Below are 71438 nucleotides of genomic sequence, written 5' to 3' on the forward strand. Positions count from 1 at the left end.
TCACCCCAAGCCCAAATATATCCTTGGCCCGTAACTTCAGACTATTGATGGCCCAACAGCCCAAAGCATGGCCCAAAACACAAAGTCCAACACAGACAAGTTACGCGGGGCGTACACCTATGTACGCTAAGCGTACCGACTCGATGGCGAGTACATTGGGCGTACCTGCACGTACGCTCAACGTAACCTTCCTGTTAAGCCCTTTTCCCATTACGTGCTTATTACTTCATTCCAGAGGCAGCAATTTCAGATCCAGGTCCTTATCATCCTATTAATCCTTAAAGTCATAATCTTGGTGACTTGCAATCCACCAAATAAGCTCAAACTCAAAAGGCAACAACATACTTCCATAACAAGGGCTAGATATCATGCATGAACTCATTAGGACCATCGAGATTGAAACTTTACTGCTTATGGGACCCTTTTAGCTCTGAGGGTGGCAACCCTAAGCTCAAAACAAGATTCCAACATAAAGGTCCAAATTTGGGACCAAAACAACTCCAAAACTTCACTACACAAGATCTATGCATTCTTGAGTAAAGTTATGAACTTTATACCTCAAAAGAGCTCCAAATGATGATGGTATTCCAGATCTATGAGCTCCAAGCTCCCAAGTTCTTCCTTGCCAACTTCTTCTTTTGAAAACCCAAGCTTACATCACCAAGATAACCCTGTTGAAGACTAATTCACTCAAGGTTGAAGATATGAGACGTTCCAGTGCTTCTCTAAGGTTAGAGAACAAACATGAAGGCTAGGGTTTGCTCTATCATGTTCTATAAATAGTGGCACACCCTAAATTTAGGGTTTCTGGACTCTGGACGTACGCTGGGTGTACGCCAAGGAGCACCCGCGACCATTTCCTTATATCTTGGGCGTAACCCAGCCTTACGTTGGGCGTACCTACGTGCTTTCATTTCACATGCATGGTCTTCCATGCCAACCTTTCTCCTTAAGGGACCATTTATGTCAAAAACCTCCAAGTGTCATATCTTCCTCACCCGATGTCCGTTTTCGCCGAACTTTATATCCACGAAAAGGCCTAAACATTTCTCCTTCAAAATCTCAAAACCTTCTCATATTCAGATTACGACCCACGAGCCTTAAATCACAAAACAATCCGAAACAGGATGTTACAATCTGAACACAGAAACACTCCCAAATCAGCCACTTCGAGTGGCAGGCGATGAACGGAAACAAAAGAAACGGCGACCAAAGGCCACCGTCAACCCCAGTCGACGTACACAACGTCAAGCCACAGAAAGAACAAAGAAGAAGGGACATGTGGGTGGCGATGATCCTTACCGAGAGCTCCTTTTCCGCTTATGACTCGCACAACGACGAACGCAGCTTGCTTCACTGGGTTCAACTCCCGTATTCATTTCAAACTTATGCTCTTTTATCTAGTTTTGGTCCCTCACCATCAAATCTTTTTCAAAACTACTCCAATATTTACCATTCAGACCCTCTCTTCAAGATTTTTTTTTCAATTTAAATCCATAATTTACCCTTTAGCCCTTGCCTTCAAAAATATTTTCATAATGAGTCCATAATTTACTAAACACACCCTGACTTTTAAAATCCTTTTCAAATTAAATTCAGGAATTACACTTTAACCCCCAAATAATCCAAATTATAACATTTGGCTCCCCGAAACCAACACCTCACTAAATATTATGGATTTTATGGCTACTATTCATTTATTAATTTTATATATTTATTTATTTAATAAACATAATGTTACACCCGATCTAGATTTCGATTAGCATATATATTAATCTTACTAAAATAAATAAATTTATAGTTAATCTATGTTGAAAAATATAAATAAATAAAATAAAATATAAGCGAATAAAATGTAAAAATATTTAATATATATATATATATATATATATATATATATATATATATATATATATGTATGTGTGTGTGTGTGTAATAGAAAAATAAAAAGATAAAATATTCTTTTTAAAAGAAACATATTGTCAAATTTTTAAAAATTTATTAAAATCTATTCTAATAAATAAAAGTTACTGCCACTTATTATTCTCTCATGTATTAAGTCAAATGTTATTTTGTGGTAATTTTTGATTAAATTATATCTATTTTTCAGTTTCTGGTGATTTTTTTTTTATTTTAGTAGATTCAATATGATATTAAATGTAATAAATATAATAATAAATAAATGTATATCAAATTCATTAATTCAAATTTTATTGTTTAAATTTAAAAGAGAAAATAGACAGTTTAATTTAATAGTTAATATTTTTCTTTTTTTCTTTACAAATTCAAACTTTCTAAATTTTTAGATCTATATCTATATATATATATATATATATATATATATATATATATATATATATATATATATATATATATAGGATATAGATCCAGTAAGAAATTTTTTTTGGTAGGAAGGTAAGAAGTTTTTTTTCTACATATGTTTTTTGACGAACAAAAAAAATGAATCACTAGATGATTCATTTGTAAGATGATTCACAAGAAAAAATTCCCCAAAAAACATCTTTATGGTTCATTTTTAAGTAAATTAAGAAAAAATTCACTTTTGTAACAATTTTAGTGAATAACAACAAAATCATTGTATAAATGAATCATCGAGATGTTTTTTTGAGAATTTTTTTCTTGTGAATCATCTAATGATTCATTTTGTTTGTTCGCAAAAAAAATATACAGAAAAAAACTTCTTACCTTCCTACCAAAAATTTCCTTATTATTTGATCTTGACTCTATATATATATATATATATATATATATATATATATATATATATATATATATATATATATATATATATATATATATACATATATATATATATATATATATATATATATATATATATATTGAATAAATCCATATAATACAATATTTTTGTTGGTGATTTTAGTGTCACCATGACATTTTATGTGATTGGAACTAACATATGAGCTAATGAGCTTCATAATTTGTATGACAACCAACCCTAAGAGGCAAACCCTAATCTCGTTTATTATAAATAAATGGCTCTTCTCTTTGAGAAGATATACGAAAATCATTAGTTTTTTTTTTCTTTAGACGAACATAGAATCCATCTAGCAATTTGACTTATAATTTTTGTGTCTAGATTTGTTAGTGTGCTCTTGGATTATTCTAGGCTGAATTTCTTGCAACCCAGACATATGGTAAAAATATCAGTTCCAAAAATATTTACACGATCCGAAACATATCCAGATCTCCAACATAAACCCTAATTCCTTCTATAGTTCTTACAACTAGTAATGAATATAATTAAACCGTACAACAAAAATTACGACAACAAAGTAAAATTTAATCTAATATTTATTTATTATCCCTTCCTATTTCTAACAAAACGACTATTCCTAACAAAACGAGTGTTACACCTCGCCCCCGAGTTGTAGCAAAGAAAAAAAGAGAAGAGAAAGGAAAAGAATGAGAGAAAAGAAGAACAAAAAATTTGTCTTTTGTGCTTCCGAATTGAAGAGAAATGAAAAAAAAATTAAACATTTTGTTTTTTCTTTCTAAATCCTTCCAAATCCAAAGGAAAGTTAGAAGAGAAAATAATTATTGGGAAAATGACTTATTAAGGTAACTAACTATTTCAATTGTCCATATATAGGTAATGTTCTTTTTTTTTGTACACATTAAGGTAACTAACTTGTTTTGTTTGTTCACATTTAGGTAATATGACCGGCTATCACCTGTTTTTGCTTATGTGGCATCCACCTGACATATGACTTGAATACGTTGCACCTACGTGGCATGGTGCATATATGGGAAAATGACTTATTAAGGTAACTAACTATTTCAGTTGTCCATATATAGTTAATGTTCTTTTTTTTTGTACACATTAAGGTAACTAACTTGTTTTGTTTGTTCACATTTAGGTAATATGACCGACTATCACCTGTTTTTGCTTATGTGGCATCCACCTGGCATATGACGTGAATACGTTGCACCTACGTGGCATGGTGCATATATGGGAAAATGACTTATTAAGGTAACTAACTATTTCAGTTGTCCATATATAGGTAATGTTCTTTTTTTTGTACACATTAAGGTAACTAACTTGTTCTATTTGTTCACATTTAGGTAATATGACCGGCTATCAACTGTTTTTGCTTATGTGGCATCCACCTGGCATATAACTTGAATACGTTGCACCTACGTGGCATCCACCTGGCATATGACTTGTTTTGTTTCTTCTTCCTCATCTTATTCTTCAAAACGATAAGATGAATTTCAAGCTGATTATCCATGTGATTGTGGCTTACCATCTCGTGTGAAGATTTCAAGAACTCCTGACAACCCAGGAAGAAAATTTAGAGTTTGTCAAAACTCGATGGTAAATCAATATTGTTGAATATGTTGCAGGAGTTCTTGAAATCTTCACACGAGATGGTAAACTGCAATCACATGGATGATCAGCTTGAAATTCATCTTATCATTTTGAAGAATAAGATGAGGAAGAATAAGCCATCGTCGATCTATCTAGGGTTTAGAATTAGGGGTGGAATCGTATGACACAGTTATAGTGTACTCGAATGAAGACAATATATGCACCATGCCACGTAGGTACAACGTATTCAAGTCATATGCCAGGTGGATGCCACATAAGCAAAAACAGTTGATAGCCGGTCATATTACCTAAATGCGAACAAACAGAACAAGTTAGTTACCTTAATGTGTAAAAAAAAAACAACATTACCTATATATGAACAACTGAAATAGTTAGTTACCTTAATAAGTCATTTTTCCATATATGCACCATGCCACGTAGGTGCAGTGTATTCAAGTCATATGTCAGGTGGATGCCACATAAGCAAAAACAGGTGATAGCCGGTCATATTACCTAAATGTGAACAAACAAAACAAGTTAGTTACCTTAATGTGTACAAAAAAAAAAGAACATTACCTATATATGGACAATTGAAATAGTTAATTACCTTAATAAGTCATTTTCCCATAATTATTTCAATAAAACTCAAAAACACAGATTTTTATTATTTTCATCTCATTTCCAACTATTTTTTTTTTTATTTTCATTTGAGCGGGGTGTAAGTTTTTAGATCCATTTTGTATTATACAAGTAGCGGAAAGTGGTAACGCTACTTCCTTTTTAGCTTTGCGTAGTAGAAGAACGTCAACTCCAGACGCAATCACATGAGAACAATCTTTCTGGTGCTCGTTTTAGATGGTGGGATTCCTTCTTTTCTCTTCGATCCATTCCCTGTTTCTTCTCTCAAAACCCTAAATTTCCCTTCCCCAATTGCCGTGTATGGAGAGATCTGGTAGTAAAGACTTGAACAGCATCATTGGGGTTTCCTTATCAGGTAAACTGATATCCTTCCCTTTAGATAACCACGAATCTCGATCTTAGTCGGTTTTGATTTTATATATTGCCCGATTATTGATTGTTCATTGGGTTCGGTACTTGCCGTTTGACGGTGCTCAGTTTGATGTTGTTCCTTTGAATTACCTGTGTTTTTAAGCGATTTGTTTCTTTGAATTTGTGTTGTAAAAGCATGAGATCTCGAATAACACTTGTGTTTGGGTACCAGAGGTTACTACCCTCTCAGTTCGTAGAAAGTTCACTTTGAATTTTAGATGTCAAATTGGTTGCGTTTTACTTTTAGATTTGTGATAAGTGTTGTGGTTGTAAATAATTTTTTTAATTTGTATATGTAAGAAGGAATCACAGTTAACAGATGTGGAGCTACAAAACTAGATACATCTATATCAGATGCAATTTACAAATTGGACATGGATTTTAATCATGATATCGAGGGTGTGCGTATTCATATAACATAATATAGCAGCAGTTTATATGTGCATAAAGTGATTATTCCTTTGGATTTCATTGGGAAAAAATACATGTTTTCTGCAACTATTATCAAGACTTGTCTCATGGTTTTCTTCTGTACCTAATCCATTTTAACTTATAATGCAGATGACAAACGCTTTGATGCATCACAGTATGCTTTTTTCGGTCAAAATCTTTCAGACAAGGCTGATTTCGGGTGTTTAGAGGTTGAAGAAGACGATGATAATCCTTTAAACGGGCTAGGTGATGATGAATACCGTTTGTTTGATAGAGAAGAGGTATGCTTTTCAGGTTACAATATTTCCATTCATTTTGCAGTTTCTGGTGTGATTTTCATTTTCACTTGATTAGTATATATCATTACGCAATTTGCTTTTACTTACTTTGGTTCTTTGTTCATTTTCTATTGACAGGAACCAGGGGTTGGTTCCCTATCAGATTTAGATGATCTGTCAACTACTTTTTCAAAGGTCAGCTTCCTTTCAACCACATATTTGCTTGTATTTTCTTTTTAGTTTGTGGTTTGACCCTTGAATTTCATAATTTCATGGGAACCAAGTAAATATGGTATGGAGTATCAAATATGAATTGTGTTTTGCAGTTAAACAGATCAGTTAGTGGACCTAGGCATCCTGGAGTTATTGGTGACCGAGGATCAGGATCGGGTTCTATTTCAAGGGAAAGTGAGTCTAAAATTATCTACAGTTTATAATTATTTATTATGCTCATCATTTCTACAGTTTATTAAGTAAACTATTTTCAGGTTCATCTGCCTCTGAATGGTTACAAGAAAGAGAATTACCCGAGTGGTTGGACCATCACATCTCTGACACTGAAACCCACCATGGGACCCGCAAATGGTCATCACAACCACATCTCTACTCAGATTCAAAGCCATTATACAGAGCTTCATCATACCCTCAAGAACAACACCAGTTCTTCAGCGAACCCGTTTTAGTCCCTCCTCCTGCCCAAACCAATCTCTCCTCGCCACGTCAGCATTCCCATCTCTTAAACCTCTCATCCGCCATCACCAATCCCCACTTACCCTTAAACCTCTCCCGTTACAACCAGATAATCCCTCCCGGCCTTTCCCGATACGCTCAGGCCCAAGCCCAAAACAACTGGGCCAATACCAATAATATGTTACATGTGGATCATGCGGGATTACTAAGCAACACGTTTCAACAGAAACTTCTTCATAACGGGTCGTTGTCGCCCCATTTTATACCCCCGGGTCAACACCTTATCGGCCCTTTTTCCCCGCTCCAACTCTGCCCGGTTCCTTCACGCCCATTGCATCTGACTAAATACGAACCAAAAACCAAATCCACCCAAAAGAAACACTCCGGGCGTCTCTCCCGCCAGGGCTCCGATGGTAGTGGTAATCAGAAAAACGATAAATTCCGTGTACAATTTAAATCAAAATACATGACTTCTGAAGAGATTGAATCTGTTTTAAGAATGCAACATGCTGCAACTCACAGCAATGATCCGTATATAGACGATTACTATCACCAAGCCCGTATCGCGAAAATATCTTCCGACTCGAGTTCCAAGTCGAAATCCCGTTTCTGCCCTTCTCATCTCAAAGACTCGCCTTCTCGATCCTCGCGTAACAGTACAGAATCACATCATGTCAATATTGATTCTCATGGAAGGATTTCATTAACCTTCATCCGCCGCCCGCCACCTCTCCTTGAAGTCGAACCACCTCCGGGTTCCGGCGGTGGTTCCGATCAGAAATCTGAAAAACCGTTAGAACAAGAACCGATGCTTGCAGCCCGAATCACAATCGAGGATTGTCTTTGTCTTCTTCTTGATGTAGACGACATCGATCGCCTCCTGCAATTTTCTCAAGATAATGGAGCTCAAATGAGGCAAAGAAGGCAGATTCTTCTAGAAGGGTTGGCTACATCGCTTCAGCTCGTTGACCCACTCGGGAAAACTAACAACTCAGTCGGGTTGACTTCTAAGGACGATATCGTCTTTTTACGATTAGTCTCTCTCCCTAAGGGCCGAAAACTGATATCAAGATACCTTCAACTTTTATCACCAAGCAGTGAGCTTGCACGGATAGTATGCATGGCTATATTCCGTCATTTACGCTTCCTATTTGGCGGTCTTCCTTCCGACACCGGAGCTCTGACCACCACCACCGCTTTAGTGAAAACAGTTTCCACATGTATCAGTGCAATGGATTTGAATTCTCTGAGCGCTTGTCTAGCGGCGGTTGTGTGTTCTTCAGAGCAGCCGCCACTTCGGCCGCTACGGAGTCCAGCTGGAGATGGTGCTTCGGTGATTCTGAAAGCGGTTTTGGATCGGGCCACGCAGTTGTTAAGTAACCGTGGTGTGCAAAACCCGATGCTGTGGCAGGCTTCATTTGATGCGTTTTTCGGGCTGTTGACTAAGTATTGTTTGAGTAAGTATGATAGTTTAGTGCAAGCCATGTATACGCAAGTGCCGCCTAGCACGGAGGCGGCAAGGGCTATCGGGCGGGAGATGCCCGTGGAGCTTTTGCGGGCTAGTCTTCCGCATACGGATAGTAATCAGAGGAAGATGCTGGTTGACTTTTCTCAGAGGTCAATGCAGGTTGCAGGGTTGACCGGTCATAGAGGGAGCGGTGGTCAAGTTGCGCAGGAATCAGTAAGAGGATGACTGATGTGTAATGAAAAGTGTTGTATGTGTGTTTTGTGGTGGTGGCGGTGGTGGGCTTGATTTGAAATGGGAAGTGGTATGAGTTTTTTTTTTTTTTTTTAAATGTTTGTTCTGAAGGCAAGGGTAGTGTAGTGGTAATCTAAGTAAAGCAAAAACAACTCTGACCAGTATGATGACTTCTGTGTATAGAGAGGTACACTGCTGGGAGTTGAAAAGGGAGGCACGTTTTTTTGGTGCTCTCTGGTTTCATTTCATTTCGATTCGTACACTTAAATTATGTAATGTTGGTAAACTTGCACATTTGGATGTTTTAGTTTGAATTCGTATTTACAGATTCTCTTGTTTGTCTTTTGTTTGTTGATTGCTTTGGCTTTTCATAAGGGATATTGACATAAAAAATAAGTTTTTCAAAAAAATATGGTTATATCCTAACATTACTTTTTGGTGTGTAAAGTTTTTATTTATTTATTTATTTTTTAATTCTACTTTTATCCTTGTTACCTGTTATTGTAGGTTTAGATACTTTCAAAACCTCAAATGGTCGATTATTAATGTTGAAGGTGATGTAAATCTATAATTATTATCTATACTTGCCATTGCCAAACCATTTCATCAGTGCAATATCATTAAGTCTCACATGATGTAAGGCCTTCTTGTATACACACTATGTTAACGTGGTGTGTATACACTTCACCATCATTGTCTTCCACAGAAAATCTAATATACTCCCTGATTGTGATTGTGGTCGTGGTGGGTTTGACCTGCAAGAGAGAAGAAAAGAAGGGTGGAGTGTGGTGGCAGCACGAGAGGCCACAATCGTTGTTCCTTAGCATTACAAGAGGACTGAGGTGGTGTTCATATTCGTTGTTCGTGATCAGCTAGACAACAATGAAAGCTTGTTGCATTATACTAGATGATACAATATTATATGTCTTTCATGTTTGATACACACTAACCCTCAACGACTATTTACCCTTATATTTATACTGAAATATTTAATAAAACACCTTTATCTAATTTCTTTTTTTTAAGCATATATAATATTTATAAAAAGGAAACATATTTAACAATAATATTCAATAAAATCAATATATTATATTGCCCAAAATTAAAACAAGTAATATTAAATCAACGACTAATATATTATTTGTTTCATTTTAAAACGAAACAAATTTGTTAGTTAAAAGATGATACATCTTTGAAGGTTAAGTACAATTAGGGGCATGTAAAGCTCAAATTAGTTTTTTTCATTGGAACGGCTAACACACCACCCACTAAACCTACTCCTAAAATCTATTTTTTTGTCCACAACGAGATTTGAACCTTCAACACAACTTGAAGAGGGACACATTTCCACAACATTGGGCTACAAACCCTTTAGTAAAAAAAAATACTCAAATTAGTTAGTTAAAAAATAATACATCTAGTTAGGGGTAAAACTGGTCATTATTGAATAAATAAAGTTAATTATACAAAACAAAAAAAAAAACATTAAATAGAATAAAAATGGTTTATATATATATATATATATATATATATATATATATATATATATATATATATATATATATATATATATATATATATATATATATATATATATAGGGTTAGGTTATTTTATTTTGACTATCTATTGTGTGCATGTACGATTGATTCTAGACTAATCATTTTAGTTATTTTAAGAAAGTAATTAATGCATATTACATGTTGAAGATATAATGGATATTAATTACATTTTCAGCATTTAATATGCATTAATTACTTTCTTAAAATAACTAAAATGATTGGTCTAGAATCAATCATACATGCACACAATAGATACTGAAAACATTTGAACATATATATATATATATATATATATATATATATATATATATATATATATATAAACCATTTTTATTCTATTTAATGTTTTTTTTTTCAAATATCAAACACACCAAATCTTACTTCTAAATCTACACATATATCCATCGTGACTTTTACACACTCAGCCACTTAAAATATATATTTATATTGATACCGCTAGGGAAAGACCTAAAAAAAATTATCATTGCCAAATCTCCAATGAATATACAAACAGTCCATTTGAAGATTTATAATAGTTGATATAAACAATGCATTTCTAGTAATACTTACAATTAATCTAATTTTGTTTGTTTTTAAACCAATTTTCAATTAATGAATATTTATACAATTTATACTATAGTTAATTAATAATGTTTATGTTAAAAAAAGTAGAAAAAATCAGACCAGACCAAACCAACCAGTGTTGACAGGTCCGGAGTTTGTAAACATTGCAAGAAGTCACCCATACAGAGAAGCAAATATTTAATATTCATACATGAATAACTGTCATGCTGTATATATATAATTATATAGTATTAGCTTAAATATGATATTCCATAAAAAGAATTGTTTGGTATCCCTGAGGTCCAAAAACTGGAATCAAAATTAGGAAGAATGACAAGAAAAGAAATTGGTTTGTTTTGAACCTAGTAGCTATTACATATCAAGAACAAGAACATGGTGTCTAAACTATCCTGCAATCATCATAAATAAATAATGATACATAAAGCAGTCTGATTTGTTGTGTGATCTCAGCGAAACTCATCGTGGTATTCATAATCTTCATCTTCATCCTCGTTGAAGATGGCACTATAAAATACATATGGACTATCTATCATTTCTGTCAATGATAACCGCCCATCTTTATCTGTATCCGCCTGCAAAAACAACAAACTCCAATTTCACATTTGCATTCTCATGACATTTATCAAACTCATGTAGTCTAGGGTGTTTATTTCAACTAACTGTAACACAAAGCTTCAAAATTATAAGTAAATTTCAAACAGGCCCTAATGACTAAATGTATATTGATTGCATCACACACAGACACATAAAAGAGAAAGGAGACACCTGGTTCCTTCCTTTTTCCAATCTCGATCCTTTTAATGCTTTTCATCTATTTTAATTCTGTTTTTAGAAAATAATTTGATGGTGTTTTGTTGAACGTTTTCTTTCTCTTTATACTATAATTGTGTTTAATATGATGGAGTAATAACTTTTCTGATTTGGTTGATTTGGGTAAGATGCTGATTCTAATGTTGTTGATTTTGTTCAAACCAAATTTCATATTCAAATGTCTTCTTATTTTCATAATATGAATTGGATAAGTAATTATTGTGTTGATTTGCTATCACTTGATCACTGATGGATGAGATTTAACATTAAATTGCTTTATTCAATTTCAAATCTGAAAAATCCCCTCACTATGCAGACAATGAAGCTGTCAATCAACATGATTATATCTACCAGATTGCTTCAATTTCAAGGCCAAACCTATAAAAAAAAAAACATCAAAATCAAACATGCTTACTTACCTGTGATATAATATAATCTGCCTGCTGTTTGGCATAGTAACGCTCTGAAGGATGAAGCTTCCCAATGATAGGTAGCAGTTCCACATCAGACAAGTATCTACAACATCAAAAGACAAAACTCACCCTCATTAAAAGTTTAAAACCAGTTGCATCCTTAAAGATATTAGCAACTCCCAAATCATTAAAAAAAAGATATAGTTATAGATTTACCCGTCACCATCTTTGTCAAGCTGGGCAAAAAAGGTCTTTGCTGGGGACTCCAATGAATCACTGGATTCATGTGAAGAATTATGACCATCTTCATCATAGTTTCTTACAAGGTCAAATAGTCCATGGAAGAACTCTTTGAAGTTTACTTTCCCATCTTTGTCAGTATCTCGTTCCCTGAATTCTTACATTGAATTAATACACATATATGATATATCATACATGTAGCAATCAAAAAGGAAACAAATTTAGACAATTTATTGAAAATAAATACTAAATAGCATGCCACCTTACTTCCTCCTTGCACAGCCACTGAAGCAGTCTTGGATTTTGAGTGTCTGCAGGGTGCTGAAAGCTAAAATATCACAAAAAAGGGTCAAATTTTAGGGGAAGAACAAGATGGAAGTTCTAAAAAGAAAACCAGATACAAAGTTTTGTACTTTTAATAACTTACTCATTGAACTCGGTTATATTCAAGAAACCATCTCCATCAGCATCAGATGCATTGAAGTGCTCCTCTTTCCACCAGCCCATATCATATCCAAATGAGTTATTATCTAGTGAATTCATACCCAGATTGAGATGTAAGGGGAATATTCAAATACAAACTGATAGTAGAAAGCAATCAAGTCTATCAACCATAACTACATGCTGATTCTTCACAAATTCCAGGAATTGAGACTCTAATTGTTCAAATGGAATGAGCATATCATTGATAAAACTCAATGGGCACATGCTAAAAGTTCTTTATAACAATTTCTCACTAAAAAGGTCCATTTTTTATTTTAAAGATTCATATCTGGTACTCAGTCTTTCACCCAAATATGCATCTATGGTATACCATTGATATGGTTAAAGGTAGCAATTGCAAAAATTTCCTATACTAAGAAATCTTCTCATATGGAAGGAAGTCAGTAATAACTCATCAAAAAAGGCACCATCAAGATTCCAAACCTAATCTCACTGGCTACATGTAAACGGCTATAATGCAATCAATTGATGTGTCTGCTTAATTTATTAAGGAGTTGATTCATAAGATATATTACCTGAATCACGGACCCAAGTGGGAGGCTGGTATTCAGCAAAAGAAACTAGGCCATCGTGGTTTTTGTCATGCAATTCCATCTCCCTCTGACTGCGATGAAGGACTTCCCTCTGAGATTGCTCAAGGTTCCATTCCGTCAGCTCGTGCTCAGTCACGAAGCCATCGGAAGGATCGACATCAATCCTGGGGAAAAGCAAAACTAATCTGTGGGTGATATTGAACTTATGTTCATCATTCAAGTAATCTTCAGCATCAATGAAGTCCTCCCATTCCGGTTGTGATTCCATTCCCGGAGCATCATCTGCTTCAGGTTCGGTTTCTGCTTCATGATGATGGTCGCCAAAGAAGTGACTCTTCTCCCACAATTTGTCCTCTCTCTTGCGCTCAATGTCGGCTACCAAAGGGTCGAAGGAAACATGATGGTCCGTTGTGGTTGCGATGGTGGGGGTGAAAGAGAAGTTGGACCGAAGCTTTAGTCGACGGTGGCGGCGATGGTTGTTCCGGTGATTGGATTTATTGGGGGAATGCGATATGAGAAGGAGGAGGAGCAAAGCTACCGTGATGTAGATGATGACCGAGAGTTTACCCATCTCATGGGCGGCGGCCTTGTCGGTGGCGATTGGTGGCGTGAGAGAGATTCTCGACCAATCACGCCGGACTGGAGATCTCAATCTCTCTCACTATTTTTGGGGTTTGGCAGTTGGAGACGAGGCGGACGATTTATTAATTCAAGAGAATGGCGAGATTGAAGAAGGAGGATCAAGATTTTCAACACTTTGGTAGATCTATTTCACAGATTTCGTGATTATATATAATACACAAAACAAGATGAGCTTTTTGACAAATTACGTGATTATGTTTTCCTTTAGGATAAACATTTTAATTAGAAACGACAAATTAGGTTCCACAAAAATAGTTAAAGATCACTAAAATGATCTTAAATAGTTGTAATTTTTGAATTTTACTATATGTGAAAATTTAGGTGGTCTCTTTTTTTTTTTTTTTTTTAAAGATTTTTGTTGGTTGCTATATGTGAAAAAAATGGTTTTCGTAAATAGTGAGTGACAGTAAAAAACTTTGTTGCAAAATTCCTAAAAAGTTTATATTTTCTAGAAAAAAATGTTGTGATATTTCCTAATTTTCAAAACCGAAAAAACTTTTCTTTATGCCTTCAAAACCATGTTATCTTTGTTTGTAAAAATCCTAATAGATTAAAACATTTTGAGTACAAATATTGTTTCAAAACAACAAAACTCTAAAGATGTCATAATCAATACATAACATGAGTTGCAGTTTAAAGACCTATCGATTCTGAATATTATTGCAGGTTGTCTCTTAATCACTCAACATCCTAATCAAGTTCCAGCAGTCTTATGCCTGCTGCTTGTGATACATATAATTTAAGAGACTTGATGAAACACATAATGTTTTCAATTTCACAATATTGTTATGATAATAACTCATAAATAACCAATTGTTAACAAACGATATATCACACATCATAAATAACTATGACACTATACCATTTTTCCTTAGTTACCTAGCCCATCGATTTTCACACACCGATCTTCCAACAATAATCCCTTGAGATCTAACCTGATGGCCTAATACATTTATCTAATTTTTCTATAATATTGTTTTGATTTTTTAAAAATAAGATATGATTATAATTAAACTAATATGTAAATGAGTAGAAAATTACATAGTCTAAATGCTAACAAAATCACTTTTTTTTCTTTTATGCAAAAACACACTTCAGAATAGGAATGTTATTTGGTCTTTAATGTTATTCGGTTCTATTAAGAAATGCGTTATCTAAGAAGGTGTACAAAACTGAAACCGGACCTGATCCAAAAAAAAACCGAAAACCAAATAATCCTTAAACTAAGAAACGGGAACCGAATAGCTTTCTTAATCAATCCTTATTAGGTTCTAGTTCCGGTTTGGTTTTCGGCCCAAACGCTCATCCCTACATAATATTTGTTGAATAAAGGGCCATGCTATAAAACCCTTAAGTCTGCTAGTTTTTTTATCGGTTTTACCCAAAGTAGTATTTTAGGTCCATTAATGCCTCAAATTTGAAAAAAAAAAAAATTATCCTTTTTGCAAATTTATCCGGTAAAACTGAAAATTTCTTCCAAACTTAAGGGCTTTAATAAACCAGAAAACCAAACTTAAGGGCTTTTATGAAGCAGAAAAAAAGGTAAAACCGTACATTTATGCCAAACGTAAGGGCTTTAATAAACCAGAGAAAAGAAAAGGTTGCAAATTTGAGGCATCAATGGACCTAAAATACAACTTTGGGTAAAACCAACATAATTTTACAAACTTAAGGGTTTTTATGTCATTATCCCTTTAATAAATTATTAAAAGATATAATCTATATCAACCATATATATTGAATTGCAGTCTTCATAAAACTATTAAATGATTTTTCTTTCTTTTAAATCCAGCTACAAAATCCTTATGTTGCAGTCTTCACTTAAGGGCTTCTATCTCTCCCGGTAAGTCTACAAAAGCCTGAAAACAAAATCTATGGAGCCGACCCGGATTCGGACCCTGAATCCTCTGAATCTGAAGCATCAACCATCTTTTCAAGTGAATCCATATCACCTGCTTCAGCCACTGTATGCATCCGAAGCTTTTCAGCATCCTCGCTGCAAATTTCAACCAAAACTACTGTTAACCAATTTAACTTTACAAAAAAATAAAAAAAACATTCTACTGCCTTCAAGTACAATTTTTTCCATTTGAGATTTTTTTTTCTTAAAGAAGTAACTCTTTCTAAAAGGAATGATTAGATGCTTACTCTGCAACGCCAAAGATTTCTTTCACTATCAAGGAGCTGTCTCTTCCACAGAACTCTGGGAGCTGGAGTGGTGCGTGTTGGAAAGTCAACACAAATCAACATAAACACTGTTTAGAAATATATACATATAATGAACTAAAAATCACTTCAATTAAAATGCCCTTTAATGGATCAAAATCAATGCTATCAGCAATTCAGTATCTTTTGGAGATTGCTAATGGTCAAAAATATATGCATTTTTTGGACTACAACGCTAATGAGAATGACATCTAGAAGTATGTTCAAAAATATCAATTTAATTTTACCTCTGAAAGATAGAAAATCTTTCCAAAAAGTGCTTGAACAGCAAGCTTTCTCCTTAAGCCCTTTTCAGAATATCCCGATGTATTCATCACAACTGGACCTGAAACATGGAAGAAATCATTTTTGAGCAACCAAAAACCTCATCTAATTATATGCATACATGCACCACACAGAAGTGTTGTGTTTATTTAAAACATAAGCATGACTGTTTTGTACCTTTATCTTTAACAATTCTCCTTGAGATATCATTAAGAATTTCAGCCACTTGGGAATCATCCAACATTGTTGTTTTTCTGAGTTGAATCAATGCTGCAACCAGTTTTGGGTTGAAAGGCTTTTCATTTAATGCATATCGGATGTATTTTCGCAAAATCTCCACCATGCTGAAGCCTGTCTGCATACAGAATAAAATGATATCAAAAACTCATTGTCTTTACAAAAACTTTAATCAATGAATAAACTAGCAGAAGAGGTTGAATTTAGAAAACAAAGATACATGTAATGTACTTAAGACCAAAGCTTTCCATATTGTAAGGTCAAAAGTTGAATGTATATCATTATCACCTTCTGCATCAGTCCCATCAAAGCTTCCTGCTGTACTCCATTACCTTCTTTCTCAAGTAACTCATCTACTGACCTGCATAGATCTGCATTTTTATTGACCTGAAAAGCATCAAATAATGTTTAGCAAGTTTCTTGTCAAAGGCAATAAATCTTCATCACATACTTTTTAGTCTTGCCAATTCTACATAGATGGAAAGCATTCTACATACTCTTTCCACCCAAAAATGCTATTTTGAGTAACACAATACATCCTTTTTTTAGAGGATCCCTTTTATTGCCCAATAACAATCACTACAAAAGATGAGTGACAGTCTTAATTTCCAAATTATTTAAGGTCAAAATAACCAAATTTGGAGACTCACTAAAGAAATAGCAACAGAAAACTATATATGGAGACAAAATGTAACATTACTATACTATTCCAAACTTTAAATCAAATTACTAATCAATTCCAATTCCAATTCTTCAAGTAAGAATAATCACTTCAAATGCACACAACCGCACAACCACTAAATGTGTAGTATATTCACTCTACACATTAAAGGTATGAATTTTGAGATGAGTTCTTTCTTAATTGACTGGGTATTAGACTTATTTCATATATATGTAGACATGTATGAAAATACCCTCTTATTCTCAAACTTTTGGAGATTCAAATCCAACATTAACATCATTGAACCTTGTTTGTATAGGCATGTGTCCAAAAAGTTCGTCGTTTTGACTTTTTGAGGAGTTGTAAGCAGCTTAAACGGATGCACACAAAGTAAAGTAACAAACAACAAATTCAAAGCAAGACTGTAATGAAAGTGAAATTGATGCACAAACTCAAACAAGAAAAAAAGGAGATAAGGAGAAAGCCAGACTCACTAGCTTACGGCGAACTTCTTTGGGTGAAGTGAACTTGCGAATGGTCTTGACAACCGCAAAAACAAAGGAGACTCCAACATAAGCCAAAGGGATAGCCAGAATCCATGGAAAGGAAGTTTGGCCGACTCTTGGACCAGGAAGGGCCTGTGTTACTGAGCCACTAAACTCGACAATGTCCAGAGCTTTCTCTTGTATCCATGGCAAATCCTCCTCGACTTCCTCCAGCTCATCCTCCTCCTTCTTCTCTGATTCTTTAGGGTTTGTATTATTTCTCGCTGCTGCTGCGGTGGACGAAACCAATCGACAACGACGAGAGGAAGTTGATAATAAGGGAGAGAAGGGCGTATGGAAGGTAGTCAATTTCAATTGGGAAGATAGGCACTCCGTTGTAGTACTGGTGGCCGGGATTTTACTGAGTATTGACTTCGATGTTGGCTTTGGTGTCAGCGGCGATGGATGACGGTTGGTGGACGAGACAGCATAGTGATACCCAAAAGCACTAGACATTGCCCCTTTCTCAGGATTTCGTTTATATGAAAGATAGGTTTAGTTATCTTTTTCCTCCGATAATTATTGCAGCTAGTGTGTGTGTCGATACTCTCGCGGTGGCGATGGTTGGATACGGTGGTGCTACTGCTGCTGATGAGCTGCAAGAATTGGATTTTGGCTTTTGGGCGTTACAACTTACGAACACTGCTTTTGCCGTTTGGGCTTTTCTTTATTCATCAGGAAAAAGTTACTTATGGGCCGTCTATCCACTACTTACTAGTGACTAGACTAGACCACTACCAATATTATATTACATGTATTTGCTTAACAGTTTTTTTAAGAAAATATATTTTTTTGTCGATTTATATAGGCTAAAGCTTTAAGGATAATAAACTTTATCCGTATATTTATGTTTTTTTTTCTACATATACCGTTAAATTTATTTATTTTGTTTAAAAAACATTAATATTACCGATTATTATAAGTTTATGCAGTTTCAACATCCTTAGCAGCTCCGACAAGCTTTTGGTAATGAAGTTTTTTTCTTTTATCTTTTATACTCAAGATCTAAATTGAGTTCTTCAACCTAAAAATCAAGAAAGCTTTTGGTAATGAAGTTTTTTTTTTCTTTTATCTTTTGTACTCAAGATCTAATTGAGTTCTTCAACCTGAAAATCGAGAACTGAAACTCAAAAATTTAAATTTTGAAAAAGTGTATTTGAAGATCTGAAAATTGAATTCCAAACACGTACGATCTCAAGATCTAAAAATCGAGAAATCTTCGAGTTTTGGGGATGAACACACACAAGCATGATTGATTTTTAGATCTATGTGTTCTTGGTGAGAGATAGGTTTGAAACAAAAAAAATCAAAAACAAACAAACAAACTCAATCGATTTTCATATTTGTATGTTCTTGGTGCTTATATGTGTACGAAAGATGGATCTAAAATGAAACACACACATAATCAATTTTTCATATCTCTGTGTTCTTGGTGTTTGTGTGTGTGTGTTCTTGGTGTTTGTGTATTGTATGTAAGAGAAATGGGTTAGAAACAATCACGCTCTAACACCGTAAAAATTTAAAACAATTTTTCGCATTTTCAAACACATTTTTTACAAACTCCTTTATTCATAAAATGTCATAACATCATGTCTTTGTTTCACAAAATATCCCCCAAGATCAAAATACATAAATCCCATGTGTGTGTGTACGAATCAAGTCGGCGCCTTCCCGCGGTCATCACTGGTACCTAAAACACATAACACTAAACACTGTAAGCATAAGCTTAGTGAGTTCCCCAAAATACCACTCTAACACATAATAGCCACTCGAGGCTGTAACTCTGTTGACCCTCTGGTCAATGTGTCTCAGTGGGGCCCTCCAGCCCCAACTTTCTGTGGGCCCTCTGGCCCTAACTCTAGGGACCCAAAAGTCCCAACTTTGTAACTCTGAATCATGCATAACACATATCACAATAAATCACAACACACAAACAACATGCAAATACACTAGCATATATCTCTATAGTACTCTGTCACATAACTCTATTACCACACTAGGTAAAGTATAATGAGAAGACTCACCTCAGGCGTCTCGGTAAATCTCTGACTCAATGGAAAATATTGCCTAGCCTCCGCCTATTCACAAAATAATTACTCTTATAAATATAACTCTCGAGACTAGACTCAACCTGCCATTGGCACCCTTAGAAAGGTACAAGACTATTTTACCCTCCCCTCTTGTCACAAGGACTCTATTGACAACTAAACCCTTAAGGTCAACAAAAGTCAACGGTCCCACTTTGACCCTACTCGCCGAGTGCACCCTGGTGACTCGGCGAGTTCTCATATGTCCTTTAACCTTTTGTCCCGCTTGACACGTCGAGTCCCTCCCTATACTCGACGGGCCATACCAGCCATGAATCGCGGGGCCACCCCGACTCAACTCGCTGAGTCTCAAGAACAATTCAGCGAATACCGTCTTGAACTCCAGTCCTCTAACTCACTCCTGACTCACTGAGTCATCCCCCAACCCAGCGAGTCTACTCGCTGAACAATTTACGTGAAACCCTAACCCTACTCGCCGAGTCTCAAGAACAACTCGACGAGTTCATGCCATGCACAAACTCTACTGACCTCCTGAGGTCAGATCTGTTTCCCCAAACCATAGATCTAGCCTCCCCAAGCATGAATGTCACGTAAAGTTCGAAACTTGATGCTTGTATAACCACAACAAGGCATCAAAAGGAGATTAGGTCCCAAAAATGGCAACCTAAGTCCAATAACCCCAAACTAACCCATAAAGTGTAACGACCCGTCTCCGGTATGATGATTCCATGGTATTTATTTTTGAAGTTGCAAGAGGGACTCGGCGAGTTCATAGCCTCACTCGCCGAGTAGGAACGGGATTTCGAGCACGTGTTAGCCGGCGACTCGGCGAGTCCATATTCTGGACTCGGCGAGTCTGTCTGTCTGAAAGAAACCCTAAATCCCTGGGTTGCTCACTATTTAAGCCACCTTATAGCCCCCAATCTCGCCTCCTTCACCCTCAGAGAGCTATAAGAAAACCCTAATCCGTTCTTGAGTGATTTAAGTGTTCTTGTGTGCATTTGTGAAGGCTTGAAGAAGGAGAAGAAGAAAGGAGCAAGGAAAAGAGGTGTAGAGCAAAGATTCAAGGGCAAATCAGAGTTCCTTGAGGTATTCTTCGGATTTCCTTCCCTTTTATGCTTTAAAACCCCATTAGAACTCTTCTAGATCTAGTTTGATGCTTTTCTCAAGCCTTATGATGGTATGGATGCCCTATTAGGTCGAGATATCCTTAGATCTGTTCATTTAGGAGTCGTAGAGCCCGGATCTATTGTCTTTTGTTGATTCCTTGTATGAAAACCCTAGATCTAGCCTTCTCTTTATGATTTTGAGCTATTTTATCTTCATGGATGCATATGGGCACGTAAAGATAGAATCTTTACGTGCTAATCGAGTTAAGGGAGTCCAGATCTATAAGTTTTATGCACTGGATTCAAGCATAATCAAGTTTTGAGTTGTTGCATGCAAGCGACTCGGCGAGTCTGAAGAACGACTCGGCGAGTCGAGTCGAGAGTCCCCGATTTTCCCTTTTCGAGTGATGTCGAGTAGGACCAGTGAGTGGTAGAGTGGACTCAGCGAGTTTGAGGTTAGACTCAGTAATGGAGGGACTCGGCGAGTTGTTCATACAACTCAGCGAGTCCAAGGCAATCTTCTTAGCTCGAAGAACAACTCGTCGAGTTGTTCATATGACTCGGCGAGTCGGATGCAGATTGCCTAAGTTTTGATTCAAAAGGGAACTCGTCGAGTTGATGCCATACTCGACGAGTAGCAGCGAGTAGGGTCGTGAAGTGAGAATAGGGACTCGGCGAGTTGGCGGCCCAACTCGGCGAGTCAGGTCAACTGTGGGTTGACTTTGACCAGGAGAGTTGACTTTGACCAAGGGTAAAAGAGTCATTTTACCCCAGTGCAGTGTTTAGCATTGATTGAGTGTGTTTATGGACTTGTAGCCGGAGAGATACCGGAGCAACAGCAGATAGCTTCCAGAGCCATACACACAGCAGCCAGTTCACGAGGTGAGTTTCCTTCCAGTAGGATCAGGGTCTAAGGCCACAAGGCCGGCCCATTTAGTTAGTAGCAGTTCCGGACATCAGTCCGAAGCAGTAGTTCAGTATGCTTGATGTCTCCGTGATTCAAGCACGTTGTGTGTTATGTTAGTTGACATGTGTTATGCCATGCTATGATGAGTAGTTCCGGACTTCGGTCCGATGCAGTCAGTTCCGGACTTCGGTCTGATGCAGCTAGTTCCGGACTTCGGTCCGATGCAGTGGGCAAGGCCCAGTATGTGTTTTATATGTATTTTATGGTATGTGGTAGTTTGGGGGAGCTCACTAAGCTTCGTGCTTCTAGTTTTAGTTTTGGTTTCAGGTACTTCCGCAAGCAAAGGAAAGAGCTCGGGATGATGGCATCGCACACACCACAGCTTCAGTTTTCATCCTGGGAGTTGATTCAGTTCTTGATTTTGATATGATATAGATATGATACAGTTTTCCTCACAGTGTTTTTACTATGTTTGAGATACATCACGTATGGTTTTATGATATGATACTCAGATTATGGTTTTTGGTTATATTGAAAAATGAAATTTTTGGGTCGTATTTTTGGGTCGTTTCATAAAGCTCCAAGGGTTAAGGTCTCTGGACCTCTTTGAGTCCAAATCCAAGGCACAAACTCGAAGAGGGACCATTTGATCCACATAATCACTCTCCAAAGGGGGTTAGAAAACCCGAACTCTAAAGATCAACACTAAAACTGAAGGAGATTCGAACTATTACCTCAAAATGAAGTCTCTAAACTCTGGATCTGCTTGAATCGCACCTCCTCCTTGCTCTTGTCACCTTTTTGAAACGACCCAAAAATACGACCCAAAAATTTCTTTTAATAAAACATTACTTTAGACAAAGTCATCATTCCAAAACATAATTTGAGTATAAGTTTTCAAACACATGTTCATTATCAGAGTAAACATTCTCAGGCTGACTACTCTATGGTGTGTGCCATGCGATCACCCCGAGCTCCTCCCTCCGCTACCGGAAGTAGTACCTGAAAACCAAAACTGAAAACCGTAAGCACGAAGCTTAGTGAGTTCCCCACCTTACCACATACCATGCATAACCACATACTGCATATACTGGGCCACGCCCGTTATCCGGGACCTCGTCCCCTACTTCGGGCCTCGCCCGCTACAACGGCCCCGCCGCTCCAGGCCCCGCCTGGCTTCGAGCCCCGCTCGGATACATATCTGCTACACTTAGGCCTCGCCCTCTACTATGGGCCTCGCCCGCTACAACGACCTCGCCGCTCCAGGCCCCGCCTGGCTTCGAGCCCCGCTCGAATACATATCTGCTTCACTTAGGCCTCGCCTGTCACAGGGCCCCGCCCACTAACATATACTAGCACATACATATATCACATAACAACACATAAGCTAAATATATACTAACAGCTCTCGCTCTAAGGCCTCGCCTATCTCCGGGCCCCGCCCGTGTCCTGCTACTGATGAGTCATGGGACCTCGTCCATACTCCTGCTGATAGTGAGATACGGGCCCCGTCCGTCCTCTCTCCTTCCCTAACTTGGGTCTCGCCCCTGAACTGCTGCTACTGAGATGTGGAACACCATCCACACTTTGCTATTGGTGAGATACGGGACCTCGCCCCCACTCACCTCCCTACCAGGCACATACAAGTATCACACAGACAACAAGTATAACTATCACATAAACCACTCCTTGGGCACCCTCCCTCTATCATTGGACCTCGTCCGAACACCATACTAGCATACTGTGCCTAGGTCTAACCCCCGAGTCTTCTACTCATAACTACATGGGCCGACATTGTGGCCGTAGACCCATTCATACAAAGGGAAACTCACCTGATACTGCTGAACTGCTGATGTTAATCCCTTTGACCGCTACCCGACCATTGACTCCGAACTGCTGCTCCACTAGCTCCCCGAGCTATCAATGCCAACACATTACTTAGTCTAATTGACCTTCAAAGGTCAACCAAGTCAACCCTTTCCAAAGTCAAAGTCCTGGTCAAAGTCAACCTTCCAGGTCAACCCTACTCGCCGAGTCCACTCACCGACTCGCCGAGTTGGTCATTTAATCCTCGACTCGGATCCCGCTCGGACTCGCCGAGTTCCTCCTTGGACTCGCCGAGTCCCTCCTAAATTTAGGGTTTCTTTTACTTTCTTGGCTTTCAAAATCTTGGGTGTTACACTTTTTCTCTCTCACAGCGTTTTAGCTCTCTTAGGGTTCTCTCAAGGGACTGGTAGCCGCAATGGGAGGCTATAAGTGCCCTTAAATAGGCTCCAAACCCGGGGAATTCGGGTTTCATTAAACAGCGTGGACTCGCCGAGTCCACTAATGGACTCGCCGAGTCCGGGCGCGAACCTGGATGAACATCCGCGAATCTACTCGGCGAGTCTTGGCTTCAACTCGCCGAGTTCATCCACAAATTCCAAAATAAATAAATAAATTAATATACCTAGAAATTCAGGATGTTACACACGCACACGTACACGCGCACAACCGACTTTCATATATGTATGTTCTTGGTGTTTGTGTGTGTTCTTGGTGTTTATGTGTGTAAGAGAGATAGATTTGAAACATACACAACCGATTTTTATATATGTGTTCTTATTGTTTGTGTGTGTGTGTGCTTTTTGTTTTTGTATATGTAAGAGGGATGGGTCTGAAACAAAAACACACACAATCGATTCAAAATTTTGTGTCTTATTTAGGGGGGTAGGGGTTGTGTGTTCTTGGTATTTGTATATTTATGTATGTATTCTTTATGTTTTATGTGTGTGTGTGTTCTGTTTGTTTAGGTGTTCTTGGGTGTTTTAATAAGAGAGGATGATTAGAAAATTCATATTTTGCTAGAAATCTACACCAACGGGTCATAATGATGTTTAAAAGTAGACTAAACAAGCTCAATGGGCATATACGTATGAAAAAACATTCAGACTAAATGTATGCACAAACTAAAGTATGTTACAACCGATTTATATAACTTAGCAAGTAAAGATTCTCCGATGGTGTTTCCGGTTTTTATTATTATTTTGGTTTTGATTTGGACTTAGGCTATTTTTGATAGGCTAACTCATTGTTAACTAATAAAAATGGGGTTTGTTAAGTTTGTTGGAAATGTAAAATGACATAAAAGACATGTAGAGCAATCATTTAGTATTATAAGACAAATATGTAATAAATACCATTAAATTAAAGTAAGTATTAATAAATAATTCCCATATCATTTATATTTAAATGGAATTTTATGCATCCCAAACAATATTATCAATCTCATCACAAATTTCTTGCATCTCATAGTGTGATTCTCAAATGTTATCATGAATAAATCTTAACTAATCATCTAGTTCTCATGTACATATGTTAATCATTGTATTTATGAAAAATGTTGAAGTCATATATGTTTGAATAATTCATTAGAGTATATTTAGGGTAAAAATGTCGTCATTATCACTTCTGTCGAGCCTTCTCAGTAAAATTTGGCATTTTATTTAACATTTTCACATATTCTTCAATAATCCAAACGAATGTTCGATACAACTTCAAAGAGATTAATGTACACGAATGAAAGCCTTTTGAGCATTGGTTGGAAGCACATGTTCAAATTTTGATTGATGATATCTAATATGTGGATATGGTGCATATATCATTTTCGATCATGATACTCTTTGTTTACTATGTAATATTTTCGTGTATGTGAAACAACCAAATTTTATATTTAAAATCTATTTAAAACACTTTTAAAAATAATAAACATCATTTGCAGAAATTCAGTCTCAATATCTCAAAAAGTTCTCAAAAACATTTTTAGTTTTAAAGAGTCATCAATTCAAATATCATTACACTAGGTTATAACCCGTAGGAAACATAGTTATAAAATTAATTAAACTTTTATAGTAAAAAATCACAATTATTAATCAGTATTTTAAATAAATTATTAATCAAGAGATTTATGTTTTCTTAGTTATGTAAATTTATAAATCGTTGATTTATAAGAAGAAAAGAATACGCTAAGTCATGTACTTGTGTTTATGAATAACTTGTAGAAGTTATCATCCATTGAAAAAAATACAACTTAAGATGAAGAATGACTGTTAGTGTTTGATAGTCTATATTATCGTAGAAATAAAAATATCCTTATTTAAAGGGATAAAAAAATGGAATCACTTGCATAAGTTATTGTCCACTGAAAAATCTCCTTATTATTGTAAAAACCAAGTGTTTGGTAATATATGTGAACTAATTATATGCATAATATGGAATGATTGTATAAATGGTAAGCTAAATTGTAATTATGGTATGAATGGAAGACGTAATGGTAATTCAATGTCTTATTAAATTAAAAGATTATATATTAATAGATTGCATTAAATATATTGATATGTGGCAAATTCTTAGAAATTTTTTGATATATTGACCCGTGACAAACATTAAATAAAGAGTTTTAGGAGAATGACACGCGTACAAACAAGACTATTATTTTATTAATATGGAAATATAAGATAAATTACCACTACATAATAATGACCTTCAAAATATCTCAAAGTCCTCTAAGCCTCGGTCTCTACTTGCGGAAATTCACTCCCCTTATTTTTTTAATATATATATGCACACACACACTTAGGTTAAAATGAGAACAATTATGTAATTGAGAACGCAATAACAAATTTAGGTCATATATTTCTTTCTGCCATAAAACCCTCACGTGTATCGGTGCGACGAGAGATGATATTATTCATATGTGAATATAAACCACCACTACCACTGGGTCACATATTTTTCTGCCGCAAAACCCTCCAGCATACTGACGCGACGGAAGAATGTATTATTCATATACGAATATAAAGGTAAGTATATTATCGCATTTATCATCCTCGCCACCGCAACCACAATTGCCACAATCACCACCACCGACCGCCATATTCATACATGAAAAATCACTTGAGAGTAAACACATACTTTTTCATATATGAATATACTTATATATTCATATTTGAATATAAATGTAAGTATATTTCCGCGTTTACCACCCCCACCACCGCAACCACCGCTACCCTGCCGCTGACACCATCTCTACAACCAACCACCATATTCATATATGAATAATCACTTGAAAATAGACAGATACTTATTCATATATGATTGTTCGTCATCGTCACCAACACATCCCCTACCGCCAATGTCACCAGCACCACCACTGCCACTACCATCTCCGCCACCAACTGTCATATTCATATATGAATCACATGTGAATAAAACACACTTAATATATATATATATATATATATATATATATATATATATATATAATAAGAAATTAAACAAATTAAAAGAAAAAGATAAGAAAGAGTGCGACGTATTTTTGTTATGCAGGGCATCTCAGTACACCGCCCCACACAGGGTGGTGTAGTGTTCATCGTACCACAACAATGACACCTCATCACCTTGTGGTATGCAATATCAATACACCTATAGGCCTAAATACTTTAAAAAATTACACGACCCTCTTAACTTATTGAAATATCCAATATTCAAAATTGAAATAATATTAATTTGATTAAATTTTTTTTGTCAATTTCACAAAAATATTGTTGTGTATATCATTATTTTTTAATGTATTCCCAAATATGTTTGTAATTTTTAAAAGAACATTTACATTTCAATCATTTTCTTAAATATCATTTTTCCCCAAAAATGTGTCGTCATATTCATTACGATCTCAACCAAGTTTCTTAAAACAAAATGGTTGAGGATTGAGGAACAAGAAGGGTATGGATGTAAGGCATAATGTGCTAATGATGTGCAAGACAAAACGACGTTCGCGCGCATTACAAGATAATCCCCAGAAGATAACTGAAAGTATAATATATTTGCAAGATCCAGCACTCAACTTTCAAATATATACTTGGACAACACGAACTCTAAAAACTATCAGACGTAAATGTGACAAGATTTTGTAACACAATAGCAAAATGTTCCTCATGTAATGCAAAAGGGTCCTTATATTGATTAAGTTTAGACAATTTATCCACATTCCACTTGATCAAAGAAACACAAACGTCTCAAGGAATTTGATGAGCGTACGGCAAAAGAAACACCATGGGAATGGCAATTACTAATTACAAACTCGAGACAATCTCTTAAGCTAAGCTGAATGATGATGTAGTGCCTTCAACAAATTTCTTTGCTCCTTTGAACCATCTCTTGTCACCCGCTTGCGCCTTGCAGATGTAAAGTTTTCCGTCAGACACAGTGGCGGTGATCAGTTGATGCTTACCACCCTCGTCTCCATCGGCCGTCCTCGTTAACACAGACAACGAGTAGTATGGTTTTCCTCCGATCACCGGAGTTGCAACCTCCAATATATTTGCTGTTGCAACTGCATCTTGTTCAAATCCTCCCTAAACATACACACATCATCAAAAGCCAAGTTTCATTTCACACATATAAATTAATGAAGGTGAAGGTGGTTACCTCAGATGCGGTTTTCCCGAAGTAAGCTTGTTTCCCAAGCAAGTAATCCACCTGAAACCGATAAGATTATGCAATGTAAATCGATCTCATTCTTTGAGAGTTGCAGAGCTCGTTTATATATTACCTTTGAGAGGAACTCTTCGGGGGAGCCATAATCGGTGATCGATTTCTTATCAGTAGGAGTAACCATGACGCTAAGATTGCTTGTGGTGTCGAAGTTGTCTTCATAACGAAGCACCTGACCAGGGAACTCTACCTCCTTGCTAGGGTTCCACTTCGCTGGGATCGACAGCTTGAATCCCGGACCATCGTAAGGCACGAAGTCAGTGTTCGACTTCGGCTTCCCGAACACATTGGCTGTAATCAGAGAAAGCCCATGATGTCAAGTTTCAGATTTCAGAACAAAGTTTAAATTTCTAAGATTCAAATTTGGAAAGTACCTGCTTCACCATAGGCAGCATCTGCGGGAGAAACCTTGGAGCCGACAGCAGCTGCTCCGATGAGAACAGTGAGAGCTAACCGGCGAGATATTGATGCGTCGGCGGTTGTAGCTTCATCTCGTTTCTGTGAGCGGCAGACGATGAGTTGGTTGGGCTTGATCGGAGCCTGGCGGGATGAAGACGATGATGATCTGCAGGCTGGGGTTGAGAGAGCATGGAAACATGAAGTGGCAGCCATGGTTGTGGTGGAGAGAGGAGGCGGTGGTTTGGTGAGTGTGATTGCAGAAATGGAAGCCGAGGGTAAAGAGAGATTAAGAGAAAGGATTGGTTGGAAATGGATGAGAGGAAGATGAGATTATTGGGTTTGGATAAGGGTGTATTGGCTGAAATTGGTGCCAACTGTGAACGAGATGATCTTCAACTGTACTCGGATTGTCAAGGTGGGGTACAAAGGGACAAGGGGTGTGTCAAACCCGATTATCTTAATAATATAATTAAAAGTCGTAGTAATTGGTTTTTCATGTATTAATTATCTGATTATGTAGATTAATAATCAGTATAATCAGAATTTGAATAGATTTACTTCACATAACATGAACAAAAATCGGACCCAAAAATATGACTTGATAAAAATCTAGTGATAATGGTCAAAAAAAAATAAGCCCAGCCCAATTAGAATTGGATGGGTTCGACTTCGAGGTCCGAGCATGCGAGAGGTCAAGATTCTATAAGTATAACTATGACCGATGGAAAATTGGTCAATAACATTATTTTGTAAGGTTTATAATTTTACAAGGGAAAATCTGTAAAATAATCTTTATATTTTGGTTTTATTACTGAAAAGTCATTTTTTATTTTTCTTTTTGCAATTTAATCATTAAAATCGAAAAAACTTATAAAATAACCTTTGAAATCTGTTAGTGTCTGTTTTAAGGGTTAAATTGCAAGCAAAAAATAATAAATAACTTTTTAATTAATAAGATTAAAGTTGAAGATTTTTCTGTAGATTATATATAATAAAAACTCAAAATAAAGATATTTTTTTATTAAAAAACACAATAATGACAATTTATGTCATTTTTAGAAATTTTTATGACTCTCTTTAATAAATATTATTACTACAATCATAAAATTATTATTTATACGGTATATAACTTAAGAGGACCTTTCTTGCATTTTTGGGTCAAATGCTACTTCATTGTTGAACTTTTAATTCTTGGGTGTAAAACATTTATTATAAAACTACCAGTTACCCAAGATCCTTTCACAATCGAACGATACCTCAGAAAATAAAGACTTATCAAAGGTTGTTATTCATAAATAGAGCTCCATTATACACACTATGTGATCTAAAAACGCACTTCTTACGACAAATCAACAAAAGTTCGTTTTTGTGTTCATTAATACCTCATATTTACACTAGTCGGTCACCATTGTCATAAAAATCATGATATTTACACGTCACCACCACTACCACCCTTTACCACCACCAACACCATCTTCATCACAAAACACCAATAACCCCCATCTCCGACCCACACTCTTAAGAGGGTGACCGAATAAGAGGGTGTAAAACCTGATAAAATGTTAAAATTTTTTTTTTTACAAATATGAGGCATTAGTAAACTCAAAAATGGTCTTTTGTTGATTTGTCGTAAGCAATGCGTTTCTAAGCCATATAGTGTGTATAATGAAGTTCTATTTATGAGTAACAACCTCTGATAAGCCTTTATTTTCTGAGATGTCATTCGATTGTGAAATGATCTTTAATAAGTGGTAGTTTTATGGTAAACATTTTACACCAAATACCTAAAAATTCAACAATGAACTAGCATTTGGCCTAGAAATGCATTTTTTGCGACAAATCAACAATGTCCTTTTAAGTAATATATGATATGGATGATATCTTTGTGATTGTAGTAATTATATTTATTAAAGATAATCACAAAAAATTCCAAAAATGACATAAATTGTCATTATTACGTTTTTTAGTAAAAAAAATTATCTTTATTTGGACTTTTTTAATAAATATTATATAAGTTCTCTTCAAATCAATTATAAAAAAAATTTTCAGAAAAATCCTTAGTTTAATCTTATTAACGAAAAAGTCATTCATGATTTTTTTCTTTGCAATTTAACCCTTAAAACCAGCACTAACCGATTGTAGAGATTATTTTGCTAGTGTTTACCGGTTTTAATGATTAAAATGAAATAAATAAATAAATAAAAATTATAGAGATTTTGTTTTGCAGATTTCCCTTTTATAAGGATTATCATTTATTTTTAAAAAATAATTTTTAAGTAATCGATCTTCAATTCATATGTTTTGTATGATTACATGTTTTCTAATATTGAATAAAGTCATTTTCTTTAAAAAAAAACATCGTTTGACTAATATTTTAAATTTTGTTATACATTTGATTCAAATTTAAAATTTTGTTATGAATTCGTCCCAATTTTAGTTTTTTTCTTTTACAAATTTATTTTTCTACAACCTTTTTTAGACTTTTTTATAATGGTTTAAGATATTTCTTAACTGTCAATATTGATGAAGAATCAGACAGTGACTCCAGACCAACTCTTGTTCGCAAGAAATAGAAAACAAACCCAATTCCCAGCCATATGCTCGACCGGACTAATACTGGAGTCTCTTAAAAGACTCTGGTAGTCCTTGGGGTCCCCGCGGACCTATTAGCTTCAACCCTCTCCAGCCACTCAGACACAGTAAGTGTGTATGTTTCATCTGATCATGGAGACTCGATCCCAATTGAATCCCAAGAGGATCAAGTTGGTTCTAAACGCCCTAAGGTCTCCAGGGCTTCCCAACCGCAGGGCGATTCTTCAGCCCTAGCCAGAACTGAACCGAGGCCACACTTGACTACGGGTCAAGGAGACCAAAGAAGCTCAGGAAATCCTACTCCGCTTACCTTACAATCAGGTGGTTTAGGCATGGTGAGCACAAACGTGCAAGGATCCATGAACCTGAGGGACACCCCGGTGCGACAAAAAGGATTTGACAGATATGATTCTGATGACTCTTGGGTTCAATATAAACCACAAACTGAATCCGAAGTCAAAAAGTATGAAGCTTTTAGAAGGGAATTTTAGGCCCGCAAAGATCAACAAACCAAACAACAGCAGTTAAAAGAGCAGGAAATTCAAACAATTGCCAAGTACTGAGCGGATGCGATCAATAATGCAAACATCGTGGCCACAATCCTTAAAGTTCAAGACTGGATGACCTTAATGGCTGAAACCATCCAGAAAGCCCAAGCTCTTCAAAGTGGAGCAGGTCCTTCAAAGCCCACTCAAACTACCAAAATTCATGCATCCAACGAAGACGGTACCGCAATTGAAGTCAGCTCCGGACCAACTTTTGGTATGGATGATATTGATATGACTGAAGTTAATCAACCAACTCAGTCAGATGACTTCATGATGGTGTTTGATGATGAAGATTCAAGCAATTCTCAACACTCAACTTCCAAACCAGAGGAAAAGAAGAAAAAGAAGAAAATGATTGTGACGCGCAAAGAGTTTCTTAGTCTCTAGGAGAAAGTTGACAATATATTGGTCGCAGTAACCATACCGCAACAAACCGATGTTGCTGGGCCACAGTCAATTGTGGAACGAGTTGAAAGAGTAGAGACAAGGGAATGCCTGGCTGCTGAACAAATATCGCTCAAAGTTGAAATGGGTATCCGTGCCCTCGACAACAACAGAACAGCAGACCACAAAGAGTTCATAGCTACTGCCGAACATCTTATCTAAGAGGTCACCACAATCAAAACAGAACTTCAATCTTCAATTTATGATCAAGCTATTCAGTCCAAGAAGCCTGTTGAGGAAACGCATAATGCTTACGAATCAACCATCTCTATGCTCCAATCAACGATCAACAATCTCCGACGCTCCCTGACCGCAAGCTTTCATGGTCAGGAGATCCTCAAGCTCACCAAAGACATCCATCAATTGATGCTCAACACAAATATCCCCGACAATCAGCAACTTTCTGATATCCTGAAGTCCCAATTCAATAATGTTTTCATGAAGATTGATGGACTCCGTCAATGGTTTGAGGACTAACAGGTCAGTTCCTCAAAAGGGGGGAAATGAGCACTCTGATCCACAGCTCCATCAATCTCGGGTCATACCAATCTTCGGTCTATCTCACTTCGCTCCGGAACAACCAATTGCAACTCTTGAAGTTCACCAATCTCCAATTTTAACTACGGGTCAAGCTAAACCTTCCACTTCGGTGCCTTCTCCTCCGAAATCTCCTTCGCAGATTCAAACTAGTAACATGAATCTCCTCCTCGCCAAGAAACCCCACCTCAATTCAGAAACTTAGCACCAACTATGTCATCAGAACACTCATATGACTCCCCTGCAACGAAGCAAAGGAAGATTGATTGGAAGGCGACCAAGTTCGCGGAACAAATATGGATAGACCATGGGTTCGACACTACTATAGATGAAACCCTTATTAATTCATGGTTTAATCCAACCCGCATGCTTCTGGATGATGACTACAGGCCAATACTGACATACGCTGAGCCTACGGAAGATGGCTATTGGGACATTCCCATTTCTCCGAATGCCATGTTTTTCATAGTTTTTGAACCATTTGACCTAAGCCTTCCTGATGATCAAAGGTTTCCTTTGGAGTTTGAACGTCTCAACAAGTTCCATGGAAAGCATGGATCCAAATTCGAGGATATATGGTCAAATGATAAGCCATACGGACTCAATAACTACAAGATCCGTAAATTCATGAAATCTGAATTCCTCCAATACACGTTGACAAGAAGAGGTTGTGATTATATCCAGACTCAAGCTGAATTTCCGTGTATGAATCTAGAAGAGGTATTCTTAATCGCAAGGGTGTTTCAACTCAAATCCGAAAAACACTCCAAAATGAAGATAGTTTATGAAAAAGCTTGTGAGTACTTACGGTGTGCAGTATGTAATTTTGCTAAAATAGATGCTAGCATTCATCCGACCCTAGTTCAGAAGTTCAACCTGTCACGCCCCCGAACCAGATGACGGAATCGTCCGGGGGCTCGTGTGACTATCAATTGAATTATCATCACAATGAATATACATGAAACATAACACAATCATCACCAAACATTACATATTACAACTGATATTTTTCACATCAAGTACATTATCTTAGGTTACATGTTCCCAAATATTAATTGTACGATGATTTGACATTTCACAAAATAATTTTCCTACACTTGAAAGTTCCCCTGCTTAATGGTTGCCTGAGAATACAAGTTATTTTGAAAAAGGTCAACATATATAATGTTGGTGAGTTTATAAGCATGTTTGAATGAAAGTCTTTATATTGTTTGTAAAACCCAGAAAATCGGATATCTTCTGTAAAAAGTCTGAAAAATGATGTGAAAATCGAGTATAGATGCATGTGTGAATTTAGTGAAAACATGTATAAGTAAACGATCCAATATTTCCTTGTATTATATCTGTTGTAAGTAGAATTTAATAATTAATAGTATTTTCCCCCAGAAAACCCGATATTTCCTGATTTGTAAAAGTGTGGTAGCCCTTGCATATCGTATGAATTGTTTTGTATTAATATGATTCAAGCACTTGGATTCCTGTAATGTATTGATAACAATAGATCTCTGTGTGAGTCGTTATAATCATGCATGATAGTGACTGATTTGCCTGTCTTGGCATTTTTCCAAACGCCGGTTTTGATCAAGGTTTTGTCACCCTAGTGAACGACTCAGGTGTGGGGGAGTCACCCCCGTATAGATCTATACACAAACTCTCGCTCTCCCTCCAGGAGACTCTTATTATAACTATAAGCTACGACCATACACTCAATGGTGTCAGCCAAGAAGTTTCACTAGATCCCAATTATTGTCACATGAATATGTATAACGTTATATGTATTTAGAATTTCGAACACCAAATGATACATGAATGTGAAAGGATAAAGCCCAACAAACATGAAAAAAAAACAATTGTGTCCCATTAGACATGTAAGTTATTTACAGGCTTATTAAGTATGCAAATGGACACGTTAAAGCCCATTAGTCATATGATGAATTATTCCAGGCTAAATTAGCATGTAAATGGGCCACTAAGGCCCAATAACATTTAAAGACTAATTTAGTCTCATTAAGCATGTAATTGGATCACAAAGGCCCAATATACATGAAATGATTATATTTTGCCCAGTAGACATGAAAATGGGTCATGAAGGCCCAATAAGCATGTATAGTGAGTACTAGGCCCAATAGTCGTATCGTTGTTGTATCTTGTTTGTTTATTAGAGTATAGTTCATTTAGTGGAAACATTTATCCCTAATGTTATAGAAAGTTCGGTGTTTTGTTATGATGATATTTTTAGTTCGTTACGTCAAAATTCTATAATTTTAACTCGTGTTTTATAAAATTACACTTTAAGTCCCTTAAAAATGAAATTTAACATTTAAAGGCTTATTTTACATAAAATGTCCTTTTTGGTCTATTTTAGTTAAAAATAACCTTTTAGCTCATATGTTTATAAAAATTTATATTTTCGCCCCAAATGTTTAGTAATTGACGGATTTGGCCCAAAAATACATATATTGACATTTTCAGCCCATTTTTGCAGAAAATTACATTTTCAGCCCCTTATTTGAATAAAATGACGTTATCGGCCTAATTTTTATAAAATTCACATCTTTGGCCTAATTTTGAAATAAGAGTCATTTTCAGCCCTTATTTTTGTTTATTTTAAGTTTTGATTTAAATATCATTTTAATCCTCAAAAAATGATATTTTTGCAATTTGGGCCCAAAAAGCCATAAGGCCCAAATTAAGGCCCATAATGCAAAATATTACACTTTTGGTCCTTTGGAAAGTATAGTTGTTATAAAAACTCATTTTTATACAAATCTGACCCTTTTGATCCTCACAAAACCGTAAGTGGCAAAATTATCCTAATCTTTGTTTACTTGTCAAAAATGGTCCATATACAAGATTTTTGTTTTGTTTTTCACATCTTAGGCATGTATAACACTTTTATATTTGTAGTATGATGTATAGAGTGTTTTAGTTGATAAATATCACCCATTTTTGTTAGAGTTTTCGAGGTTCATCAAGTTTCATTACATAATCACAACATAAACCAAGAAAATCACACAAAGCATGCATAAATACATAGATCTACACATAAACACTTGTATTCTCCCCCAAAAACATGTAAAAACCGAAAACAAGGGGGTATGAACTCACCGTTTCTTTGATGTTTCGGTTTTGAAGAAGAAATGGAGAGATTTTGGTCCTAGCAAGCTTCTTGAGTGATTTTCGAACTTAGGAAGTTTCTAAGAGTATGATCATGGAGTAAAGCTATGTAAGAAGGAGATATTAATGTTAAAATGGAAGGAGATGTTTGTGTTTGATAAAAACTTACCAAAGGTTGAAAATACTTGATGAAGATCCTTGAAACAAAAGCAAAATTTCGAGATCTTTGATGGAAGAAGGAGGATGATCTTGAAAGTGTATTTGGAGAGAGTTTGATATTGTGTAAGTGTGTGTGTGTGTGTGTTTCTTGCTCTCGGCCGAAGGAATAAGAATAGGGATAAGAGAAGGATTTTGCATGAAGGGTAATATGTTTTATGGATGTTTGTGAGTTTATAGATATATGTTAGTCAATGTTGTGTTGTCACCTTTTCCTTAATCGCCATAAATCTTTTTTTTATATACCACAAACCAAGAAAGGGAATGAATGGGAGGTTTGGGCCTTCTTTTGATTTAGTTAAAAAAATTTGAAGTTCATAATGAAGATTCCCGGCCCAATGGGACCTTTTATGAGGGTTCATGGCCCATTAGGGTAAAAGAATGGAGTTTATGATCCATTAAGGCTATTGGAATTGTTGTGGCCCAATTTGGCCCATTAGAAATAACATGAACCATTTTAGGCCCACATGGCCCAAAATGTTGAGTTTTTGTGAATGTGGGTCCATTTGGAGCCAATTTAAGGGGTTCTAAGCCTAAAATAATCGAACCGAAGGCTTATTGGCCCATCAGGCCCAATAAGAAAATCCTAGCCCATAATAAACTTTAACTGATATTTTTTAAGGTTTTCAACTCATAATTGACCATTTGAAGTACTTTGCATAAAGTTTTGAACTTCAATTGTGGATCCTGACTAAGTTTATTGTCATAGAATGAACATCGTGTATGATATCAAGTTAGAGTTACAAATATTATCACAGATGACGTTTACATGATCATAGAATTCCCTGGCTAAAATGCCAGTTGTGACATAACCTTCCTCCACTTGATCCCGCACTAGTTTATACTGAAGGTTATCAAGAACATTCTTTGGGTGAAACCAACTTCCCAGAACTAGGAGTTGTGTTCAAAAGAGTTAATAGTGATGTCAAGTACTTTATTCCCATCACTGCCATGCACCGCCTGACCCGAAGACAACTCGAAGTCACTCTAAATTCAGTGCAGAGATTAAAGCACACAACTGACGAAGTCAAATTCGAGATCACTCGAAGAATCAAATGGCTGGGAGAAGTTATAAAATTTTGGTGGTTGCTGATAAAGTTCTTGAAGCTCAACAGGTGAGAAGGTTAAAGAGGCCACTTAGGGGGAAATTATTGATGCAAGAAGTGACCCTCTTGAACCACCATCCGAAGTCCACACTCTGCCGCAATGTCATTGTTGCTACTGAATCGTGAAGCAAAGATGTCATCCGCAACCTTCTTTCCAGAACAAAGACTTAGTATTGTTAACTTATGTATTTACTATGTTTTGTCCAATGTACCTTGCATGGACACTTCTTTTAATCTTTGTTTATTCTACTGTAACGTTCATGGAGCTCTATAAATAGAGCCTTCCACTTTAGTTTGCAATACAGATCTCTCTTTCATCTTATATCTTATATCTCTCTTTACTATCTCACTCTCAAGATCTTGCTGAACTAAAAATCTCTTATCTTAAGATCATAACCTCTCCTCGGAGCAAGTCACTTTTAACTTAATCATGTTAAGCTGATCACACTTATTAACTTGCTTTGATTGCAATCCTTGTTACAAATCAGTTTAAGTGTTTACTTGATATAATATTTGTTGTCATTTATATTTCCTTATATTTCCACATCTAATTATCTAACTCTCTAACTCTAACTTATTATGTAACACCGATAAATTTCAAACAATTTTTCATTAAAAAATTTCTTTTATAAAAACATTTCATTTCCAAATCATTCCAAATCATGTATCCAATATTTCCACAAAACACAATAGATAATCTATATCCCAAGATCTCAAAACATATCATCTGCAAGTGTGTACTAATCATGCCGGTGCTTTCCCGCGATCATCACTGGTACCCGAAACACATAACACACAAACGGTAAGCATAAATGCTTAGTGAGTTCCCCAAAATACCACATACAACACATACTCCCTTCCAGGCCATAACTCTATAGGATCTTCCGATCCAAGTGTCTCAGGGGATTTCCATCCCATAACTCTGTTGACCTTTCGGCCCATACTCTGTTGACCTTCCGGTCCATATCATCATACTCATATCATAACATATCACACATATATAACATGTATCACATAAACATCATACACACAAGACCTTTCGGTCACACATAAGTACCCCATCGGGTATGGCATAGTGAGAAGACTCACCTCGCTGATGTCGGATAATCACTCGTGCTCGATTCCCCAACCTATCGTCCTCCTATATCATAAGTACATCTCTAATTAATACTTTCCTGACTTAGTTTGACTAACACTATTAAGTCAACACTAGTCAACCCCGGTCAATGTTGGTCAACGGTCAACCTTTGACCCGACTCGTCGAGTCTTGCATAGACTCGTCGAGTCCATACATGAACTCGAGCCCTTTGAATCCTTTCTGACTCACCGAGTCACTCACCCAACTCGGCGAGTCATCCACTGATCTGAGTCATGGGACAACCCGCTCCGACTCATCGAGTCTGCTCATGGACTCGGCGAGTTCATTTCATGCACAACCTCTAACAAACTTCTGAGGCCATATCTATTCCTCTAATCCCTAGATCTAACCTTCCCAAGTTCAATAATCACGTAAAGTCTCTATCTTGATGCACATGCAACATCTATATGACAATAGATGATGATTTAGCCCCAAATACCTTAACCCAAGGTCATAACCTCCATTGTTCTTTATAAAGCTTGATGAGTAAGGCTCTCTGGACCTCTATGGATCCAGATCCAAAGCCTCATCACTAGAAAGGGACTATTTGGACATCAAATCAACCTAGCAAAGGGCACAAGAAACCCTAAATCCATATACTCTTCACAAAACAGAAGAAGAGTCGAATTAATTCCTCAAATGCGATGATCTTAGCTTCAAATCCACAGAATAGCAATCTCCTTTGCTTCCTCTTGGCTAGGACCTCCTTCTTCTTTCTAAATAACACCACAAAGGTCAAGAATGGCTTCCTTTCTCTCTCAAGACGCTCAAGCACTCTAGGGTTTCTCTCCATGGACTGGTAGCCACAAATGAAGGCCATAAGGGCCTTTAAATAGGTCCCCAACCCGAGAAATTAGGGTTTCTTTTGTCAGCTCTGACTCGACGAGTCACTATCCTTGACTCGTCGAGTCCCCTCATTAACCACGTCATCCAGTCGCGACCAGACTCGACGAGTCTAAGCACCAACTCATCGATTCACCTTACATAATTAAATAAATACAACATAAATCAATATATCTGGGGAAATGGGTGTTACATATTATTATTATTGAGCTTTATGATCATTTGAGTTAAAATTATACCACATAAGTCATGTATACAACATATAGGGATGCCCTGGAAACCTTCCAGGGTCTTATTCTGGGTGCCTCAGGAACCCCCCGAGGTCTTAGCCCAATGATGCCCTAGTAACCTTACAGGGTCTTATTCCGGGTGCCTCAGGAACCCCCCGAGGTCTTAGCCCATGGATGCCCTGGAAACCCTCCAGGTTCTTACTTCGGGTGCCTTGGGAACCCCCCGAGGTCTTAGCCTAAATGCCTCGGGAACCCCCCTGAGGTATTTACTAAGGATGCATTGGAAACCCTCCAAGGTCTTACACATAGGTGTCTCGGGAACCCTCGAGGTCTTTCATGCAAGTATCACAAATAACTAGCATACCATATATCCCATAACTAACTAGCATATCACATAACAAATAATAGGCCAACCTTGGTGTCTTAGACCCATTGGTATGGTGAAGAGACTCACCTCTCGTGAATGCTGAACTGACACATGTCATAATCTAAATCTAACTTTTACTTTATACACTATATTTTTACATTGGATTGTAAATAATATTTTAAATTTCATTCATTTTAGAACAAATATATTCGTTGATTTATGAAAAATAACATGTTTTAATTTTGAGAAATTAAATATCATCCTATTTTTGTTCCTACTATCTTTCTATTTATTTTAAGTGGTGACATGTGTCATTCAATTTAATTTAAATTTAATTAAAATATTAAATTCATATACTCGTGTAACATCCCAAGTTCAGGAGTGTAAATTCAGGGTTCAAAGTGTAAGTATGAAAGGAGAAATCAGCGAGTCCATGGGTGGACTCGGCGAGTAGGGTCGCGACTCTGGTCGCGTGTTAAGTGGCCTACTCGGCGAGTCGGAGGCTGGACTCGACGAGTAGGCGCTGAGTGGATAAAACCCTAATTTCGGAGGATGAGCCCTATATAAAGGACATTATACCCTCTCCCCAGCCTCTTTACCCTCTCTTGAAGTCCAGAAAACCCTAAGACGCGATTGTGAGGGATTTGAGTGCATCTGAACCTTGGAGAAGAGATTTTGGAGGAGATATTGGAGAGTTAGGAGGCTTGGAGCAAGAGGCTTTGCTAAGATTCGGATTCCTCTTCTGTTGGGACTTCCTTTTGAGGTATTACTTCGTTTCTTGGGCTGTTATTTATCTAGAATCATCATTTTGGAGTGTGTGGAAAGTTTGGCTTGTGGTATCTCGATTTTGAAGGTTAGATCTGAGGTTGCTACCTCAGATCTGGAATGGGGAAGGTCTAGAGTGCATTAAAGTCCCTGTTCTTGAGTGGTTGGTGAAGTCATCTTGTCCGAAACCCTAGCCCTATAGTGAATAATGCCTAAATCTCTTTGGATTCACGTAAAGTTTACCACTTTACGTGATGGATGGGTTGTAGAAGGGTAGATCTACGTTTTGGATCAACTGCATGGCTTGGAAGGCTTCTGTATGGGTTAAGATCTTGAGGCACTCGGCGAGTCACAAAGGTGTACTCGGCGAGTTGCTTGAAGATGGACTGGAACTCGGCGAGTTGGAAGAACAACTCGGCGAATAGGTTGAAGATAGCTTTGGACTCGGCGAGTCTGTTCTTGGACTCAGTGAGTCTGGTTGTGAGGTCCAAACTTCTTCTGGTTGAGCCATGAATCAGTGAGTCAAGGGAGGACTCGGTGAGTTGAGTGCGAGGGGGCTCAGAGTCATGGGACTCGGCGAGTCTCGGGGTGACTCGGCGAGTCGAGTCGTGGATTGGGGAAGTTCTGAGCATGAGGACTTGGCGAGTCATCGGGTTGACTCGGCGAGTAGAGTAGTCAGGAGGTTGACTTTGACTTTGACCAAGGGTTGACCAGTTGATTCCATGGGCATTTTGGTAATTGTTAGCTTTTGTTTTGAGTTCAGAGTCTTGGTGTTGGCCAGTGTTGGAGATCGTATCAGTGGTCGGAGCAGCTTGGGTTTATCTGTTCAGTCGGCAATTGCGAGGTGAGTTCTCCTCACTATATCAACTGGGTCTAAGGCACCACGGTTGGCCCTTTTATCGGACTGAGATCCGGGTATCGTTGTTATGTTATTGCTTTGCTATGTTTGCATCCTGGTAGTTAGGATGGTGTTATGTTAGAGACCTGGTTAAGGTCAGTATCTTGGTATATAGGATGGTGCTATGCTAGTGACCGGTTAGGTCGGTATCCTGGTAGGGAGGATGTTATGTTATGTGATCTGTTAGATCGGTTGATTGAGTGTAAATTGTTATATGTTTGAATGTTTATGTGCACATGGTTGTTGGATTGAGGTTGGGTTGAGGCGGGTCCTGCTTTGTGCTGTAGGCCAACATACCCAGGGCGGACCAGTTGTCCCGAAGGCCCAACGAGCAGTCCGGATAGGCTGTAGGCCCAAAAGGGCGGACCAGACGTGCCGAGGCTCGGAGAGTGGACCGGGCCGACTGAAGGCCCGGTGTGGGCGGACCAGTCTACTGTAGACTCAGAGAGTGGACCAAGTGGATTGAAGGCCCGGTGCGGGCGGACCAATCACACTGCAAACTCGATGGATATGGCTAGACTCGGAGGGTGGACCAGGTGGACTGTTGGCCGGTGCGGCGGACCAGTCACACAGTAGACCCGAAGTGCATGGTTGTTCTATGTTCTGATATGATATGACATGTTATGCATGTATGGTATATGTGGTTGGTATTTTGGGGGTATCTCACTAAGCTTTCGGGCTTACAGTTGTGGTTTAATGTTTTTCAGGTTCTTCAGGAGACCGTGGCAAGACAAAGGCGTGATCGTACCGTTCCTCATGATTATGTTTTGTGATGTGGTTCTGAAAAGCCTCTGATAATAATTGTATTGAAAACCTTTTTGTAATAACATTATGAAAATGAGTTGTTTTTGAAAAGTTAAACTTCGTTGAAATTTTATGATCGTTACAACTTGTTATCATATTAAATAGACAGAGAAAAAAAAATAAGACCAAGATAAAAAATTATTAAATTTCTCTTTAATTTTTAATCTATAGAAAATGGCTCTTACATTCTAATAATTATACCATAATTAATACTTTAGTTTAAAATAAATCTGGTGACTTTGTTCTAGTTTTGCAATTAAAAAACACAGATTTCCATGCAATTATCTCTATTCCTTTAATCCGATTTGCGATTTATCAGGGTTTCTATATATATATATATATATATATATATATATATATATATATATATATATATATATATATATATATATATATATATATATATATATATATATATATATATATATATATATATATATATATATATATATATATATATATATATATATATATATATATATATATATATATATTTTCTCTTTAGTGTGGTGTCCAGATTTTTCTTCTCTATATTTTCTGAAATTCTTGGCCCACTCTTCCCTCACCCTCTCTCTACTTCCAAACTCCCTTTTGCTTCTCAGATTTTGTCTTTCGGTGGCTTTGCGTGCACTGCTTCCCCATTACAACCGGTCCCTAATCTATGCTTGCAAAATCTGAGCAGTGCGCCATGTGGGTCTTTCGATTCTCATGAAACAATAAGTGGGTTTAGATTAAATCGCATCTACAGTAAGTTTTTCAACACCATTATGTTTCTTTTAGATCAGTGCTTAATTTTCTCAAATGCCTTTAATATATCTGACGATTTACAGCTGTAATTGCACTAGTATATACTTTATCTAATGTCTTGTTGGAATTCTTCCAATTTTCTCTTTATTTTGTCAGGCATTGGGATTTGATTTGGGATTAGTTGCTCTATTGTAAACCTAGTAATTGGAAATTGGAAGGTGGGTTTTTCATTTTTGATTGTTAATGTTAATTTTAGCTTAATCGCGCCACAAAATCCGACAATTGAGATGTGTTTTCCTCTTTCCGTTTTGTTGACAGGATACGGAAGGAGATGGATTAGCAGACGTCGGGGGGTTATACGACTTCATAACTCGTAATTGTCGCCAAAATGTCATCCGGGAGTTTAAATACACAATTATCTAAGAAGACTTCAATTATGGGTCTTAAACTATGGGTAGTGATCTGCCTCTGTGTTGGTATGTTTATCTGTGTGTTTCTCTTTTTCTTATCAATGTGGGTCACATGCCAAAGAAAATCTCGAAGAAGATCAGACAATTACCCCCTTTCCCAGATACCAAATGTCCCAAAAGACATCAGGGTTGATAGAGTCGGAGGTTCACATTTTCATAACCACAACAATCTTGAACATTCATCAGCAACCACTAATGATGAACCGACCAATAAGAATTCAGGAAAGATGATGTTTCAACTTGGAGTGAGCAAATCTGGTGATGCTGATAATGTAAGTCAAAGCAGTTCTATTTATGAAAGGGGATCCAAGTCAAAGTCAGGTGAAGAAGGAACTTCTGGAATGGTCTGGAAACAATCTTCATCTCCATTTATAGGGTTACCTGAAACCTCACATTTAGGGTGGGGACACTGGTTTACTTTAAGAGACCTTGAACAAGCAACACGCCGTTTCTCCCATGAAAATGTGGTTGGTGAGGGTGGATATGGGATTGTATATAAAGGAACATTGATCAATGGGACAGAGGTAGCAGTGAAGAAGCTTCTTAACAATCTGTGAGTATGAGTATAGCTTTAAGCTATGAAATGAATGTTTTATTACTTGTTTTATAATTTTATATCATGTTTATATGCATAGGGGACAGGCTGAAAAAGAGTTTAGAGTTGAAGTGGAGGCAATAGGACATGTTCGACACAAGAATCTTGTGCGACTTCTAGGCTACTGCATAGAAGGAACACATAGGTGTGTTATTAACTTATTCAATACACCTAACTTCTAATTTCTTGTGATTCTTTCTATTATTTTATTGAATTATGGTTTGTATTTGCTTGAATAAACTTAGGATGCTTGTTTATGAATATGTGGACAATGGAAACCTTGAACAATGGCTTCATGGAGATGTTCAGGAATGTGGTGTTCTTACATGGGAAGCTCGCATGAAGGTCCTTCTTGGTATTGCAAAAGCGTAAGTGAATCTTTATAAGTTGAAACTTCATAAAATTTCAAGATTTTGATCCTTTTTCATCAAAACTGATTTCACAGGCTTGCTTACTTGCATGAAGCTATAGAACCAAAAGTTGTGCATCGAGACATAAAATCTAGCAATATTTTAATCGACCATGACTTCAACGGGAAACTTTCTGATTTTGGATTGGCCAAGCTTTTGGATGCAGGAGAAAGTCACATAAATACAAGAGTTATGGGAACATTCGGGTATGAATATATGATTATGTTGTGTAATGTGATCTAAAATAAGAGTGATGAAAAACACCAAATAACTTTTTTATGTTGTAATTTACAGTTATGTGGCTCCAGAATACGCGAATACTGGCATGTTAAATGAAAAAAGTGATATTTATAGTTTTGGTGTGTTGCTTCTAGAAGCAGTAACTGGAAGGGATCCAGTGGATTACAATCGCTCTGCTAACGAGGTACTACTAATGGATTTGATATTGTATAATAATTGTATTACGGTTGAAATGTTTTTTTTTTTAATATATATAAAATATAAGTATTTATTTTTTTGAACTAATGGTAGGTGAATCTTGTTGAGTGGCTTAAAATGATGGTGGGAAATAGAAGAGCTGAGGAAGTTGTTGACCCGAGTCTTGACCCGAAACCCTCGACACATGCTTTAAAACGTGCACTTTTAGTGGCACTTAGATGTGTTGATCCTGACTCTGAGAAACGACCTAAAATGAGTCAAGTTGTCAGAATGCTTGATGCAGATTTCCCATTTCGTGAGGTACTTATAACTTATAATCATAATGATGCTGAAAAGACGAAACTACCCTCTGCTAGTATGTTGTTTTGACCGATGGTTGACTTTTGAAAACAGGAAAGAAGGAACAGGAGGAGCCGGACTGCCAGCATGGACAGTGAAACCATGGGTGGTACTGCTGACATAGAACGCCCGGGCCCGGTGGTTAAATCGGAAACCTAACAGAATTAACAGAAAACCGTTAAAAGTTAACGGGTTGCAATCGTTCTTGTTAGATTACTAACAGGAGGGAGTGGTGGGGGTATTTGAGTAAAATTGAGATGAATGGAAGAGAGATGTAAATCACTTGTCACATAACAAAGACAAAACAAGGGTCAAGGTTTATTTATTTCTTTTTCTTTTTCTTTTTCCTTTTCTTTTGTGTTGATAATAATTAAGATCAATGAAGTTTTTGGCTCAATTATCTATCTTATTCCGTTTGGATGGACAACTGTTAGTTGATATAAATACCGTGTTGTTAAGTCGTTCCAACTTTTAAACATTTTGTCTTTATATATCTCTCTCGATTTCTTTTTAGTATAATATATCCGGACATTGTTCAAGTGGAAAAAGGAAATAGTACCATGATCTCATTTGCATGTGTGTAAAGTTGGAAACCCAATCACTACAGGTGTTCCAAGATTGTATTTTTGTAATCATGCCAATCACATTATTATGTTTTTCTTGTCTTGTAATTACCTCAATGAAATCACATTATTTTGCTTTTATTGTAATCAATCGTATTACTTTTTCTAATGTTATAATTCATATAAATAACCATCATCGCAGGTGCTAGGATGTGTGTTTTAAAGATTCACTTACGCTTTTTATTGACTTGGTATACAAATTTGGCATTTTTTTTTTGTTCCGACTTGTCGTTATATGTTTGTAATGTGACTTGTAGTATAACATGACATTTAAAATTATTTATGAATATTTGCTTCAATAGATATCATTTTTAAAGCTTTAAATAGTTTTTTTAATTGTCTGTCTAGCATTCGTCGGCAAACCAAATCTAAATACAACAGCCATCACCAAAACCCACATCTAACCCTATAACTCTAAACTAAAACTAAAACCAAAAATAGAATAAAAACATCGTGTCCTTGGTATGTAATCGTGTACACGTGTTATACCACGTGGTAGCTGACAGCACTAATGTGCCAAAACAATTCCAACTCAATATGCAAGTTGATTGCTAGATAAAAGAATTAAGTAAGTTGCCGTTTTGAAAAAAAATATATATTTATTCTGTTTGGATAAAATATTTTCGGAATAAATAACAGGGATAATGATTTGAAAGGGTAACGACATTTCGACTTTGTTCACATTTACTCACTAAATTTTTTTTCGTTATCTATTTGCCATTGAACTATTGAAACTGTTCACATTTTACCCTTATGACCGGCTGTTACCGGTCATAAGGGTAAAATGTGAACAATTTCAATAGTTTAGTGGCAAATAGATAACGAAAAAAAGTTTAGTGACTAAATATGAAAAAAATCGAAAGTTCGTTTCCCTCTAAAATGTTCAATGACTAAATGTGAACAAAGTTCCTCTTATATTATGTTTTAGCAAATTATTTATTTTTGTTAAATTGTAGCAACATTTGTTGATGAAGAAATCTATGAAATTAAAAAAAAAACAAAACCCTAAAAATATATTTAAAAAAAACAAAAAACCGAAACCGAAACCGAAATAAAAAACCAATGGTTTGACATTTCCAAAATAAAAAATCAAAATTTCCAATCTGATTTTGGTTTTACAAAAAAATGAACCATTCTTACTGATGTGAATTATGACCATTGGTTTGGCATGCGGAATTTGTGACATCCCATGAATACATAGTTACAACATCGTCTGAACTCATAACTCATAGTAAGGGGTTAGAGTATCATCGCATGAATACGTAGTTACAACATCGCCTGAACTCGTAATCAGGGGTGAGCAAAAACCGAACCGCAAACCAAAAATACCGAAAAAACCGCATAAACCGAAACCGAAAAACCGAAATCGAAATGAAAACCGATGGTGTGGTTTTTAGTTTTGCAAAAACCGAAAATACTCGGTGCGGTGCGGTTTCTAGTCTCGCAAAAACCGCAAAAAAACCGTACCGCACCGTATATATATATATATATATATATATATATATATATATATATATATATTAAATGTTGATATTCGTAAGAACCAAAAACTTATGACAATTAAAATTTCTATAAATATAAATATTTATCTTATCTATCGAATGATGATTGTATATTTTTAAGCATACATTCAATGGTATTTACAATAACAAATAATGTTTATGACATTTTTTAACATTTAAATATGAAGAGTACAACCATTAAAGGGATTGGAGTGGAATTTCCATTCCACGTATCCGCACCCTATCTCGCTGAAATTTAGATATGTGAGCCCGGAAACACATTTTTATGAATATATTAATTGATATTATTGTATGTATTTATGAAAAAAAATATTATATTAAATTTGTATTATATTCAAGCATTACAAACATGTTGGATGAGTGGTTATGTAATTTGATTTCAAACCAAGAGGTGGTGGTATCGGTTTATCTCCAAAAAATGATTAGTACTCCTCATCTGATTCAAAGTAACTCGCAGAGTTACTTGAGTTTTAGTAAAAATGCAAAACGAAAACCAAAAAAAAACTAACAAAAAACCGCAAAAAAAAAAAAAAAACCGAACCGAAAAAAACCGCAAAAACCGAACCGCATAAAACCGAACGGTGCGGTTTCTAAATTTCAAAAAACCGAAGTTGCGGTTTTCGATTCGGTTTTGGCCAAAAACCGCACCAAACCGTATCATGCTCACCCCTACTCGTAATTCATCACCTACAGGTTATGGGCCTGCTGGTGTTTCCAATGGGTTGTCTAGAATAGTCCGTGGTCGCCATCTATACTCTGGTAGATGACTACATCGCCACATTGCCGGTTAAGGTTATGGTATCTTCTTTCATCCTACATCACATATTCATCATCATCTATTTATCTAATTATCATCACCTTTCAATCATCACCTATCTCTCATCATTTTATTTCATCACACACCAACTATTTCATCTACCCATGTTTCATCCGCAACATATTTGTCGATATAAAATAAATATACCGTTTAAATCTTTTAAAACATGTATAAAATCGTTCATCCAGCATAGACAGCAAATATTCAAATAATATGCACACATAGCACGTAATTTATATAAAATACTTCATATCTATGTGTAAGATGAAAGTAACTATATATACCATAAAAATCCCATAAATGCTTCCTAACTTCAAACCCCAAGGTTTACTTTACTAAAGCTTCATATTCTCGGCTCTCTGGACCTAGAAGGGTCCAGATCTATAACACAAACTTGCAAGAGGGGTTTGAGGCATTCAAAACCCCAAAGATGAAGTGATTCAAGCCCTAACCCCAAAATGGAATCTACACAATAGGGAAGGAAAGAGGTTCATTTTTGTACCTCAGAATGAAGCTCCTTGCTTGAATAACTCAGAATAATAACCTTCCTTGGTCCCTCTTGCTGGAACTCTTCTCCTTTCTTGCAAAATCACACCAAAAAGCTCAAGATAGCTCTTCCTCTCACTCTACACACTCAAGCTCGCTAGGGTTCTTACTTATGGGAAAGGTAGTCGCAATTGAAGGCCATAAGTGCCTTTAAATATGGCTCGGGCCCAAAGATTTAGGGTTTCTGCCAACAGCGTGGACTCATCGAGTCGCCTCACCGACTCGTCGAGTCCATTCATTAATTCGAATCATCAGTCGCGACCTTACTCGACGAGTTGAGACGTCAACTCGTCGAGTCTCTCTTCTTAACTCAAAAGAAAAATACTTAAATTATGATACCTGGAAATCTGGATGTTACATTTTGTTTTTTTTATTTCATAGATTTCTTCATCAACAAATGTTGCTACAATTAAACAAAAATAAATAATTTGCTAAAACATAATACAATAGGAAGTTTGTTCAAATTTAGTCATTGAACTTTTTAGAAGGAAACGAACTTTCGATTTTGTTTACATTTCGTTATCTATTTGCCACTAAACTATTGAAACTGTTCATATTTTACCCTTATGACCGGTAACAGTCGGTCATAAGGGTAAAATGTGAACAATTTCAATAGTTCAATGACAAATAGATAACGAAAAAAAGTTTAGTGACTAAATGTAAGCAAAGTCGAAAGTTCGTTACCCTTTCAAGTCATTATCCCTAAATAACATGTATAAAATAAAGATACCTCCATACATGGAATGAGGAAATAAGGATAAATATGTAAAACTTCAACGGGTGCTTGGGATTCCTTTTAGAATGACTTTCACTTTTAACTTTTCAAAAGAAATAATAAATAAATAAATAAAGTTAAAAGGTGTTTGGGTAATAGAAAAGTTTTTTTGAAAAAAAAGTTTATAAAAATCACAAAAATATGACTTTTAGTTATTTTACATGTAAAAATTAAACAAAACACTTTTTAAAAACAACTTTTGGCTTTTGCTCCTCAAAAGCTAATCCAAACTCATTTTAAGAAACTCCTTTTGCAAAAAATCTTTTTACAAAAAAAAAAACTTTTGATGTTGAAAAATAATCCCAAACACCCTCTAGGACTTAATAGGAAAAGATGCGCATCCGTTGTTTTCTCTATTAAGTCGTTACATTAAGTGAAAAAAATAATAAAAAATATAGATCATTCTGATTAGTAAAAAATAAGACACGATCTGAAACTGATTACCAAAAACAGTGAATTCAGAGTAGCCTCAACTCAAGTTAGTTAGCAAATATAAACTTTCACACTATAACATCATATTTTTCACACATGATTGATTGGTTTCAGTTTGAGCCTATAAGAAAGAAAACAGTAAACACAAGATCAAGGTTGATGGTGGTATGAATCGGTTGTTTGTTCGGGTGGTTGTGTATCATCTGATTGTCTAAACGCAGGAACATCCGGATAATACGCACTTCCTTCCTGCTGTTGCTGCTGACTCTCATTCCCCTGCACAAACACCGGAATATCATTCCCACTCCCATTCCCTTGAGTGTCAGCAGAGATTTCCCTGACATCCGCTATTCTTGCTTCTGTTGCCTCTATATCATTCCATTCCCCACTTTGATCAGGGTACACCAAACTCCTTTCCGACACCGGAATATTCCTTGAGTCACTAAGGCTCGCCTTATCCACATTCTTCACCGTTGGATGCACATGTTTCGTGAGGGGTTGCGTATCACCAGAACATGACTCGACTCTCTCCTCAAGCACTTGCTTTGTATTCTCCTGCTGCCTGCTGACAAAACACAACTGCCACGTCAGCAACATGGGTGGGTAAGCAAATCACAATGTCCACAGAGCAACCAAGGTTATGCCCAGATAAACTATATATATATATATATATATATATATATATATATATATATATATATATATATATATATATATATATATATATATATATATATATATATATATATTGGTTAGTTTCTTGAGTAAATTACATTTTCAGTCCCCATGTATACAACTGCTTTTGGTCCCAAAATGTTGGTCCTTATTTTGAAATTTCCTAATGAATTTGGTCCCTGCATTGACCAAGCTAAACAGCCTAGTTATTAAATATATCAAAATGACCATTTTACCCTTGGATCAAAATTGAAGAAATAGCATACAGACCAAATTTGTAAATTTCTCTTATTATTTTTTATTAAGGTTTTATAAAATTCAATATGCGCATATAACTTTTAATGTTTTTAGGGTATATTGTAAATTGAATTATTTGTTGATATATTAATTAGAATTATTTTATATATTAATATACCTTGCTATTTTAAAATACATTATTCTTTTATTATATACCTTGTACATGGTGTTAATATATTTCAGAATATAAAGTTATATTAATATATAAATAATTTCAGATTAATATATAATTCAATGCATAATATACATAATAATAGAAGATTTAAAAATCAGATGCACATATGAAATGTTATGAACCTTAATTCAAAACAAGAGAAATATACAAACTTGGTCCCTGTAGTATACTGCTTTTTCTTTTCCAGTTTTGGTCCAAGGGCAAACTGGTTATTTTAAAAAAATTTAACAGCTTGACTGATGACTTAAATGGCACAGGGACCAGAATCATTAGGAAAGTTAAAAATAAGGACCAAGTTTTCAAGATAACTTTTTGGGACCAAAAATGCAAAGAAATATCTATACTTAGGGACCAAAAATGTAAAGTACTCTAGTCTCTTAATAAAACCTTTTAAGTTGTAGTTGTAGAACATGAATGCATGCCAAAAGCTCTTGATTCTCTTTTCTCAGGACACTTTCTTTCTCTGTTGCCTCTTTTATTACAGCTTCAGCTTCAGCATCTTTAACCCTAACCTTCTCTTCAGCTCTCACAACAGCTCCTTCTAGAATCACTACACGTTCCCTAGCTTTTCCCAGCTCAGACCTCCATAAAAGCGCCTCTTGATGAGAAGAGTCTCGTTGTTTAATAAGTTGCTCTCTTTCTTTACTTAAAACCATTATTTTCTCTTCAGAATCTCTTAGCTATAAAAAAAAACCAAAATTTCATTTTTGGTTAAAATCATCATATAACTTAGTATGCTTCTTTATGTAAACATATATAAACAAAAACCTTTGAAGTGTAAGAAATGGCTTGTTTTTCTAACTCCTTTCTTAAGCGGTCAACTTCTGAAGCTGCCAGTCTTCGTTGCTCATCCATTGTATGAGCTGCAGATGCTGCACTCTGTGCAGCATCTGCTGTTTCAGTTAGCTTTTCTGCTATCTCTTTTATTGTTGAATCCCTTGCACGAATATCCCTTGATAAATTTTGCAGCTCCTCATCTTTTACTTTTAATGTCTCCTGTAAGTAAAAATACCAATTTATATAATCCTTTGTTTTTGAAGGATTGATTTAAAAATACCAAATTATATATACCTTCATGATTGTCAAATCATCCAATGGGGCATCAGGTGCTTTGTTCAACACAGATCCCAAAGCATTTCTTCTTGCAATCTGCATGGCAGCTTCAATTTCTTTGGAGGATTCAAGGGCAGTTGAATTTGCAGCAGTCACAACAGCAGATACTGTTCCTAGTTTTGCAGAACTATTTCCAGCTAATGAGTTCACAGCCTCTTTATGAGCCCTTAATACCAGTTGTGTTGCACTGTTGTTTGTGTAAAGGATAAAAACATACATCAGTAACCTAACTTTTTTGTTAAATTTTTATAAAAGGATTGAATAACTTACTGCAATGTCGCCACCCAAGCTCTAGCTGCACCTGGAGTTTCTGCACAGAGGAAATATTCTTTTTTCTGTGGTGTTGCAATATCTAATAATATCAAGTCAGGGGAATACATGCAACAGTTTCTTTCATATTTGAGATATTGTAACAAAATAAATATGTGAATGAATGAACATTGCTGAATCTTTTTGTCATAATATTAGCATATGCAATACAGAAATAATGGTGGATACAAATAATGCAGTTGTCATACTTCGGTAGTCCACTGAAAGTTTAAAAAAAATGTATATATTAGATTAGAATCATGATAATCATCCAAGTTAGAGCATATGTATTTCAGATTCATGGCATGGTGTTCAGTAGTGATCTTACTGGAAGTTATAGGGTGATGTCATTATTGTGCTATTTGAATCAAAGACAATTGTTCCTTTGACAGTTGGATCGTTTCTCCTGATTCTGCAGATGATTATATTTGTTAGAAATAGGCAGATGCTTCAATGAAAGAAAGTATATGATCTTACTTGTATTCCATTTTTCCTGTTGTTGGGTCTAAGATTATCCATCTCTCATTCCATTTCCTCAGCTGTTACCATAAAACAGTTGAAGCTAGAGGTCAGAAAAACAGCTAAATAATAGTAACCATTATTCTTTTAAACTCATCACAAGTTAAATTATAATTGTTATATGTGTATGACTGTATGTATATATACATAGACACATACATACAGCTAGATTTGGTAGGTTGTTGGGTTTTTTAGCGTAGCAAACAAAAGGTCATTTTATTTCTATTTACTCTTCTTGCTCTACTGATCAGATAACACAGCAAGCTGCCTTTTTTTTATCTTAGCAATCTTTATCATTATCTTAAGTTTCCTGAATCATCTTTTTCTTCAAAGAAAAATTCATACTTGTGGATCACCAAATCTAGCTATCACATAAATTGATCATATAAGATCACAAATGAGAAAATAACAAGGCATAGAAGAACAGGATAATTATAGATCATAACTTCTTATGCTTGATTAATCATACACCATAAGATGACAATGTTAAACATTACAATAATTATTTGATCGTTTATCCCATGTTGCAAATCAAAACATGCACCTTAACACTTGAAGCTATTTTTTACTTGATTCTTCTTTAATGGTGCACGAACTTGGGCCATCTATGGTTATTTTCAATTGCTTACTGTGTTGTCAATTCTAATGATTATTGTGTCAAGCAAATAAAAGATATCAAGTCAATTTATACAAACGAATTGCTTGAATTATATGAACAAGGTATATAGTAGTTGTCAAAATCATGGGTTCATATAATGACCATGTTAGGATATTTAATATTATGTCAAGTTCATACACCTTTGAATGTTCTAATGCACCTAAATTTCAAGATTCAAGAGCGAATTTCAAATGCATGGGAGAATGATGAGACGCCATGAAATTGTTTCATTTATCAAGCAGTCCATTGTTCTTGATCTTGGGATAAATCTCATAAACTATAGCTTCCATCAAATATTTGGGGATTTAGAATTCTACTGTTTCCCAGTAAAGTTAGGGTTTTATTTCCCTGCAAGTCAAGTCATAATCCACAAGGCTTCATAATTTCCTTGCCACGGGATATACAGTTTGCTTAAACTATTGGAAGGATTCTCTTTCTATTGAGTAATCAATCTATCCCAAATTTGATTGTTTTCATCCCTCTCACGGCATTTAACTATATAAGAGTGTTACTTCCAAAATTGCATTCTGATCGCGAAATTACTTTAAAACCTACCCAGTCATCCAGATTTGATGCCATAAGGTAAATTAGGGAAGGAACAAAAAACAATCGAGCTAATTCTGTAGTTGAATAATGAAGTCAATTTCAAAGTAAAAGGGATGGAGAATCAATTAAGTACCGTTTCAGATCGCTTGAGAAGAGGACCCTGCAAGAGATTTCTACCCGACCCAGATGCCAATTGTCGTTTAATCTTATCCAAACTGGCCTCTGTGGCATTAACCACATCTCCATCTCTCTAATAGATGCAAGTAAAACATCCAAATTCGATCAAAACCGAACTCAATCAGAAAATCATGGAAAAGGACGATCCAAAAACAGGGAAGGAAAGAAACTGACCGGAGAAGAAGCCCCATTGGTAGCCATAGTAGTAAAGATAATTTGTCAGCTGGTCTCCTGAGGGAGAAGAGATGAATCCGGACTCAGAAATGAATGATGATTCTGGTGATCTTGAAGGGTGTGTTGTGTTAGGTTTATGACTTGTAGTTGTAGTTGTTAGTTTTTTCACACTTGCTAGATCGATATTCGATACCGTAACGGTGGTTCCTTTTCTGCACCGCAAGGGGGTGTTGTGCCGTAACAGATGGTGCTAATAATATATGTCGTGACTCGTGAGTCTAGTCATTTTTCTACAAAAAAGAGTTTCTTTACCAATTTAAATCAACCAAATTCTACATAAGTGTAGAATCAAATTGTGCCAACATAATTAGTTAAATTTGAGATATTAATAAAAAGTTAAAAATACTATTTTGTCAATGAAAACATATAACACATTTATGGTTCCACTTCACATGTTTATGTTACAAAAAACATAAGTTTACATCGTAAGAATCAATAATAATAATAATAATAATCAATAATTACTAAATGTATTATAAAAGAGAGAGTCTTTGAAAATAAAATGTCATCTCAAAATCTTAAATTTTATATGAGAGATGGATTTATAATAGATGAGTTTTAGAATCAAATTTTATTTGGAATTTTATATGACATATGGGTTCAAAAATAACAAACAAAAAGAATTATTGTACAACAATACCACCAAACATCATTTAGATTTAAAAATTGTGTGTGGATTTTATGTGATTTTAAGGAAAAAATGTAGGAATAGAGTTTTTGTGTATGTGGTTCCTGATTTGATTCAGAAGGGGTAAAACAAGGTTATGCAATTGAGATTGAAAGGGGAGAAATGTGTGTTTCATTGAAGAAAAAAGAGAGTTTGATCTTCTTGTTCCTTCACAAAAATACACATACATAATAACCTACATAATAAACATGATTATTTCTTTCATTTTTGGTAGCATGCAGAATATTCTATGAGAATTTTTCAATCTTTGTTATGTTTGCTTTATTCTCACAGATATTATTTAAGAATGTGCATTGATATTCTTTAAGAATGTAATTTCTTCAATTCTCACAAAATATTTGTTATTTTTTAAGAATGACATTACATATTTCCTATAATGTTCATATTCTCAAACAATGTTATGCGATTTGTGAAATTATATCTCATTCTCACCCATTCTCACATAATATTTCATATATGTCACTATTTTTATGGTTGTAGTTATTTAAGAATGATTTTAATTCTTAAAAAATGTTATTTTTGTTTCACGTAAATTCTTCATTCTTTAAAGAATGAAATCGAATGAAGAATCACATATTAGAGAATGAAATCGGAATGCATTGATTTTTATACTTGAAATTAATTGGAACTTGAAAAAAAAGGTCAAATATGAATCTAAGAAAATCTCCCTTTCCATAATTCAAAAAATATATAAAAAAAATCTATATTACCCTTTAAATGGTTTAATTTAGAAAGTTAATATTTTTTATTTAAAATATAATAATATTCAATTATAAATCACAACCGTTGACATTGAAATTTTAATGATTAGTATTGAATTACACAGTTACATATTATATTTGATTCACATGTGATTCTAGCTATATATATATATATATATATATATATATATATATATATATATATATATATATATATATATATATATATATATACATATATATATATATATATATATATATATATATATATAGGTTTAGGTTCAATTGAAAATAAAAAACCCTAAAAATCATAAAATGCATAAAAAAATACTTAGAGATTACAAAACTTTTTTTTGACTTTATAAATGAAAAAATCGCAGGTTTTTACTAAAATTCGCTTAAAATTTTTTGAAAAAAAACCAAAAAAAAAAATCGATTTTTTTTCAGCGAATTTTAGTAAAAACTTGCGATTTTTTCATATATAAAGTCAAAAAAAATTTTTGTGATCTCTAAATAATTTTTTATACATTTTTATGAGTTTTATGGTTTTTTTGTTTTCCATATAACCCTTATATATATATATATATATATATATATATATATATATATATATATATATATATATATATATATATATATATATATATATATATATATATGGTTGGGATCAAATATGAATCCTAAGTATTGTGTGAATGTGTAACTAAATTGTAGCCATTAGATTAAACTAATAAATGATTATGATCTTAGGATACATAGTGTTAACATGGGGATAACATACACTATATAATTATAATTAATTAATTCTAACATTATTGGCTAAGAATAAATGTGGAATTAATTATTTTTTAATAAATTTTTTAGTCAATTTACGGATAACACGCTTCATAAGGGAAATTATAACATTTTATCATAATTTAAATTTGGAAGTGTCATGTAATCTAGGCAAGGTTCTAAAAAGCTCGCCATGGCTCCGCCATGGCACGCCACGACTCCAAGGCTTGCACCTGCCGCCAAGCTTTGCCAAAACGCCGCCTTAACTCATATATGTGTATAAATATGAATAATAGTTGAAAATACATATAAAAATATTAATTATATAGAAAATTGCCGCCTTAAGTCACGCCTTACAAATGCCATGACTCGCCAAGGCTCGGAAAAGCTTGAGGCTTGACATTGCCGCCAAGTCACGCCTTACGTTATTTAGAACCTTGAATCTAGGTATACTTCGTTTTTTCTATCCGTTATCTGTCATTTGAATTCTCATCCACTACATTCTTGCTAACATAAATCAAATTAAAACGATTTCTTTAGAAATCATGAACATCAACAAAAATTAAGAATTAAAGGTAGACGATCAAGTTTGAGGCTTCGAGATAATTTCAAAATGAAGTTTAAAATTACATCTGATTTCGTTCACAAATGCATCTAATGCACCTTTAACTTTGGGGTTCGAAAAGGATTTCGTAGCTCTACCACCGAGTTTGTTATTTACTGTATTCTTCAAGAATGAATATTAACAATTTAGTATTGGTGTAGGGTTTTTAGTTTTTCATTTTTAAAGGATTAGATGTTACAATCCATTAAAAACATACAAAAAACATCCTAACTGATACTTACAAAGGTTTATTCTACAAGAATTTTGGCATATTGAAAAATATGATTTTTAAACAGATGATTCTTCAAGAATATAGGTTAAGAACCTAACTTGTTAAGAACCTAACTTGTTAACAGAATATGGTTTTTCATCTCTATTAACAAAGTAGGGTTTTCAGTTTTGCTAATAGTTTTACTTGATTACTTTTTGATTGTGTAGAAAAATATAGTGAATGATTTGTTAAAATAACATGTTCGTAAGGTTAGGTTTATCTGTTTGTATGTTTGTATGGATGTGGTTTAGAATATTTTATTCTTGAAGGTTTAGGGCTTTTAGTTTTTCTATTTTTAATAACGAGATGTTAAAATTCATTAAAGATTTATATACATAAACTTTTCCTAATTTATACTTATAAACGCTTATTCTGTAAGAATTTTGGTATATTAAAAAATATGATTTTTCAACATTTGATTCATCAAGAATGTAGGTTAACATTGTTAACTTGTTGATAGAGTAGTGCTTTCATCTTTGTTAAAATAGTAGGGTTTTTGTTTTTCTAAGAATTGTACATGATTACTTCTTGATTACGATGAAAGAACGATCGAATGTAATATGTTCCTATGGTTGCGTTTATCAGTTGGTATAGATTTTATTTAGAATAATTTTTAAGAAAGACTAACACATTGAGCAAGATCTATTCTTTTAGAATGTGTTTGGCTGTAAAAGTTGTAACTAGTTTCATCATATTGGTTAAAAATTATTGTGATGTCAGAATTATTATTTGTTGATAATAACAAAACATTATAATGTACTTTGAGCACATTATACATTCTTAAAGCATGTAACAGTTAGTTTAATCCACATGTATATGAAAATGATTTGTAATTTGAATAAAATGTTAATTATTTGGTTTAATTACCTTACAAATACATGCATAGATTTACTGATCTTATCATTCCCATAGTGTACTACCTATTACAAATACATGCACATACTTATTTACAATAATAAATATTTTTTGCGTGTGATATTGGAAATTTGTTTGACAAACCATTCTTTAATAACAAATGTATTACATTATAATGTATTATTTAAGAATATACACAACTATGCTTGGACGTTACTAAGAAAGAATGAACTTAAACAATTATATAATTATTTTGAGATAATAATATAAAATTGTTGAAATTGTAATAATCTTCTTATAAGAAAAGCAAGATGTGCAAAATATATAAAAAAATGTAACAAAGACATTAAAACAAAAATCTCTTTCGAATGAAACCAAAACTTGTATGATTATTTGTTCTTAAAAAGACAATTTCTACTATCATGATCAACATTACTTGCAATTTTAACAATATCTCTTCCTCTCTGCAACTCCAATTAGAAACATTTATTTCTTATTTTTCCATCTTTGTTAACGACTTACACATCCTTCTTCCTAATACTATATGATTTTTGTATTTCCACTACCAACTTCTTATATTTTGCTTCGTTGTTGACCATCAAATGCTTTAAAAAACCATCATCAACTTTGCCTTTCATACTCTTAAATAGAATAATAATGTGATATATATATATATATATATATATATATATATATATATATATATATATATATATATATATATATATATATATATATATATATATATATATATATAGCTTTATAGTTCTATTATGTTGTTAATAACATTAAATAAATTCTTTAATAACAATCTAACATAACCATTAGAAACCAAGATTATAAACACTATCACAATCTATAAGAATAGAATAAAAACTATGAGTATAGAGAACATTATTAAAGAATGTGTTTTAACAATATATTATCATATATTTTTCTAGTAAAATTGGTAATATAAAGACATTCTTGATAAAATATGTTAAGCACTATCACATTCTCTAAGTATTTGATAACATCTTGTAATAATGTTATTACAACTAAGAATATAGAGAAAATTCGTGAAGAATGTAGTTAGAGATATGGTATCGTATATTCTTTCAGTAAAACTGATACTATAATAGACATTCTTGAAGAAATTGTAGAATAAACACGCCCAACTGAAAAACCAAAACCCAAAATCAAAAATACTTTTGACATAAAAAACAATCTATCAGAATAAACTTTAATAGTAATAGAAAAATTATTAAACAATACACAATAAATGTAAAGAAAAAGAAACCAAAGATTACATTGCTTCACTATTTTGGAAATCTTTAGTCTCGTGAACCATGTTGCACGCAATATCCATATGAGATTCTTCATTGGGCATATTCTTAAAGAATTTGTTAAATAAACACGCCATAATATGTCATCTTCTTCGTTACACATGCCATCCTCTTCTCCGAAACCCTAAAGGTATTAAAAATAGATGATAATTGATAGTTAGCTTTATTTACTTCTTTTTATAGTTTATTTTAGCATATTTCATCCATAATCTAGTTAATTTTCATGCATATTTTCCTTTTTGTTATTTTATGACTATTTTGGGCACTTTCTAGTTGCGTGAGCTTTATTGTAGATTTCATGGAGACTAGTGGAGCGGGAATGTTCGGGACGTATGGAAAGCGATGGGAATTGGTGGAAAACAAGGATCTTAGGCTTGATGGGTGGTGGAGATGATGCATGGAGCGAGCCTGATGATTATTTGAAGGCTTGGAGAGAAATAAACATTTAAATTTGCAAGATGCGGGAGTATATTCAAGCATGCATAGATTATTAATCGGGCGAGTTTACGAGCTATGAATCATTTGGAGAAGCCAAATTGGGCTTAAATTGAAGAAAACTTGAAGAAAAATGGGATAGGAGCTGATTGGGCTCGCACTGGGCCAAGTGGGCTAAGCTATGGAGGCCCAAAACCTCAAAGATGCTACATTCAGGGACCACCCGCGCAACAGCACGCGGGTCGCGCAACCTCCTGCAGGGGCAATTTCGAAAATCCATTTGGAAGGCTATTTGAGGAAGGTTGGTGCCCATATTTTGGAGACTCTTGGACATCCGATTTTTGGAGATTCTCTCTGGAGTTTTGAAGACTTTGGAAGGCCAAGAACACTTGAAGAACATCATATTTTTACCTCTTGATTCTTGCTTAATGTTTGGTATAATTTTCTCTAACTTTGTTTCTTTGGGTTTAGCCATGCTTGGCTAAACTAATCTTGGTTGACTTTTTGTTGAATCCTTTGAACTTTTGTTGAATGTTGAAGAATCCATGAACTTGTTCTTAAATCTTTATGGAAATGTTTTGTGCTTTATCATATTATCACTACTAGTATGTTTTTATTCATGAGTTTAAATGTGTTTGTGGTGATTAGTTGGCTAATTTCTTGATTAAGTAAAGGATCCTCAAATTAGCAAGCAACAAATGATTTTTGTGTTGTTTTTACTTCACACAATCTTAAAAACATTTCCTCCAACATGGTGGTGAAAGCAATTGACCCCTCTTGGATTTGGTGACTTTTTGGTTCTTAATGCTAGTTGACTTTCACTAATTACATGCTATTTGGAATTAGTGACTTTGACTAAGGAAATTGTTATGAGCTTTTCTAGCCATTTCAACAATTAAGAAAAGTCTAGGTAATCTCAAGCTCCTTGGATTACTATAGTCAAATTAAGGATTTAAATCAAAGTATTGCACCATTGGATTCTAATGATATGTTCATCAAAAGTCAAAGTGAGGAAACTTTAAGTCAACCATCTCTCCCTTATTGATTTTACATCAAACTCTTATTTTTGTAGCATTTGTCTATTTAAATCATAGTTAATTCTAGTTTGTTTCAAGTATTTCAAAACACCAAAACCCCCCATTTTATTTATTGTCATTTTACAAGTATTTTTACAAAGAGATTTTTCATAGAGTTATAAATTGAACCAATCTCCGTGGATTCGATCCCTTTACCACTATATACTATTTTAGTGTGTAATATTTAGGGTTATTATTTGTGTTGGCCTCGACAACCACCAATAATACTACCGCCAATCCACCATTTGTGATCATCTTCTTCAGAGGCCAATATAAAACGCTACCACCATTATCTTAAAAGCCATCACAATCTTAAGTACCCACCTGCAAATCAAAGGCAAAACACAAAAACATAGATAAAATAGGATCATATCATCAACTTCACTTTCATCATCTTCATATCTCCATCTCGATAACACAAGTAAAATAAAGAAAGATCATAACTGTACAAATGAACAATGATTTTAATAAAAAAATCTTCTATTAAGACTAATACAATGGGAGGGAGATCAATACAGTGAGGCAAAATCATAATCTATAACGTATCTTGATTCCCATTCCTTATTTATCGGATTGTTATTTTTGTAAAAAGAAATTAATTCTTTGCAAAAATAACCCTTATGAAATGATTGGACCACATTTGGTCATACATTCACACTATATTTAAATTATATATGAACCTAAGTCTCTCTCTCTCTCTATATATATATATATATATATATATATATATATATATATATATATATATATATATATATATATATATAAACTTTATGCTTTTTCAATTAGGAAGTGATCGTAAGAGAATAACTTGTTTTATTAATAGTGAGGGTTATTTCTTATATAAATAGAGATACAAAAGTGACATAACCTAATCCCTAATCACTAACATCCCTCGCAGTTTGACCGGAATGAAACGATCAAACTGAAGAAAAAAACATAGATGTAGATAGCGACAACGATGGTGGCAGGGCTCGAGCGATGACAGCTAACAACGACTACTCGTAGTAGTCGAAGAATAAGAGAGAAGAAGCGATGACCAAAGACCGTTTTGTTGTAGAAGAAAAAAAGAGTCAGCAGCGGCGAAGATCATGAAGTTGGCGAATGAGGAGTCTGGAGAAAGGCAGCAAAAAATAAAGAGAGGTCGAGTTGCGGCGGATAAAAGGATCAGAGGCAGGGGTCATCCGAGGAGGAGATAGAAGGCTGGTAGGTAGATGTCATCCAAGGAAGAGACAAAAATAGACGAGGCAATAGAAGAAGCCAAAGAAGGAGCTCCGATTTAAGGACGACAACTGTATTATTATTTAAGAGGAAAAAGACAGAATAGGAAAAATATTGAATCTAATTAAGGCAACTCCGACGACTATTAAAGAAGGTCGTCGATGGTGAAGGACAACGACTATGGTTTGTGGTCAACAGTAAGGTTTTAACATATAACTCTAATATCATATAAGAAAATATATTGATTGATTAATAGTAAGGGTTAAACAATAAAAATACAAAAGTGGACTAACTTCGACTCTAAAAGTTAAATTCTAATCACTAGAATGATTTGATTTTTTATTTTATTTTGCATTTTTTTTTGTAAGTTAATGAAATGTTTTAGTTATTATTAATTTAATATTGATTTTTTATTTGGTAAATCAAATGATTTAATTTAGAATTATTAATATATGTATTTTTTAAAAAATAAATGGGAGATGAAAGATGGACGAGGAGATGAAATGAAAATGGACATGACAAGTAGACATGTAAAATGCACCCAACGACGCGAATATGAGTTTAAAAATCCAAAAAAGAAAGCCCTAATTGAATCGACAACAGTGAGCAAGACAGCAGACCCGTAAACCCCCTCGCCGATCGCCGGCGACTGCTCCGCCTCTGCTCTATTTTCGCTTCTACCCCTATCGCTTGCCCCGGCGTCTGTTTGGTTCTCTCTGCTGTGGGCATCGTCTCTCCTTGTGTGACGACACAGGTTGGTTTGCATTTTACAAGTGGAGTATAATGTTTCTGCACTGTTAAAATTTAATAGCTAATATGTATTTATTCATGTTACGATACGCAATTCCTGATAATTGATTTGAAATACTTACGAAAATTTCTTACTCTAAAGCTTCTGATACTTATGTCATTCGAGAATTAGTACTTTGATTGAACTTGTTACCGATTGTTGAGCGCTCTCTTAATTTTCTAAAAAATTCCGAGTCAGACTGCTCTCTACTTTTATACATTCTGTAGATAAATTTTCAATTGAGTTGATTTAAGTGTGGATCAGATGCCAGCTTGGATTCTGTCTGCTCCATCTTATATAAAAATATAATGTGTCAGATCGGATTGAACATTACACTTGAAATGAAAACAATAGTTTTAGTTGTTTTAGAAACCCATATAATATTCGATAAACTCCAATAATAATTCTTTTTCTACAATTTGATTATGGAAATCAGATAATGGAACAATCACCCATTGAAGGAAATTCTTCAACACCATCAACTCCAACTACTGCACCTCCTTCAGTTGTCAGCATTGATTCAATGCATGGCTCTGACCTAGAAAATCATGTTAATTCCCATGGCTATGTTGCCTCCATCCCTTCACTTTCATACAATGTGCCTCCAAATGCTTATAGAAACTCTGACTCTGAGAGCCCTCGTCAATCATCATCCACCACTGTTAGTGAATCCCCCTGCACTTATTATCTTTTCTTCTGCTTGCTTCAAGTGTTTTAACTTTTAACCAATTACTTCGTTACCCAAATATTGTTGCAAACTTTTTCTGCATATTGTCAACTAACTTTCGATTATAGCTGCAGGAAATGATAAATTCACCAGGCTCTTCACCATTTCCAAGACCTCAAGTTCTTGGTGTTTCTTCATCTTCATATAACATTCCACAAACCGACATTCCTTCATCCGGTGGTCATCAGTCCACCAAAAAAAAGTCAAAGCAATGGAGCATCGAGGAAGAAGTCGCATTAGCCAAAGCTTGGGTCGATGTTTCAAAAGACCCAGAAATTGAAAATCGGCAACAATCCGATTCATTTTGGAGGCGAATTCTTGAATGTTTTAGCAAACAATTAGGAGGTACTGATCGAACTGTCCATCAAATGAATTCAAAATGGAAGAACATGCACGAGAAGATGAAGAAGTTCAACGATATCTACAACAACAAACTGACACAACGCCGAAGTGGTCAATCAGAAGCCGATATATTGCTGTTAGCACAAACCGAATACAGGAACCTTTTTAAAAACAAGGCGTTTTGTCACGAGGCGGCATGGGGGATTATCAAAGACAACCCTCCGAAAAAGACGAAGACATCTGAATCAAACACTAACACTACTTCTGTGGATGACAAATTTCCCGAAGAGGATGAAGGGTTTAATGTTGAACAGCCGCAAAAACCGCAACGAAAGGGGAATAAACCGGCATCGTCATCCTCTGAACAACAACAACAACAACAAAGGGATGAACAACTGGTAAGGATCGTTTCTGAATTTACTGAATTTAGTAATGTTAACAAACAAGATGTGGAGGATAAAAAACGGCATCGAGCGAAACTAGAGGAGTTCAAGGCGGAGAAGTTACGGATCATGGAGGAGGAAAAAGAAGAGAGGGTGCGAATGATGCGGGAGAAACGACAGGATAAAGATATGCAGTTTTATCTTCGACCGCATGATCATTTGGCTGGGGCACAGTTGAATGCAGTATTAGCACGCAAGCGTGAAATAGCACAACGTTGGGGTTGGGAATGAAATGTTTTTATGTACTTTTTAGTGAAATATTTAGTGTGTATTTAGTCTTGTAATTTCTGTTTCTATATTTAATGAAATGTTATCATAATTAGTTTTATATTTTTTATTACTTTTTTTTTTATTAAAACAAAGTTGTGGTGGGCGGGATGGAAAGATGATAATTTTTTGTGGCAGCGTGATTGTTTTGAGATGGGACGGAAAGAGAAAAGTTGATGATGTGTTGTTATATGGTCTATGGACATGGTGATGCACATTGAATTGAAAAATGTAATAAAAGATGGAGGTTGTGATATGAAGCTAATGCGGTAATGAAAGATAAAAGGGAAAATGACTCTTGAGGGTAATTAACTTTTGCGTTTGTACTTATTTGGTCCCTTTTCTTTTTTTTGTATTCAATATACCATCGAACTTGTTGTTGGTGTTTACCATAGCCCTTTTGACCGGCTTTTGACCTGTGATAGCCGGTCAAAGGGTTATGGTGAACACAGACAACAAGTTCGATGGTATATTGAGTACAAAAAAAAGAAAAGGGACCAAATGAGAACAAACGCAACAGTTGGTTACCCTCCTGATTCATTTTCCCTTTACTCATTTACAACAAATCCCACATCATTTCCTACTGATATTAATGACTTTTATGAGATTCATTCTTGCTTCTCTTCAAAACATAACCTACGAAAGGACATTATTCATACATGTACAACTTTGTAATGCACTTGAATATTTATTAGGGGAATCTTGACTAAGCAGGCGCATTTCATGACTACATTTACATTTCCAATCAAATGATTTATCGTATCATGGATTCTAGACAAGTCTACAAACGAGTGGAATCACAAGTGCTATGATTTTTGAGTTTACTTAGCTTTAAGATCGAACTCATGGGATAAGATACAACATCAGTATGTACAATACAATGGTGTATTGTACATACTGGTGTTGTATCTTATCCCATGAGTTCGATCTTAAAGCTAAGTAAACTCAAAAATCATAGCACTTGTGATTCCACTCGTTTGTAGACTTGTCTAGAATCCATGATACGATAAATCATTTGATTGGAAATGTAAATGTAGTCATGAAATGCGCCTGCTTAGTCAAGATTCCCCTAATAAATATTCAAGTGCATTACAAAGTTGTACATGTATGAATAATGTCCTTTCGTAGGTTATGTTTTGAAGAGAAGCAAGAATGAATCTCATAAAAGTCATTAATATCAGTAGGAAATGATGTGAGATTTGTTGTAAATGAGTAAAGGGAAAATGAATCAGGAGGGTAACCAACTGTTGCGTTTGTTCTCATTTGGTCCCTTTTCTTTTTTTTGTACTCAATATACCATCGAACTTGTTGTCTGTGTTCACCATAACCCTTTGACCGGCTATCACAGGTCAAAAGCCGGTCAAAAGGGCTATGGTAAACACCAACAACAAGTTCGATGGTATATTGAATACAAAAAAAAGAAAAGGGACCAAATGAGTACAAACGCAAAAGTTAATTACCCTCAAGAGTCATTTTCCCAAGATAAAATATCTGTATAACACAGCTTAATATGGACACTTGACAGTTGACATGCATATAGAAACATTTTTACTTATTATTAAATTAGTTTTATTTTCATTTTATTATTATACATAATAAGAGAAAAGACACATTGTTTTAATAATTTTACTTATTATTAAATCAGTTTTATTTTTATTCTATTATTATACATAATAAGAGAAAAAGACACATTATTTTAATCTTCCAAAGGTTTTTCCAAAATGTTAACTAAGAATTTCATAGGTATTACTTAAAGAAATGGCTATATGTACGATATGGGCCCAATGGGCCATAAGTGGTCTCCCATATTTTTCATTTTCCTTTATTTTTACTTTCATTTCCTTAATTTTTACATCATATTTTATGGTAAAATTTATTTTAATTTACCACTTAATTTTAGCGATATAAAGCTTTTTTTTTATATGCTGAAAACCTTAAAGATTCCTAACATTGAAGGATTAGACTTTACTTCACATATATCTTTCCACCATCCCACATTGTTTTGGGTACGGAGATAAAGGAAGACAAACCTTTAAAAAAGACAAAACTGCACAAATGGTCCCTATGGTTTGTAGAAAAATGTCACTTTGGTCCAAAAAACTTTGGACTAGCACCAGTGGTCCAAAACTTTCATTTTGTTGCGTCTTTGGTCCAATCTGTTTTGATTTTTTTCAAAATGACGGATTTGCTCCTGTTAATATGATTTTTTTTCTTTTTTCTTATTTGTTTTTCTGATTTTCAGATTTAAAAAAAAACAGAAAATAAAAATCTCTCTCTAATTTAAAAAAAAACAGAAAATAAAAATCTCTCTCTCTCTCTCTCTCTCTCTCTCTCTCTCTCTCTCTCTCTCTCTCTCTCTCTCTCTCTCTCTCTCTCTCTCTCTCTCTCTCTCTCTCTCTCAACATAACCCAAAATACACCATAATTCAAAAGTTCTTCAAAAAAAAAATACACACTTACAAAACAAACAAACTCATAAATCTAAAACATTTCTAGAACTAATTCTGTAATCGATTTGTTGGTATGGGATAGATCAAGAAACATGAATATGAAATCGATTTGTCTTCAAAATTATTTCTGGAACTAAAAAACCCAGAAAATGAATATGAAATCGTATGTCCCTCAAAATTATTTCTGGAATTAAAAAACCCAGAAAACAAATCTGTAACCGATTTGTGTGTATGGGATAGATCAAGAAACATCACCCATTTGACAGGATCCACGAGACAACATTTGGTTTCTCCCTAGAAATATGATTGTAAGAAAGATCAGTAACCTTAATAGAAAACCCAATCGGTTTCAACACACCATTAAAATCGATTTACAGCCTAATCGAGTTCGTTGTAAAGGTGGAAACACCGGAAAAAACAACGATCAGATCTCGGCTACATGAAGAACTCGAACTCTTTATTACCACCGCTGGAAACCCTAGTTGCGCCGCCTGTCCAAACCATAACACCGCCATCTGATGAGAATAGTTTCCATGAAACCCTAGCCGCCATGAACATCCCAGATCTGTGTTTGAGGGAGTAGCAGATGAAGAAGAAGGTAGATGAAGAAGCACGGTTCGTCGGTAGATTTGAATCAGATGCAGGAGAAGATGACTTCAATGAATTTTTTGTTAAAGTCGTCCCTGATAACTCTAGTACCAGAGTAGATGACTTCAATAGAAAGAAGCTTTGAAGCGGTTGATCTAGTGAGTAAAGCTACATATTTACGAGAGAGAGAGAGAGAGAGAGAGAGAGAGAGAGAGAGAGAGAGAGAGAGAGAGAGAGAGAGAGAGAGAGAGAGAGAGAGAGAGAGAGAGAGAGAGAGAGAGAGAGAGAGAGAGAGAGAGAGAGAGAGAGAGAGAGAGAGAGAGAGAGAGAGAGAGAGAGAGGAGAGAGAGAGAGGAGAGAGAGAGAGAGAGAGAGAGAGAGAGAGAGAGAGAGAGATTTTATTTATTTTTGTTTTTTTTAATCTGAAAATCAAGAGGGAGAGAGAGATGGATTTTATTTTTATTTTCTAGTTTTTAAAAAAAAAAAAAATCAGAAATCAGAAAAACAAAGACAAAATTGCAAGTTTGGTTCCTGTGGTATGTCAAAAATTGGATGTTTGGTCCAAAAAGTTTTGGGATTGCACCGCTGGTCCAAAATGTTTGATTTGTTGTGGAATTGGTCCAAAGGTTAGTGTGAGGGTATTTTTGCCCAAAAGGATTGATCTTGTAAATTATTTCTCAAATAAGGGTAACTTTTGAATAAATTAAATTAAAGTTTGATTCCACTTTGACTTTTGACTGGTCAAAATAGGAATCCGATTTGAAAGTGGTCAAGGGATTATTTTTTTGTTCGTCAATTGATTGATCGTCAAGGGGAACGCAAAGGAAATGAATACAAACATGAAGGGAAGAACGAAGGCATAATCGATTGGGAGGAAGAAGAGATTGGGACGGGAATGAACCGAATGCAGTGAAGAAGAACGCACATGAAATCAACGAATGTTCGATCGTTCTTTTGGCTGAAGAAAGGGGGTCTGATGGCTTCTGATTTTTCATCGATTGATTCGCAATCGGTGATGGCCCCTGGGATTCGACTTAGGCCGAAGAAGAGGAAGGGAAAATAAGAGGCAGCGAGGGGTGTTAGGAGGTGGTAGTCGACGAAGAGAGACAACCGAGCCTATTAGATCAGCCCTCGCAGGATAAGAAATCAGTCAAGGAGGCCGCCTGAGCAACCCCCTCGCCATCACTGTTGTTGACAACAGCCATCAACCGAACCACTCTTCTACTTTCGTTTTCCTTTTCCTTGTCCAAACAAGCCAAGCACAGGTGGTGCCCTCCATGGGATCAGCAACTGCTGCTGCTTTCATTCCCTTTTCTTCTCCGATCAGACACGAAGGTGAAGAACCCCTCCTCCATCGTTTGTGTTACAGGACCAAAACAATCATCGATTTTTGATTGCTTCCGTTCGTTACTTCTTTCTTAATCTGATGAAGACAAAGTCTTTTCCCCCGACTTGTTAAGATGATGACCGTGTTGGTCCCTTTACCCAAATTTTGTATCAAATTGGCAAAACCAGTCCCTCTAGTTGTAGCTTTAAATTAAAATTAGCCACTTGACATAAATCTTTTCAAAGCATGTCCTAATTTAATAAGATTTTAAAAGAAGGGGTGTGAATTGACATAAATACCCTCACACTAACAAAGGGCACAAACGAATGTTAAGCCTTTGGACCAATTCCACAACAAATAAAACCTTTTGGACCACCGGTGCAACCCCAAACTTTTTAGACCAAACATCCAATTTTTGACATACCACAGGGACCAAACTTGCAATTTTGTCGAAAAACAAATAAGAAAAAAGAAAAAATCATATTAACAAGGGCAAATCCGTCATTTTGAAAAAAATCAAAACAGATTGGACCAAAGACGCAACAAAATGAAAGTTTTGGACCACTGGTGCTAGTCCAAACTTTTTTGGACCAAAGTGACAATTTTCGACAAACCACAGGGACCATTTGTGCAGTTTTGTCTTTAAAAAATAAAGACAAATAAATTTTTTTTTTAAATAAGTTGGGATGGAGAGAGTTTTTCCCTTTCGGTCCACCACATCATTTTTTTTATTTCTTCACATCTTCATTTTTCTCAACTCACAACACATGTAAATTATATCTTTGTGAACTCACTCAACCCACTTTTCATGTCATTCTTTATATTTAATTAAATTAGAAAATATAAAACACAACATAACATAACATTTTTTTTTTCATTAAAAAATAAACTTGTGCTAATTCAAAACAAAAAAAATCTAAAATCTAAAATTATATTAAAATTAACATTTGATTAAAAAACCACATTGCAAATAAAAAATACACGATAATTATAAAACACAATAATTAAAAAAAACACTTAAAGATAAAATAATTAAAACCCTGAAACAACAATTAAAATTAACTAGTTTTCTGGAGTTGAAATGTAGACATATTTAATATGATCAGTAAGATCGGATCGAAATTGTTAGTGAGTTTCATCATTGTGCAATTCATGTAGTATTTTTGGGTCATAGATTTCTTTGTTGGGGGGGGGGGGGGGGGAATGGGAAGGGGAGGGCTGATACACATGAGATATCACAACACCCATATCCTGCAGTATCATATTGTATAATATAATACAAGCGTATATTACATTTATTGTTTTCTTCCCCGTCATAGCTCGTGCAAAATTTTTTAATATGTCCCAACGTACTTTAAGGACTCCAAAAGCACGTTCTACGTCTCTTTTTGCTGATTCTTGTGCCGCCTTGAACCGTTTCTTTTTATCGGTTACAAGATGTAGATATGCCTTCACAAATACATCCCATGTTGGTATATTTCATCCGCAAGATAGTAATCATGCTTGTAGTGTTTGCCATTCAAATAAAATGAACAATCGGGTCTTATTCCAGGATATTTATCATCAAAAAGTGGTGATTGGCAAATGACGTTTATATCATTATTCGAACCGGCTACACCATAATATGCATGCCAAAACAATAAATCTTGTGACACCACTGCTTCTAGTATCATTGTTGGATATTGATGGTCACCCATCGTGTATTGGGCTCTCAATTTCGTTGGACAATCCCTCCAATTCCAATGTGTGCAGTCAATGTTACCAAGCATTCCAGGGAATCTATGTCTAGCTTCATGTGTTTCATACAAAAGT

At 35.1% G+C, this 71438-nt stretch overlaps 7 protein-coding genes across 11 annotated transcripts; 3 read left to right on the forward strand and 4 right to left on the reverse strand.

The window, feature by feature from the left end:
- The first annotated feature begins 5114 nt into the window (after positions 1 to 5114).
- On the forward strand, positions 5115 to 8845 carry LOC111884452 (protein PAT1 homolog 1). The gene is made up of 5 exons (XM_023880778.3): positions 5115 to 5348; positions 5966 to 6117; positions 6253 to 6309; positions 6441 to 6522; positions 6603 to 8845. The coding sequence occupies exons 1-5, from the start codon at positions 5294 to 5296 to the stop codon at positions 8495 to 8497; spliced, it is 2241 nt and encodes a 746-aa protein (XP_023736546.1). The 5' UTR covers positions 5115 to 5293; the 3' UTR covers positions 8498 to 8845.
- Positions 8846 to 10878: 2033 nt separating this feature from the next.
- On the reverse strand, positions 10879 to 13937 carry LOC111884392 (uncharacterized). Its single transcript, XM_023880709.3, has 6 exons — positions 13131 to 13937; positions 12539 to 12641; positions 12374 to 12439; positions 12088 to 12261; positions 11878 to 11974; positions 10879 to 11220 (listed from the first exon to the last, which is right to left on the reverse strand). The coding sequence occupies exons 1-6, from the start codon at positions 13717 to 13719 to the stop codon at positions 11095 to 11097; spliced, it is 1155 nt and encodes a 384-aa protein (XP_023736477.1). The 5' UTR covers positions 13720 to 13937; the 3' UTR covers positions 10879 to 11094.
- A 1474-nt stretch (positions 13938 to 15411) lies between these two features.
- On the reverse strand, positions 15412 to 18385 carry LOC111884381 (uncharacterized). The gene is made up of 6 exons (XM_023880696.3): positions 17673 to 18385; positions 16806 to 16904; positions 16458 to 16635; positions 16244 to 16341; positions 15939 to 16000; positions 15412 to 15786 (listed from the first exon to the last, which is right to left on the reverse strand). The coding sequence occupies exons 1-6, from the start codon at positions 18177 to 18179 to the stop codon at positions 15663 to 15665; spliced, it is 1068 nt and encodes a 355-aa protein (XP_023736464.1). The 5' UTR covers positions 18180 to 18385; the 3' UTR covers positions 15412 to 15662.
- A 9380-nt stretch (positions 18386 to 27765) lies between these two features.
- LOC111884373 (oxygen-evolving enhancer protein 2, chloroplastic) lies at positions 27766 to 29030 on the reverse strand. Its single transcript, XM_023880681.3, has 4 exons — positions 28696 to 29030; positions 28380 to 28612; positions 28256 to 28306; positions 27766 to 28182 (listed from the first exon to the last, which is right to left on the reverse strand). The coding sequence occupies exons 1-4, from the start codon at positions 28931 to 28933 to the stop codon at positions 27922 to 27924; spliced, it is 783 nt and encodes a 260-aa protein (XP_023736449.1). The 5' UTR covers positions 28934 to 29030; the 3' UTR covers positions 27766 to 27921.
- A 13809-nt stretch (positions 29031 to 42839) lies between these two features.
- Positions 42840 to 45800, forward strand: LOC111884372 (probable receptor-like protein kinase At2g42960). Its single transcript, XM_023880680.3, has 9 exons — positions 42840 to 43072; positions 43229 to 43290; positions 43391 to 44095; positions 44178 to 44282; positions 44383 to 44505; positions 44583 to 44753; positions 44842 to 44971; positions 45079 to 45285; positions 45379 to 45800. Exons 3-9 carry the CDS (start codon positions 43461 to 43463, stop codon positions 45481 to 45483), a joined length of 1476 nt encoding a protein of 491 aa, XP_023736448.1. The 5' UTR covers positions 42840 to 43072; positions 43229 to 43290; positions 43391 to 43460; the 3' UTR covers positions 45484 to 45800.
- Positions 45801 to 50016: 4216 nt separating this feature from the next.
- Positions 50017 to 54919, reverse strand: LOC111884380 (uncharacterized). 2 transcript variants are annotated; one of them, XM_023880694.3, is made up of 10 exons: positions 54684 to 54919; positions 54466 to 54582; positions 53087 to 53148; positions 52938 to 53021; positions 52799 to 52830; positions 52571 to 52652; positions 52259 to 52487; positions 51956 to 52183; positions 51575 to 51867; positions 50017 to 50602 (listed from the first exon to the last, which is right to left on the reverse strand). In XM_023880694.3, the coding sequence occupies exons 1-10, from the start codon at positions 54708 to 54710 to the stop codon at positions 50191 to 50193; spliced, it is 1566 nt and encodes a 521-aa protein (XP_023736462.1). In that variant the 5' UTR covers positions 54711 to 54919; the 3' UTR covers positions 50017 to 50190. The 2 variants fall into 2 exon arrangements, with proteins under 2 accessions (XP_023736462.1, XP_023736461.1); XM_023880693.3 differs by having other exon boundaries at positions 50017 to 50605; positions 54684 to 54918.
- Positions 54920 to 63075: 8156 nt separating this feature from the next.
- On the forward strand, positions 63076 to 65323 carry LOC111884411 (glutathione S-transferase T3). Of its 4 annotated transcripts, none has more exons than XM_023880735.3 (3): positions 63076 to 63447; positions 63920 to 64144; positions 64285 to 65323. In XM_023880735.3, the coding sequence occupies exons 2-3, from the start codon at positions 63923 to 63925 to the stop codon at positions 65224 to 65226; spliced, it is 1164 nt and encodes a 387-aa protein (XP_023736503.1). In that variant the 5' UTR covers positions 63076 to 63447; positions 63920 to 63922; the 3' UTR covers positions 65227 to 65323. The 4 variants fall into 4 exon arrangements, with proteins under 4 accessions (XP_023736503.1, XP_023736502.1, XP_023736506.1 ...); XM_023880734.3 differs by having other exon boundaries at positions 63077 to 63447; positions 64279 to 65323; XM_023880738.3 differs by lacking the exon at positions 63920 to 64144 and having other exon boundaries at positions 63082 to 63447.
- The last annotated feature ends 6115 nt before the right edge of the window (positions 65324 to 71438 follow it).

This window comes from Lactuca sativa, chromosome 3 (genome assembly GCF_002870075.4).
Source record: "Lactuca sativa cultivar Salinas chromosome 3, Lsat_Salinas_v11, whole genome shotgun sequence".
Classification (NCBI taxonomy): Eukaryota; Viridiplantae; Streptophyta; class Magnoliopsida; order Asterales; family Asteraceae; genus Lactuca; species Lactuca sativa.

Coding starts and splice junctions, on each gene's coding strand:
- LOC111884452 (XM_023880778.3), top strand. CDS start 5,294: ATGGAGAGATCTGGTAGTAAAGACTTGAACAGCATCATTGGGGTTTCC. Junction 6,310..6,440: donor TGTCAACTACTTTTTCAAAG/GTCAGCTTCCTT, acceptor TGTGTTTTGCAG/TTAAACAGATCAGTTAGTGG. Junction 6,523..6,602: donor GGGTTCTATTTCAAGGGAAA/GTGAGTCTAAAA, acceptor AACTATTTTCAG/GTTCATCTGCCTCTGAATGG.
- LOC111884392 (XM_023880709.3), bottom strand. CDS start 13,719: ATGGGTAAACTCTCGGTCATCATCTACATCACGGTAGCTTTGCTCCTC. Junction 12,642..13,130: donor CACTTGGGTCCGTGATTCAG/GTAATATATCTT, acceptor TGAATTCACTAG/ATAATAACTCATTTGGATAT. Junction 12,262..12,373: donor CTGTGCAAGGAGGAAGTAAG/GTGGCATGCTAT, acceptor GTAAGAATTCAG/GGAACGAGATACTGACAAAG.
- LOC111884381 (XM_023880696.3), bottom strand. CDS start 18,179: ATGTCTAGTGCTTTTGGGTATCACTATGCTGTCTCGTCCACCAACCGT. Junction 16,905..17,672: donor AAGAAGTTCGCCGTAAGCTA/GTGAGTCTGGCT, acceptor GATGCTTTTCAG/GTCAATAAAAATGCAGATCT. Junction 16,342..16,457: donor GAGAATTGTTAAAGATAAAG/GTACAAAACAGT, acceptor TCCATGTTTCAG/GTCCAGTTGTGATGAATACA.
- LOC111884373 (XM_023880681.3), bottom strand. CDS start 28,933: ATGGCTGCCACTTCATGTTTCCATGCTCTCTCAACCCCAGCCTGCAGA. Junction 28,307..28,379: donor CCGAAGAGTTCCTCTCAAAG/GTAATATATAAA, acceptor TATCGGTTTCAG/GTGGATTACTTGCTTGGGAA. Junction 28,183..28,255: donor TCGGGAAAACCGCATCTGAG/GTAACCACCTTC, acceptor GTGTATGTTTAG/GGAGGATTTGAACAAGATGC.
- LOC111884372 (XM_023880680.3), top strand. CDS start 43,461: ATGTCATCCGGGAGTTTAAATACACAATTATCTAAGAAGACTTCAATT. Junction 44,096..44,177: donor AAGAAGCTTCTTAACAATCT/GTGAGTATGAGT, acceptor TTATATGCATAG/GGGACAGGCTGAAAAAGAGT. Junction 44,283..44,382: donor TGCATAGAAGGAACACATAG/GTGTGTTATTAA, acceptor GAATAAACTTAG/GATGCTTGTTTATGAATATG.
- LOC111884380 (XM_023880693.3), bottom strand. CDS start 54,710: ATGGCTACCAATGGGGCTTCTTCTCCG. Junction 53,022..53,086: donor ACAGGAAAAATGGAATACAA/GTAAGATCATAT, acceptor AATCATCTGCAG/AATCAGGAGAAACGATCCAA. Junction 50,606..51,574: donor CTACAACTACAACTTAAAAG/GTTTTATTAAGA, acceptor GTGTTTTGTCAG/CAGGCAGCAGGAGAATACAA.
- LOC111884411 (XM_023880734.3), top strand. CDS start 63,923: ATGGAACAATCACCCATTGAAGGAAATTCTTCAACACCATCAACTCCA. Junction 64,145..64,278: donor GTCAATCATCATCCACCACT/GTTAGTGAATCC, acceptor TTTCGATTATAG/CTGCAGGAAATGATAAATTC.